Source organism: Trachemys scripta, chromosome 2 (genome assembly GCF_013100865.1).
Source record: "Trachemys scripta elegans isolate TJP31775 chromosome 2, CAS_Tse_1.0, whole genome shotgun sequence".
Classification (NCBI taxonomy): Eukaryota; Metazoa; Chordata; order Testudines; family Emydidae; genus Trachemys; species Trachemys scripta.
The window spans coordinates 17,756,832-17,826,739 of record NC_048299.1 but is presented as its reverse complement, the minus strand read 5'-3'; the positions used below and the strand labels follow the sequence as shown (position 1 = coordinate 17,826,739).

The following is a 69,908-nucleotide window of genomic DNA, read 5'->3' as shown; positions in this document are numbered from 1 at the left end:
CCCCCCTTGAGCACCATGCCGAGCTGCTCAAATCCCCCCCCTGCCCCCCGAGCGCTGGGCCAGGCCACTGAAACCCCCACCCCATGTTGATTTGTTCCTGTGCTGTTGTCATCATGAACAGGTCTGACTACCAGAAGGAGGCTGCCAGACAACTCTCCAATACCAAATTCTACAGGCCACTTTCCTCAGATCCCACTGAGGAATACACTAAGAAACTGCACCATCTACTCAGGACACTCCCTACACTAACACAGGAACAAATCAACATACCCTTAGAGCCCCGACCGGGGTTATTCTATCTACTACCCAAGATCCACAAACCTGGAAATCCTGGACGCCCCATCATCTCGGGCATTGGCACTCTCACTGAAGGACTGTCTGGATATGTGGACTCCCTACTCAGACCCTACGCCACCAGCACTCCCAGCTATCTCCGTGACACCACAGATTTCCTGAGAAAACTACAATGCATTGGTGACCTCCCAAAAAACACCATCCTAGCCATCATGGATGTAGAGGCTCTCTACACAAACAAACATCCCACACACAGATGGAATACAAGCTGTCAGGAACAGTATCCCTGATGATGACACAGCACAACTTATTGCTGAGCTCTGTGACTTTATCCTCACGCACAATTATTTCAAATTTGGTGACTATATATAGCTCCAGACCAGTGGCACTGCTATGGGCACCCGCATGGCCCCACAACATGCCAACATTTTTATGGCGGACCTGGAACAACGCTTCCTCAGCTCTCGTCCACTCACACCCCTTCTCTACCTACGCTACATTGATGACATCTTCATCATCTGGACCCATGGGAAGGAGACCCTGGAAGAATTCCACCATGATTTCAACAGCTTCCACCCCACCATCAACCTCAGCCTGGACCAATCTACACGGGAGGTCCACTTCCTAGACACCACAGTACAAATAAGCGATGGCCACGTTAACACCACCCTATACCGAAAACCCACTGACCGCTATGCCTACCTTCATGTCTCCAGCTTCCACCCCGGACACACCACATGATCCATCGTCTACAGCCAAGCACTGAGGTACAACCGCATCTGCTCCAACCCCTCAGACAGAGACCAACACCTACAAGATCTTCACCAAGCATTCTCAAAACTACGATACCCACACAAGGAAATAAAGAAACAAATCAACAGAGCGAGACGTGTACCCAGAAGCCTCCTGCTACAAGACAGGCCCAAAAAAGAAACCAACAGAACTCCACTGGCCATCACCTACAGTCCTCAGCTTAAACCTCTCCAACGCATCATCAGTGATCTACAACCCATCCTGGACAATGATCCCTCACTTTCACAGACCTTGGGAGGCAGGCCAGTTCTCGCCCACAGACAACCTGCCAACCTTAAGCATATTCTCACCAGCAACCACGCACCGCACCATAACAACTCTAACTCAGGAACCAACCCATGCAACAAACCCCGATGCCAACTCTGCCCACATATCTACACCAGCAACACCATCACAGGACCTAACCAGATCAACTACAACATCACCGGCTCATTCACCTGCAGTCCACCAATGTTATATATGCCATCTTGTGCCAGCAATGCCCCTCTGCTATGTACATTGGCCAAACTGGACAGTCATACGCAAGAGGATAAATGGACACAAGTCAGATATCAGGTATGGCAATATACAAAAACCTGTAGGAGAACACTTCAACCTCCCTGGCCACACAATAGCAGATGTAAAGGTAGCCATCTTGCAGCAAAAAAACTTCAGGACCAGACTCCAAAGAGAAACTGCTGAGCTCCAGTTCATTTGCAAATTTGACACCATCAGATCACGATTAAACAAAGACTGTGAATGGCTATCCAACTACAGAAGCAGTTTCTCTTCCCTTGGTGTTCACACCTCAACTGCTAGCAGAGCACCTCACCCTCCCTGATTGAACTAACCTCATTATCTCCATACTGATTTATACCTGCCTCTGGAGATTTCCATTACTTGCATCTGAAGAAGTGAGGTTCTTACCCACGAAAGCTTATGCTCCCAATACTTCTGTTAGTCTTAAAGGTGCCACAGGACCCTCTGTTGCTTTTTAAAAAAAGGGGAGCCAAGACGTCCATCTTACTGCTGAACTCTGTTAATATTGTTACCTAGGGTTACCATATTCAAACATTTAAAAAAAGAGGACACTCCACGGGGTCCCAGTCCCGCCCCCACCCCAATTCTGCCCCTTCCCTGCCCCCAGCCCCAGCCCCGCCCCAACCCCATCCCTTCCCCACCCCATTCCAACCCCTTCACCAAAGTCCTTGCCCCAACTCTGCCCCCTCCTCTGAGCAACCCGCATTCCCCCTCCTCCTTCCTGCTCTGATCTTGATTGGGGGTTGCTAAGTGCTTCCCTGCTCCCCACTCGCCCTGCAGCCCCTGCACCCCTCCACCCCTGCAGCCTCTGTACCCCCTGCTCCCCACTGGCCCTGCAGCCCCTGCACCCCCTCCACCTCTGCAGCCTGTGCACCCCCCGCCTGCCCTGCCCCTGCACCCCCTTCCCCTGCAGCCTCTGCACCCCCATCTGCCCTGCTCCTCCACTCACCCGGCAGCCTCTGCCTGGCGGGGGCTTCAGATGCTCAGCGGCGATCGAGGCAGCGCTGGTCCCTGCAGCCCCAGCACACACCGCACTCCCTGCCCCGCGCCGCAGCCTCCTTCCTGCCGTGCGGGGTGATGGGGCCACAGGAAGGGTCCCCCAGTGGCCAGGGAGTCCTCACCTGCGAGGGAAGCCCGAGCCGCTGGCTGAGCCCGGCCTCCCCATGGTCCTGCGGGCTCGGCTGGGGTGCCTCGGCTGGGGTGCCTTCTGCGGCTGCGCCCCTCCCCCCCTTCCCCCATCCGAGCTCGCTACAGTGTAGCCGGGTGGCTGGGCTGGGCTGCGCTGCGGACCCGACGGGTTGTGCTGGGGCCGGGCGGACCCTGGCTTATGCTGCCTCCCTATTTCCCCGGACATGTCCAGCTTTTTGGCAGTTCCCCCCGGACGGGGATTTGAGTACCAAAAAGCCGGACATGTCCGGGGAAATCTGGACATATGGTAACCCTATTGTTACCTTGTCCTCCTCCATCTCCATTTGTCTGTTTTGTACACCTGCCACTTCCTATCTGACAGCTACACTGTAAATGCTCTGGGGCAGGAGCTGTTTTCTTTGCTACATGTCTGAATGGTGCCTAACACAGAGGGGTCTTGATCCTTGACTGGTGTTCGTAACCATTATGACAATACTAATGCAGTAGAACCTCAGAGGTACGAATGCCTCGGGAATGGACGTTGGTCATAACTCTGAAATGTTCGTAACTCTGAACAAAACGTTATGGTTCTTTCAAAAGTTTACAACTGAACATTGACATAATACAGCTTTGGAAATTTACGTATGCAAAACAAAACACTGCTTTTAACCATCCTAATTTAAATGAAATGAGCACAGAAACAGCTTTACTTTGTCAGATCTTTCCCTTTTTTTTTTAGTAGTTTATGCTTAACACAGTACTGTACAGTATTTGCTTTTTGTTTTTTTGTCTCTGCTGCTGCCTGATTGTGTCCTTCCGGTTCCAAATGAGGTGTGTGGTTGACTGGTCTGTCCGTAACTCTGGTGTTCGTAACTCTGAGGTTCGACTGTATTTAATAAAACGTGTCTCTTTGTGAGAGGAGAAGGGGGAGTGAAGGAATGACAAAATAGTGGAAAGAGGAGAGGATGAAGGGAGGGATTGAAGGGTTGTCAGCACGTTCACCTAAAGAGAGCACAAATGGAAGAACTAATGTCATTTTAAAACAGCATTAAAATATAATAGAGCATGTTTTAAAGATCCATCCATCCATGCTAAGTCATGGCATCATAGGGATCAGGATGGAAAAGGCCAATGAAGGACTGCCCCTGCAATGTTCTTGAGTACTTTGTCTAGCATAGTGTAAAATGTCCAAGTGATGAGACAGTCCAATAAACCTCTGATATTTCCCTCCCCGTCATCTCATCCTATTTTCCCTAGGGCCAGATTGATGTGTGTGTGTGGAGGAGTTCTCTGTACCTGGATTACCCCTTTCATTGTGAATGAGGAGCTCAGCCATTTCTGCAGCACTGTTCTTCATCACCTCTCCTCCGACCCAGCAGAGACCTCTCCATGCTGGCCAGTTGCGGTGGACAGAATGGAGATCGGATGGGCTGTGAGGAGTGGGAAGATGAGGGATGGGGCCAGAGAGAATGCACACCACTTACCTTATATAGAGAGCCAGTATGTTGGCTGCAAATATATTATGTTGTCTATCAGCACCAATACACAGGTCAAATGGTAAAGAATTCTGAGAGTCCATTCAGAACATACTCAGCTACTGTCTCTCTTCTTGGACCAATTTATCCCTCGTAGTTTATTAAAGTCCTGATCCTGCGAAGACCGACTCAGGTGTTTAGCCATATGCACAGTCAGCAACCCCATTGACTTCAGTGGAATTGATTACTCACGTGCGTAAAGTTAAGTATGTGTGTCTGTCTTGGCAGGATCGGATCCTAAGTGTAAAAGTCATGAGGGTGGGAGAGCAAAGCAGGGAGGAATACAAAATCACTTAGCTGTTTCCAGCCTGGGAATAGATTCACTCTTCATTCTCTCAGACAAGCAATTAAAGCAATTTCCCCAAGTAGTTCCCACCCAGTAAGGAGTCCCAAAATATGACAATTCTTTCCTCTCATATTATTTTCCAGATGTTAATTCTGTGCTTGCCTTTATTAAGGCTTTTATTACCAGGGTGACTCATTTAATAATTAGCTCAAGGCATAGGGTGTAGCATCTGTTACAGATTTTACCTGTGCCTCTAAGGCAAAGCTTCTTACCTTAATTTTCTCTCTCTCCCCTTTACCTTCTAGGATTTTAATAACATGTAAAAAGTTCTTTAAATTAATGGGAAACCCTGATTCCTCAACCAGGTCAACATATGGCTCATTTGGACCTGCCTTCAATTCTGCAGCTGGAATGTACCAAAACAGGTGAGCCAAATCCAGCTGTTACCTCCCTAAGTCCCACTGCAGATCTAACAGGAATTATGCATTCATCCTTTCCCTAAAAAAATATTTCTCGACGTCTTGCCCTAGGCTGCACTAATACATTAATGCAAATCCCAGATCTAGACTTTGAGTTCTAACAATGCAGGCATTTTGGTGACTCCCAGACATTGGCTTTAATATTGTTGGATCTTCTGCTATTATATGTGATGTTCTTCAAAACTGGAGCTCTGTTCTTTTAAATATTTACTTTTTATGCATGTTAAGAAAAGGAGAAGGGACATATACCTTCCACACTACAAATATACAGAGAAGTCATAATGTCCAGTGGATGGGGCATTGGGCTGGGACTCAGGAGGGCTGGCCTGTATACTGAACTCCAACACTGGCCTGCAGTGTCACCTTGGGCAAGTCACTTGTTCTCTCTGTGCCAGTTTCCTTTCCCACCTTTGTCTGTCCTGGCTATTTAGATTGTAAGTTCTTCAAAGCAGGGACTCTCTTACCATGCCTTTGTATAGCACCTAGCACAATGGGGTCCCCTCTCAGTTGGGGCCTCCAGGCGCTATTGAAATACAAATTATAATAATAATAAATCCAAATTAAATATATTGGTCCAAATTTTGTCCTCAGTTACACTCATGCAGCCTTGTTGGCTTCAATGTTGACTGCTAGTCTTTGACTACTGGGCCAGATCTTGAAGTCTGTACTCAGGCTTTATTCAGTCCACACTCTCATTGAAGTCACCGTGTCAAAACCTGATTGATAGTGACCACTACCAGTTACTACTGGACCTAGTCCTAAAGTCCTTGCTCAGATTTTTCTCAGTCCTTACTCAGGAAAAGCTCTTATTATATCAGTGTGGAGTTTTGCCTGAATAAGGATGGAGAAAAAACAGAGCAGGGTCTTCAAGACCTGGCTGCGTGACACCAATGAGCATTTTGTCTGAGAGCTTGTCTGTACAGCAACTCAGTGTTCGGCAAGCCAGGATGTGAATCGACAGCACGCTGCCCGGCCACGTGCTGTCTGGCTGTGTGGACTGTCACTATGCACTGAAAGTTCTGTAGTGCCCTTTGACACATTCCACTTTAAAACAGGAGTATGCCCAAGTGTACTATGGAACTTTTTAGTAGGGACCACACAGTGGACTAGTGTGCTGCAAATTCACACCCTGGCTTGTCACACACTGAGTCGTTGTGTAGACAATCCCTGAGTAAGACATTAATAAAGACTGAGAGGAGACTTTAGGATTTTGCCCTGTGTAAAGACTTCAGGATCTGAGCCTGCTACTAGACATGATTATCTTCTACTACTCACTGTAGTTGTAGCCTTTGCTGTTTGCTACTGCTTGGTCCAAATCCTGAAGTCCTTACTCAATCTTTACACAGCCCATCAGTGTGAGTTCTCCCTGAGTAAGCTTGAAGTAGGGATTGTAGGATTTGGCCCAAGGGAGTTTTGACTGAGTACAACGGAGTAAGGTCATCGGGATCTGAACCTCTGCTGCTAGTACTCTGCCTCTGTTAGGCCTTGTCTGCACTACACAGGCTTGGCTGATACAGCTACACTGGTACAGTTTTTCCGGCAGAACCCCCTAGTGTAGACGCAGCATATGCCAATAGAAAGAGGAGTTCTGCAAGCATAGTAATACCACCTCCCCGAATGACATAAACACTCTTCTGTCGGCATAGCTGGATCTAAACTGGGGGTTTAGCTGGCGTAGCTCTGTCACTAGGGCTATGTGGTTTTGTCACACTCCTGACTGACATCGCTCTGGTCACAAAACTTTATATTGTAATCCTAGCCCTAGTCTGTTACCACTACTCTTCTCTGCCTGCAAAGCTTAACATCTTAAGCAGGTGCGTAAGGTTTAGCATGCGAGTAGTCACACTAGGGTTACCATACGTCCAGATTTCCCCAGACATGTCCTGCTTTTTGATGCTCAAATCCCCGTCCGGGGGGCATTTCCAAAGAACCGGACATGTCCGGGGAAATAGGGAGGCATAAACCAGGGTCCGCCCAGCACGATCCGCCGGGTCCGCAGCGCAGCCCAGCTGCCCCAGCTACAATGCTCAGGCAGGGAACGGGGGGGCTCGGGCTTCCCTAGCGGGCTGGGACCCCCGGCCACTGGGGGACCCTTCCTGTGGCCCCGTTGCCCCGCGCAGCTTGAACCCGGCGCCGCAGGAGCTGTTTCCGGCGGGGACAGACAGGCCGGGGAACGTGCTCGGCGGCAGGAAGGAAGCTGTGGCCGGGGCTGCAGGGACCCGCGCTGCCGAGCGTCTGAAGCCCTCAGCAGGCAGATGCTGCCGGGTGAGTGGGGGAGCAGGGCAAGCGGGGGCATAGAGGCTGCAGGGGCATGGGGGTGCAGGGGCTGCAGGGCGAGTGGAGAGCAGGGGTCTCAGAGGCTGCAGGGGCAGGGCAGGCGGGGGGTGCAGAGGCTGTAGGGCGAGTGGGGAGCAGGGGTCACAGAGGTTGCAGGGGCCGGGGGGCGCAGGGGCAGGCCAGGCGGGGGGCGCAGAGGCTGCAGGGGCGGGGGGTGCAGGGACTGCAGGGTGAGTGGGGAGCAGAGGTCACAGAAGCTGCAGGGGCAGAGGGGCTGCAGGGCGAGTGGGGAGCAGGGAAGCACTTAGCAACCCCCAACCAAGATCAGAGCGGGAGGGAGGAGGGGGAATGCAGGGTGCTCAGAGGAGGGGGCAGAGTTGGGGCAGGGGCTTTGGGGAAGGGGAGGGGCTGGAGGTGGGGCAGGGACGGAGTTGGGGCAGGGCCAGGCCCCTGTGGAGTGTCCTTTTTTTTCCAGTGTTGAAATATGGTAGCCCTAAGTCACACTGACTTCTTTATTGACTTCAGTGGGACCACCGACATGTTTAACATTACGCACATGTTAAAGTGCTTTGCTGGATTGAGGCCTTTCTAAGTGGGATATCTGAATACTCCAGGGAAGCAATTGCTACTCAGCATGTTAGCTCTCTCTAGAGAATTAAAAAAATAAATCTGAAAATAATCTCCATGTGGTAGAGTGCTGCATGGGAATGCGTAACACTGCTAGCCCGGACAAGATCTCCTGTTGCACAAGACACTTTTGAAAGGTTTGGTCTTTGTTCTGTATGCTTATTGCTAGGTAAGACAGCAGAGTATATATTTGTGTTGGTTTTCTCTTTCATATATCAAATCAAATCCTGCTCTGCATGACATCTCAGGATTGGTTTCCCAGACATTGCCAGATTAGTGAATTACAAAATCAAGTACTGTCTACATTTCAGGAAAATGTTTTCAGCAGAGCTCTAACAACTCCAAGGGATTGGCTTACCAGGACAGAGCAAAGCATGGGATGGATATTGCTCAAAATCCTGCTCTATGTTCCTCTACGTTAGGCATCTGGGAAGAGACAAGAGTCAATTCAAAAGGGAAGGTGACCCTGGTTGCTTATAGGAGAAAATGTAAACGCCTCATGGACTAAAAACTATTTTAGAAAAATTCATAGTCACGAAAATGTAAGTATGCAAATTGATTTGCTAGCTATAGTCTATGCACAAGAGAGGATTCCATAACAATTTCCAGCAGTTTTTTTCCAGCAATATTTTTAGTCTTTCCCCCCACCCTCCTAATCATGCTTAAAGTTATGTGTATTTATAGGATGATGTTCTGCTATCAGTTACACTGGTGTCATTCCAGATTAATTCCATTGAGCTACTTTCCACTTTACCTGCAGCTGCTCTCTGAACTAGCCTGGCACACCTCTTCCTAAGCAGCCACCCAGGGGTCTGTCCCCCACCTGGGAGAATACTAAACATACATTGTGCTGCAAAGTGACCCACTTGCTTCTAGAATTCTGCAACCATATTATAGCCAAGACCTGGTGTATTACATGGTGAATTGTACCTAAGCCCAGCAAGCAAGGTTCTTGAATTCTTCAGCACTCTGGTGAGGTAGAGGGGACATTCTGTGGGAAATTTATTCATATTTTAAAAAGGAGGGTTTTAGTGAATTAAATGTAAAAATTAATAAGACAATTGGTAAAGCAGTCCTTGTGTTACGAATTTTGATGCTCAAGTCAGCCTTAGCCCCACATTTTCAGTGTCCGCTGTGCTTTAGCAGTGATTCTCAAACTTTTGTACTGGTGACCCCTTCCATATAGCAAGCCTCTGAGTGCGACCCCCCCTCCTTATAAAGGAAAAATACTTTTTTATATATTTAACACCATTATAAATGCTGGAGGCAAAGCGGGGTTTGGGGTGAAGGCTGACAGCTCGCGACCCCTCACCCTGTGCTTTAGAATGTTGTATTGAGGACTCACAGCTACATTGTAGAAGTTATCGGGGAGGAAGCTGGAGGTTTTGGCAGCTGGATAGAGGAGGTGGGGCTTCTGGGACCTGGGTTGGCATCAGAGGATATTTGGAATTATTGGCTAAATACAGAAGATGAGTGTTTCTACTAAAGTGAGCAGAAATGAAATAGTTAACAACATTGTTATTTAAATCATCATCTGTAGGTTTCAGAGTTAAAAGTTTACTGAGATGAGAAGCAAAGATCACTCCCCCCTCCCCCTAAACTATAGTTTCGGGTTGCCTGCAGTGTCTCAAGGACAGCACTGTGTTAGTTACACTTAGCTGACCTTTTAAAGCTGTTATTTACAGCCATAAGGACTAGAAAGATTTGGGTTGTTTGTTTGATGAAAGCTCAACTTCTGGAATGCAGTTCTGAAGCAAGGGGTGGATTCAGTGACAAATTCTACAGCCAGATTTCCCTGACTATTCCACAGGGGAATTGTAACAGAGTGAACACTGGTCCCTAAGGGGAGCTGTGATGGGGGTTTGTACCCAATATAGGTAATAACAGAGTTAACCGGAGACAGGGCTATCAATGCACCTGACCACACCAGTAAGGTGGGCCAGGCCCAGCTGGAGATGTAGCCCAGTTTGGGGGTGAGCATAAAGGGAGGAAGCCCAGATGAAAGGGAGGGGGCAGTGAGTGAAGGGAAGAACTCTGCAGTCCCTCACTGGTTGTTAGAGGGTGAAGGAAAGGTCTAGAGAGAGAGGCAGATGGACCATGAGCCCGGGGAGGGGCTATGGGAAAGGGCCAGAAGGAAGGCCAATGTAGGAAGAAGTCCAAGGGGACTGTGATGAGTCTGAGGGAGCAGATCTTTGCTACTTGTCTTAGGGTCCATGGACTAGAAAGCAGAGGAGAAGGAGGGCCTGGGGTCCCCTACCAGTCCATTGGAAACGGTGGTGTGGAAACACCCTGACACAAGGGGGAGAAGGACTATTGAGTTTGGATTTGGCCTCTAGGGAGAAAGCCCTGGGAGGTGTTGCTCTGTGCAAGAGGGAGAGGAGAACCCTGCAGAGCCTGGGTAGGGGTGAAGAGGCTGTGGTGGAGTGAGCTGGGTAGGGGGTGAAGAGGCTGTGGTGGAGTGAGCTGGGTAGGGGTGAAGAGGCTGTGGTGGAGTGAGCTGGGTAGGGGTGAAGAGGGATGTTTATTTGAGTTTAGTTATTGGACTCTTTGTTTAACTCAGAAGTGGGACTAAAAGTGACAGAGGGCTAAGTCATGAGAAGAGGCAGATCACTGCATGACCAGAGTGGTTGTTGATGCTAGAAGAGGAGAGCCTGCTATGCCACACTGAGCCATGAGAAGGTGTGCCAGCCAGGAGTCTCTTTTCTACAAGAGCCTATAGGCCAGGCATAGCCCTGGTCTCTGTGCAGTCCCTAACGAGGACTTTTTGGGGAACATAGTCGGGGGAGAGAGACCGATGTGAGGTGAAGTCCAGGAACTTAACATTAAGATCAGCTCTCAAATAATTGAATATAATAAAAGGTCTTGGAAGCATAGAAATGTTGGGCTGGAAGGGACCTTGAGACGTCCTCTAGTCCAGTCCGCTATGCTGAGGCAGGACCGAGTAAACCTGGACCATCGTTAACAGGTGTTTGTCTAATCTGTTCTTAAAAACCTCCAGTGACAGGAATTCCACAATCTCTGTAGGTAACCTGTTTCAGTGCTTAACTAGCCTTAGAGTTGGAAAGTTTTTTCCCCTAATATCTAAGTTTCCTAATAACTTCCTCATTTCTTCTTGGCTTAATTTGGGAGAGACAAGGGACTGGGGTGGGTTTGGAGTGTAGTATTCTCCCAAGATTACTGGCATAAGAGCCTGGGGGGGCTTTGAGAAATAGGCTGGTAGGAGGCCTAGAGACAGACTGGAGAAGAGCAAGGAACTCCATGGAGGGATAAAGCACATCAAGGAAAAGGCCTGAGGTAACCTAGCAATGGTATGGGCTTGAATCTCTGTGTACGCACCTGTGCTTCCCCAACAAAGAATTCCAGTGAGAATTGGAGGAACTCCACCTGCACCTTTCTGCATCAAAGGTCGGTTGAAGCTGTGGCCTGGGGAGAGCCATGGAAGGAACTGTATAGCCTCGGGAGGGCTAAGAGACTGTTTAACCCAGGAAGGGTGATGGGATCTTAGTTCTGCGTCAGTGGGGTAAAAGATTGTCAAGCTGGGGGTGGGTGAAAGAGTAATGAGCACAAGAAGGGTGAAGGGCTGTTCTGTTTTGAACTCTTTTTGTTGCTGTGGAAGGGGAGAACTTTATGGTTTGGCCAGAAAACCCCACCACCAAAAACCACCCAGAATTTCCCTTGTATAAGAGCAGACTGCAGAAGGGGGGAGGGGAGATATCAAGACAAGCTCTGCAAGGCAAACTGAGGCATGGTCACACCTGACAACAGAAAGGTAAGGGCTTGGTTATAAGGACGGAATGATCCAGTAGCAACTCGGTGAGGGGAATCTCAAGGAGTTTGCAGTCCTGTACATCTTTTCCACAGAGGTGAGCTAGGCCCACAAACTACTTGTGATTGAACAGGAAAAGTGCCACAGCAGACTAACAATTGACACTCTGTCTCACCTTAATTCCTCCAGGATACCTAGACACAGCTGTGACCTTGGGTACCAGAGGTCTAGTACTACACACTAGGAGCCTGATCTTCATCCTACTGAACTCAGTGACAAAACTTTCAGGACCTCTGAAGATGATGCAGGCTGTGCCCCTATCTTTGCAGAACTAAAGTATCTGGCCCACAGCCTTACATTGACTAATGTGATGTTGCTGGCTGAGGAATATAACTTTCAAGTGAGGCATATGTATGTAGGGGGGAGGGGGCGCCGCAGAGGAACTCCTAACCCTGGCAGGAAAATGCAGGATTTTGTGCAAATATTCTGAGGTCCAAATCTTGATTCTGCAAGCAAAGCATGAGTAAAAAGTCTTTGCCTATGGGAAATATGTGGGGTGTGGGGGGAAGGGCAGAATCTTCACCTGCACAGCCAGGCTGCAGCTACTATTGTAGCCTATGGGAAGGTGTCGCACATACAGCCTGCTGCATCCCTCACAAGTTTCGGGGCCCACTGGCACTCACCCATCCACTCTGGCTTTATACTGAACAGGAGGGTCCAGTGCCTCTAGGTTGGGGCCACCACATCTCTGGCAGCATTGAAGAGCATCCCTACTGCTGTGGACTCGAATGCAGCTACATTACACCTCTCTAATCCTTAAAGGGGAAGAAATCAACTATTAGTATCCCAGAAATATGCCATGTGGGAGAAGAATTTTCTCCAATAGATTTTCTCCTGCAATGTCAATGTGATGCATCAGTGTCTCTTCAGATGTTCAGATGAGATGAAATCACTATTGTCCAGTTCGTAAAGCAAGACTGTAGAAGAACCTAAACTTTTCAGAAACACTGTTGAGTGGCACAAATAGTGAAGCTATATGCCAGGGATCGGCAACCTTTGGCACGTGGCCTGCCAGGGAAATCTGCTGGTGGGCTGGGACGGTTTGTTTACCTGCAGCATCTGCAGGTTCAGCCAATCGCAGTGCCCATTGGCCGCGGTTCGCTGTACTAGGCCAATGGGGGCTGCGGGAATGGGTGGTCAGCACATCCTTCGGCCCGTGCTAATTCCCGCAGCCCCCACTGGCCTGGCATGGCAAACCGCGGCCCGTGGGACTTGCAATCGGCTGAACCTGCGATCCGCCGAACCTGCGAATGCTGCAGGTAAGCAAACCATCCTGGCCCACCAGTGGATTACCTTGGTGGGCCGCGTGCCAAAGGTGGCCGATCCCTGCTATATGCTTCAGCCACAGAAGGTCTCAATAGCTGTGTAGTGCCAACCATGTGTTCCAGCTGACTATACGAGCGAGCACTCCTTCTGTAGTTAATCTGTTGTATGTCCTGCTCTGGGGATCATGTTATAAAGGTCGATGACACATAGGGCTAGCTTCACAAAGAAGTTTAGTTTAGGCTCCTAACTGCCACATTAGGTGCCTAAGGCCATGTTTACAGTGCTACTTATGTTGGCAAAATGTATGTCACTCAGAGGTGTGAAAAACAAACACACCCACACCCACACACCCCTGGGCGACATAAATTACGCCGGCATAAGTGCTCATGTGCACAGCGCTATGTCAGCGGGAGAGCGCTCTCCTGTCAGCACAGAGCAGCTACACAAGAGATCTTACAGCGGCACAGCTGTACCACTGTAAACTCTTTAGTGTAGACATAGCCTTAGTCTGAAATTTAGATCCTCCAAGTCCTTGCCTAATGCTCTAGGTGCCTATATTTCCTAGGGACCTACGTTTCTGTGGGTGGGCATACACACAGCTGCCTAAGTTCCAACACCGCCAAGCACCTCAGTGCCGAACTTGCACCTAAGCTCTGGCGGGATCCTCAAACTAAGCAATCTCCTGCTTGTGGGACACAATCCTGTGTTTGGAGGCAGCCTAGCTGATCAGGCCATGTGCAGCTGTAGAAGAAGGCAGTATCTCCCCTGCCTACCCTCCAATAGCCCTGTGGTTAGAGCACTCCCATTGCATATGGGAAACCTTGGTTCCAGTCCCTGCTCCAATGGATATTTAAGTCTTTTACAAAAAATAGAACAGCTTCAACAGGAGAGATTGAGAGAATCCCCCCAGCCCCCAATCACGAAGTGTTTAGGGCACTCAGCTGGCAGGGGGGAGCCCCGCCTTTAAGTCCCTGCTTCACAACAGGCATAATGGAGATTTGAACCTGCGTCTTCTACAGTCCCAGGTGAGTGCTGTGACTTTTCGGTTAAGGGGGCAGTAATATCTCCTCTTCATTTTTTTGTGAGAAAGGGATGACCTGACTTTGGTGGCTCCCTCCAGGAGAGGGTGCAGAGCTGTGAACCCCAAGTGGAGATAGGCATGTTCCTCCAGTCCAAGCTTAGGGGCCTAACCCCTTTTGAGAGGTGGCGCTTAGGCCGCATCATCTCCTGGGCAGTTCCCATTGGTTAGTTTAGGCAGCTCCTTGCTCAGCATTCTGGCTTTTGTGAAGCCCCTTTTAGGTGCCCAGTGCACCTCATGCAGCGTATGTGTAAAAGCCTGGGGATTCACAGGGAGCCTGGGTGCCTAGCTCAGAGCTGTGGATTTCATTAGGCAGCAAGGCACCCAAAAGCTAAGCATGGCAAAGCTGAGCCTAAGTCCCCTTTGTTGGTCTAGCCCACGTAGCCGACATTTTCCAACGTCACTTTTAGTGCCGAACCTAAGATGCCTTTTAAGCAGCCTGATTTTTCAGAGGGTGTATGCTTGGTGTGCTTGTGTAACGTATAATAATCACATAGACACACCAATCAGGAAAGGCTTAATCTTAAAAAACTAGCCTCAGTTTAGCTACATGCAGTCAGGGCTGATACATTCTCCAGCATTGGTGAACGAGCAAGTGAGTTCGTCCCTCACTATCACCTCTAACTTAGCCAACTAGCCCTATGCTGTAGCTATCATGTTATTATAAAAGCCTCTTTTAATTCTGGCTCTTCTCCTCTGAAGTACTTACGTGTTTGTTTGGTTAGACAGAAATAGAGTGCTTTTGTCTATTCATAAAATAATGCCAACTGAATTTGTAATGGAAACACGAAGCCCAGCAAGATTTGAATTTACTGGGGATGATTCCCCGTTAACGCATCTGCATCAGATTGGGGTCACTACACTGACCCCAATGGAGTAACACCAGTGTACAACTGGATCCCAGAGTGGAGAATTAGCTCCACATTTTTGAGCACAAAACTTGCTCACTTGCTATCCATTATCTTTAGGTTTTGTTTTCTCTTGAATGTTCAGAGGCTGTATTAGCCAGCAGAGGGAGCCCATACTGTCCCAGGAAGATTTATGAAACAAAGAAATAACATAATCACTAAGACTGCACAGTTCAAAGTGCTTTCCTGGGGTCATATCAAGTTCTACATGTGGTGAGAGACATGCAGGAAATAATTATAAATTCCCAAATGATAGATTCTCTACCTTTTGTTGTTAAGTAGTGAGCGATAGAGGCACTATTTTGCCAGGGCTATCTCCCGGTGGGAGATCTGCAAGCTTTTGCAGGCCCTCTCTGCCCCCAGAGGGGGCTTCCAGCGGTCACAGGGGAGCATGGAATTGGGGCCACTGAGTTCTTTACTTTTAAAAGCAAGACATAACTACTCACTGTTGTTAATAGACGCTCTGTCATGGGAGCCAGAGTGTAAAGATAGACCCCAGATGTAGCTGAGTCAGTTGGTAGTGAAAGCAAAATACACAATTTAGCTAGCGTGTAAAAATATACATGCCGCTTAGTGGTTTTGCTAGATATGGAGGCTTAACTCCCTCATCCTGCCACCACCCACGTGGAGCCCTAGATAGGAGACTTCCATCTTCCCTCACCTTTCCCACCCTAGTTGCCATAGTTGAGAGGAGCTGGAGCCACATGGACTGAAAAGGCAGGAGAAGCAATCTGGCTCTTTCCCCACCCCCAGGGAGCCCTGGAAATAGGATCTTTCTGTCACCTTCCCCTCTGCAATGGAAGGAGTGTCTGGAGGCACGTGGATTGAAATGGCAGGTCCATAGGTATGTTCAGCTACCTCAGCACCATCTGATTATTCGGTCTGTTGCTTAGATCTGTCTTTGTGGAGCATGCAACGTGGACAGAGGGCAGATTGGGTTAGCTATAACTAGCTGGGTAACCTTGACAGGGGTTAGGAGGGTGAATGATTGTTAGTCAGAGGTAACCTAATAGTCAGGCAAAGGCTAAACCCAAGGAAAAAAAAATATATGAACTTTGACCTATGTGACATTTTGGATACCATTGTCTAGGGTGGACTGATATTTCAGATTGTCCTTGGGGACTTTTGTCCTTCAGACATAACACATGCTTTAGACAATGTCCCTGGAAGTTAAAAAGTTGATCGAGATCTGCAAGCCTTTGCTCAGCCCACTAGTCCCATTAAACTCAGTGGGACTCTGGGGGATGAGTAAGATCAGATCCAATCCTATAACGTCAAGCAATGAAGTAACTAGGGTGTCCATTGTGTGGTTGGAAACTGGTTTGAGACATCTTGGCTAAATATGGATTATGATCCGCAGCCTCAAAGGTATTTAGGAACCTAATTCCCATTGATTTAAATACCTTTGAGGATCTGGATCTGTGTGTCTCAGAACTGCAGATCTATCAAGCTCTCCTACAATACTTACAGTGACTTTGTTTATAGTGTAGATGGGGCAGGAAGGAACTCATTTGCAGTGTGCTACCTTTCTTGCATACAGAATTCCATTTGTATCTCTTTTGGATCCCAGTATAAATATAGGTTAGCCAGGGTTGCTTTATGTACCAGGGTACAAAATTACCATGTATTAAGGATGGGTGAAAGGTGTGATCAAATCCAGGAGACATTTGAACCGTTCAAACCAAATACTACATGAGAATGCACCAAGCAATCCACTGAAGACTGAACAGTGAGGATGGAAAGAGGGGGCATCACAAAGACATGGGGGAGAGTAGCAGGGGAGAAAGAGTAGTCTAATGTATGTAAACTACATCCCCCCAACTCACCTGCAACACAAATGCAGCCATCAAAGATAAGAAGGTAGGAGAGTCTTGGGAGGGGTAGGGAGCTCAAAGAGAGACAGCTACCCAAATACTCAAGTCCTGAGTTTTTCTGATTAACATCTGTATCTCCTTAATAGGCCAAACTTCCTGCCAGCCAGGAAACCTGGCAGCTACAAGCACTAAAACTCTGTGTCTTTACACACACTCCAACACAGCATCATTATAATATCTATCCCTCTAGTCCACTCACAGGTACCCTATTTACAAAGAAAGATGGGTAAAAAGATAAGAAAATTATTTTTCTTCCTTCTTTTCAAAATTAAACCCAAACATGGAAATTGGGTTTGGTTCTAATGAAATTTTGCATGGAGGTAAGGTAGGAGAGGAATTGAGGAATGAGGTTTGTCAGTACACCTTTTCTAATTTTCTAATTAATCAGGGAAAATAAAGAAACTCCCATTGCTATTGTTAATATTTGTATTGTGGTCGTGTCTAAAGGCCCCATTCAGGGATCAGCACCCCATTATGTGAGGTGCTACACAAACATATAGCAAGAACATAGTCCTTGTCACAAGGAGCTTACAATCTAACTATGTTTCATTTGGCACACACATTCCCATGTGTGTAACTAAGACCTTGCCAGCAGGTGGATAACGTATCTGCCTAACTGCAGAGGTATTCAAAGGCAGTGGGAGTGAAGAGTATTTTTATGAGAAAACTTACATCTCTGATTCTCTGTCAATATCAAACACATTGCCAGTGCCTAGAGCCTTATTCTGCAATACTCACCTACTGAGAACAGCCCCAATGTCCCACTGACTTCAATGGAGACTACCTGTGGTAGTAAGCATTTCTCTCAGAAGCATTTGCAGGAGGTGCCCTTAATTATCTTTGTCATCCATGAGGGTGCAATACTCTCTTTTTGTTCAAGTAGTATAATATATAGTAGTGAGCCTCATTTTCATGTACTGCTGATTTAATATTTTCATATGCAGTGAGGCACAACTGAGGATTTCAATTTCATTATTCATCTCGGTATGTTCTAAATGCATTCAGGGAATGGTAAAGGAGCCACCTGTGGCTAATTTAACACCTGCAGATTCCCAGGATTATAACCAAAGACTATGTAGCATAGACAGTGGATAGTTCCTGCTGACTCATTCATAGGATGAGTCATTCCACTTCTCATTAGGGTTGAACTTTTCCATTAAAGTTTTATACACACTTCCCTGTCTAACACCATCAATTTTATTGTGGATTAACTTGCACTGGTTCTTTAAGACAAAAACTGACCCCAGCCTTTTCTGTTCCTTGTCAGAAAACCCCAGGAGAGAGCTAGCAGGCTCTATGACCTTCCCACACATTGCTTGGCTATGTGAGGGAGGAGGGTGAAGAGAAGGGAGGCAAATGACAGGCAAGTCTGTGGATATGGAGATCACACTACAGTGTAACTATAAGCAGCACCAGCTGATCCCCTTTAAAAATTATTGCAGAGCTCTTCTATATAAGGGATATTGCTGAGCCTAGTGAGGGTTGAGTAACAAAGCCTTCCTATTATCATCTGTTATTCCCCTTTGAGAACTCAGCAGCAGCAGCTTCTCACCCATGTTGTGGTGTGGAGATGGCTTTCGACTTAGGAAGGCCTGGAAAGAAACTGAACTCTGTGAGTTGGGTTATGTAGAAACGTAGTTAGGCCGCTTGAGTCTGTCAGGAAGCTGGCCTTGGGGAAATTGGGGTTAAAGGTGTCTGAAATAAAGGAACTTATTTGTGATGTAGCTGTCTCAATTTAAGGGTAATTGCACCTGCATTCTCCTCCTCTGTGGTTCACTCCAGGAGAGCTCCATTAGGTCTCCAGCTATCACCTGTCTCAGGGCAGGGACTTTTATCCCACTATCTTCTGACCGGGATTTAAAGCGGCTCAGCTCCCTACCTTCCACTGCAATATCCTCAACAAGCTAGTCTGCCCAAAGACCAGTGTCTGCACTTCGTTTTTGCTCTGTGAACAGTGTATTGCCAGCACTTACAAGTTACCACAGCTCTTTCTGAGCAAGCACATTTATTCTTAAATTCAAAGCATAACAGAGAAAACAATAGACAAACACACACAAAATATTCCAGGAGTCACCCATTAGCCTTATGGGGCCCAAATAGGCCAAAGGCTTTCCACCCCTTCCACAAGGGCAGGGGCCCCCCCTTCAGCAGAAAGCCCTGCTTGCTGAATCAGAAAGAAGGCCCTGAGTAAGTCTAACTGCAGCCTTTTTATGCCAAAAGTCCTTTCATCTGTCAGTCTCTGGAAAATCCAGTTTGAACCGGTATAAGCAAGGGTCTCTGGGGGGTGGGGGATACCTCTGTAGAGGTGTTTAAAACCTAAGTGATTCACCTTAATCATCCCCTGCTAGTTTGGTTCCTTGAGGAGCTGTGATAACCCTCCCCCATGGAATTGAACAGTCATACACACAATCCCTGGCCCTCAGTGATACATAAACTTAATACAGTATGTCTCCCCAGGAATACTGTATGCAGTTACAATATCTGTCACAGCTATGTTTGTAAGATTTTTAAAGGTAGAATTCTTTTATATTGTCATATCATTGCATAAAATGGTGTTAGGCTCAAGCCTACTTCATTTATCTCTACCCCACAGAACAGTAACATACCCTAAAAGTCTCATTTTTTCCACCCTGAGCTCCTCAGTGCTGGCAGTAGGAACAATGTGCATCACTCCTGGCCCAGTCCCCATTCAAAAGGCAGCAGAGGCTTGTTTCCATATAATTGCCCAGAGATTTTATACCCAGAGCATCTGCCCAGCCCACAGATTATGGGGAAAATTATCAGACTCTAGGTTATAATAATCTAACTTGTATTCAAAAATACAACTGAGTTAACTGCAGACTAGTTAATCTGCCCTTGATGTATGCCAAATATGGCATACACCTTCGCAAGAGTTTCCATTATATGGCAAATTTGAGAGCATTCCTTATTGCACGGTAACCAAGTAGCCCCCCTACCACTGTAGGGGAGGAAAATTTAAATTGTACACTTGTTTTTTTCCTATAAAGTCTGAAGATTTTAGCTGAAGAATTAGAACATTTTGGAAGGAAATGAGACACACCATCCTCACATTGATTTATTCTCTCACTGGTATTCAAATCATACAGCAGCAACATATGCTGATCTGCCAAGGAGAGTTAAAAGATGTACCAAACTGTGTAAGACAGGAAAGGGTTTTTATCCCCCAACCCCCTAAAAAAATTCTTACCATCATCAATCACAATGAGTTGTAAGCCATGGTTTGTTTTATTTTTAAAGGACAGCTGCCTCAAAATTTCACTTAATTTGAGTTTTAAAAGGATGTGTGTTATATGTAGTATTTTCTGCCAATCAGAATGAATAACGGAATGGCGATCAAGTTTGGCCTCATTCAATACATTTTTCTTAAAGAAAATCCACAAAGAATAAGTCACTTGGTCTTAAACCTTTAATAATAAAAAGGCAAAACAAAACACACTGCTGAAAACTTATCAGTAAGAATGAGAATTTAAGTGTTCAAATCCTGAATAGTGCAAATTTCTCTCCCACAACTTATCACTTTGGTTAATATACTTAGAAGTATTGGCAAAACTGAACTTTTGACTTACATTTTTGGCTGCATTATTTCTAACACATACAGATTTAGTTGGTCTTTTAAAAATACACCTTAAATACTGCTGTATGATCAAATATATTTACAGCTCATTGTGCCCTTTAATCACATCTGGTTATTTAGGCATTGACACTGGTAACAACATTTATTTCAACTTAATAGGTTTCTCCAAATAGCAGAGTCAGCCATTTTATTGAATGAATTAGCTCAATTCTGATCTCAGGCCTTGCAACCTTGATCTTGCAAGCACTTATGCACATAAGTTTCTCAGAAGTCCTATTGAGCTTAATTTGACTATACATATCTGTAGTTATTCCCATCGTAAATGTTTGCAATAGAAGGCCCTTATACCAGTGATATTCCATTCAAGCAAATGGAGTTACTGATTTATACTAAAGCAAGATCAGAATTGGGCTCAGTTTAAGATTGCCTTCAGCTTGAAGACTAGCACAAAGGCTATTTTACTTTTGTTTACTCCCTTCCCTTCAAATTCAGGATTTTCAAGTCTGCACCAAAGTGTTAATATTTCCCTCAAAAAGGAAATAAAATTACAAATACTGTTATTTAGTCTCAATGTCTCTTTTGCTGATGGCTAAGCCTCTAAACAGATGTCACGGGCTAAATCTGAAGCTACATAAGATTGGAAATGAACAAAAATTGCATAATACAAAAGGCAAATTCATAAAAGTGTACAAGTACATCATAACCACAAAACTGGAGTATTTCTAAAAGTTTGGGTTCAATGAAGGGACAACAATAAGCTAACTTTGCTAGTCAAATTATTGCTGAATTTTTCCTCCATGCAGCACTGAAATGAATTCAGAACCCTTCTCTTTAATATCTCATAAGAAACAATGAATATTGAAGAGAATATAAGGCTCAGATTTTACTGTACATTGCACTTTAATTTTAAGACCTAATACTTGCTATTTAAGTCTACTGTGGTCTAAGCTATTAAATGTATACATTGTGCTCACTAGAACTAAATATTTAGAAACACCAAATGTTCAATGTAGTGACATAAGCACTATTTTTTTTTACAAGGCAATCACAGATTGCAAGTTTTATAGGGTTGTGAAAAAATAAAGTGGTGATCTCTCCAAAAATTGAACTGAGAAGTAACCTAATAACTATGCTACATTTATTAAATAGTAAGTGACAATCCTAGTCTGCTCCTGCTTCCATTGAATTCAGTCAAAACTCTTACTGACTAAAGTGGAAGCAAGATTAGGCTCATAATCTGCTCTTTATAGGGCCTGATTCAACTCCCAAGGAAATAAATACAAGTATTTTCATTAACTATAATGGAAGATAGGGGTCAAATTCTGGGCACCTGCAATTCCCACTAGTAGCAGTGGGACTGCAGGTACTCAGCATATCTGAGGTCCAGATTTAGTAAAATATTAAGGTATATACCCAACTTTAAGCAAGCATACTGACACACTTAAAGTACCTTATTGAATGGGGGTCAGATTTTGGCCAAGATACAGATAGGAGTATTAAACAGACAGATGAACTGTAATGAAACGATTAAAATTGGGGCTTTAGCTGTTTCATGCAGTTTGCTTTAAACAAGATTGTCTATAGTATTCTCCTATTGTTCTGAAGTGATTTATAGATTCTATACTAAGTTACTTCAAAAATGCAATGCAGCATTACAAATAAGGGCATGATTCCTTCATACAACTCAAAGCATTGCACTAATGCTTTTAATTTAATTTAGATCGCTTATTTTTAAACAACCCTTTTAAAAAAAAGATTTGGATAAATACTATTCCTATTAAACCATACTTCACCTTTTTTAAGCACCATCAATCTACTTCCTTTGGGCACTGATACAAGAGCTTGTAATTAAATTTTAGTTTCAAGGCTTTGAAATATGGCAGCTGCTTCAATAACTGAAATTGGAATCTAGTAATTGGAAAACTGCCACCTCGCCAGAACTGCTGTACGTAACTTGATGTTAAATTCTTCCAGAGAACAGCCAGGCGCAAATGCTTATGCAGTAAATCAAGGTAAGATTTCAAGATAAGCAGTTAATTTCACTTGGCTATTCTAAAATGGATTAATATTTTTCACAAGTCATTTGTGCAGTGAGCCCATAGAGATTTAGAAAAAATAATCCGCAGTCAAAAACAAGAACACATCTTCTTAATTTTGTTTTCATACTGGCACCATGTCTTTTGCTCCAAGGATCTAATCAGTATGTGGTTTCTCAGGAATACCCTGTGGTTAAAAAAAAAAAAAAAAAAAAAAAGTGATTAATATAGTACACAATACTGCATTTTATTGTTGTGTGACTTACATTATCTAGTGAGGTACACACTACTGTACACTAAAGGTTTCCAGTATTTTTAGCAATTATTGAAATAACTTGAACAAATCTGGATCTTTCTATTTGTCACAGGCCTGGGAGTTAGAAAACTTGGGTTCTAATCTTAGCTCTGCTACTGATATGCTGTGTGACCTTGGACAAGGCACTTCACCGCTGTCTTAATTTCTCCCATCTGAAAATGGGAAGAATATTTTCCCCTTTGTACAGCAAGTTTTTTTATCCATAGACCTAAACTATAAGTATTACATAGTAATGCTTACAGAAATGAGGTTTAATAAGTAGCATTTAGAATAAGCTCCCAAAACAATTGTTAAGAATAGATTGTTAATACTTCAGAACTTTGACCAGAGAATAGTCCATCTTACTGAACTCTCATCAATTTTAATACAGCATTATACCTAGTTATATAGACCCCAATTTGGGAGAAGTACATCCATCTTTAATTCAGGAAAACTCTTTTGCTTTAACTTTAAGCATGTATCTGCACTTAATACCCACTGACTTCAACAGTGTTTTCCTGAATTGAGGCCACGTATTCCAATCTACAGAAGTACTGACAATGGAACTATCCATATAATGAATTGGGTAGAACTGATTTGCTATTAAAGGCTAACAGAATGCATCAAATCTGCTTTAGCTCCCAGTTAAGTGTGCTCATTTTTATGAATCTCATTATTCTGACAATAACTGTCTGTCAATTGCTCATTGTCAAAACGGATCTATTGATTTCTGTTTTAACATTGTAGTGTTCTGACACTCGCTCCCATTGTTTTCTTTAAGTCTGCCTACTGTTTTCCAACTTTGGCTTAAAACATAACTTTGTGTCAAGGAAGAACACAGCTCATGGCATAGTCAGGTGGTACCTTGCAGTAAATAGCAGGGAAACATTATTTAGCATTCTCTAAGAAATTTAGCCTTAGAATCTATGCTCTGGGGTAGCATCCAAATGTTAACTATATTGAAATGGGTTATGAAACAGTTGTACATGACCAAGCTTTCTAGGGGAATATTTGTACTAGGAAACAATGTAGTTTTCAGTGCAAGTCTTTGTATAAAGATGGAGAAATCCTTGGATGTTTTGACATGGCTTGCACTTCACAACTGGTTTGTCTTCAAAAGATTAGATAGCCAGTTTTAAACATAAACGCCCAATCTGCTGCTGCAGTTAAGCTGAAAATTGATTCCATACACTACAGGGCCCTACTGTTGTACTGCTTGCCCACCCAGAACAGTGCAGTCCACGGGAGTTTTGGAACGGCAAGGAACAGAGCTTATGACACAAATCTCCAAAAGATATGACCAAAGGGTTATGAGTGTGATCCCCTACTATTTTAGTAAGAGTCCTCGAGGCAATTGTTCTCACAGAATGTGAAGTATTCCCAGACAGTAATCCAGGAAGATTAAAACCTAGGCAGTTTGAAATAGAGAGACAAAGATGCACATAGAATGTCACTGTTGCAAATGGTCATATCCCTGTGAAAGGAACCAAGGGTGGGTTTGCAATTGTTTATAACCTAGGCAGTCTTCCTCTTTAGGGCCAAATTAAATGTATATATTAACAGTGTCAAGAGCAGAAGGATTATGCTTCAGTTAGAGTACTTTAAGGGGCTTCTATTAGCAGAGACTAAGAGTGATCTCAAAGCACTACTGGTTTCATCTATAATAGTCAGAAGTGTTGTACAGCACATTATAAAATTACACACAAAACTATTAATGTTAATATTGTAAAGTTAAGCACTCAAATCAGGAAGTGCCAAAACTAAGGTTCCCCCTGTGTGTATTCATTAGAATAGTCTTTACATGATCACATTTTTTCCATCATATCTCTGCTTCATTCAGTGCAAAAGACGGACAGTGCTCACTTAGCAGGTAGTGATTCAATATTTCTTTTTATTTTCATCACTCAATGTGTGACCCCAGGCCTTAATTACTGCACATGATCCAAGCCCTTTAAGGAATACAGAATTCTTCATTTCCACACAGGCTTTTTTTTAGTGTTCAGCTGAGTGCATCACAAACATTAATAAATTTATCTTTACAGCATCCCCATGAGGTGAGGATGGTATCCCCAGTGTATAGATGGGAAACTGAGGCACAGAGATTAAGGACCAAATTGACAAAAATATCAACTAATTTAGGTGTCTGACATGACAATTTCCCAGAGTATTTAGCATTTTATAACACCTGATATGTTCAAAACAGAGTTCCAGGTGTCTTGAATTTCAGTCGTGAGCACTCAGCACTTCTGCAAGACAGGTCCCTGGGCACCCAGGAGGGGGGAAAAAAGTGTAGCTACCTCTGAGAAGTTTGGTTTAAGTGACTTGTTTAGTATTACAAACTCTGTGGCAGATGCTGAAATAGAATCAGGAGTACATCCTCCTCATGCAGTTCCATATTTCACACACCTTCCAATTTCCTGCAACAAGTGAGATAAGGGCCCTACAAAGTTATTTTTATGGGGAAGTATAAGAAGGTCTCCTACACAAAGTTACACTAGCACCAAGAAACTTCTATTGGGGGATAAAATCCCTGCTGTGCCAGGTGCTGTACAAATAAAGATACAATCCCTACCCTAGGGGAGCTCACAACCTTGGTTAGTGATAAGATACAACAAAAGTAGATTCATGAATGGGTGGAGGTGGACAGAGGATGACTAATGCACATAGCTAGGCTGTTAAAACATGTGCATGAACCCACACTTTTGGGGGGGAAAGGGACTAAATTCAGCCCTGACTAAAGTAGGTGAAATTCCCATTGCAGTTGCTTATGCCAGGCATGAATTTGTTCTAGAACGTTGTTTGTTTTAAGTGAGGGATGTTAAGTGGAATGGGTTCCACCAGCTAGACTCTAGCCCTGCCCAACTACCTGCCACATTAAGATGCAAGGGTAGGTTCCTTGTAAGGCTGGTAACAGCTCAGTACAAATGCTTCTCAAGGTAAGACTCAGGTAGGTATTCACAGGCATAACCAGTTTTAGGTTTTTACACAATTGTAGGGTTTTAACAACTACTGTTAAGTCAGAAGTAGCTGATGCATAACCACTAGTGCTCAAAATAGAGAGCAAGTACCATTTTTTTCCCAATAAGCAAACAGGGATAGGTGTCTATGGCCAAAGCCCTATTAAGAGGGAACTACATTATGAAACTTCAGTCATCTGGTCACGTTACTGTTGCAAGGTAATCACAGAATAGGGGTACAGCTTGTGTGCCAAACAAAAAGAAAGCCAGACTTGCATACCTATCCAACAGAGGACTTTCAAAGGGAGAAGTCCACTTAATTACAGAAAGAAAGTGAAGTTTCACAATAGAAACAACACTATGTTGCATAATGAACATGTCCTAGTCAACTTTTAGTGTGATAAGCCACAGCAGTCAAGTTATGGCTATGCTCTGCAGTAGGTTATTACTTTTTAATAAGGGCTTATTGAGAAAAATCGGTGTTTGAGTGAAATCATGCACATTGTTAATAGGCAGTAATCATGCTGAGTTCTTCTGACTCTGATGGTTCCATTACCTCAACCCAATATAAAGGAGGTCAGACAGGATCTCTAGAGTTAAAGTAGGGTGTGAAGTTAGTAGTTCAGCAGGAGAACCTTAGGAGAAGCCAAGCCAGAGAGGATGTTTATGATGAACTTTGATCTTAGTGTTAATTTGTGCTAATATAACCAAACCCCAGGAAGGGGACTTGTTGGGCCTCTACCTGGTCACAAGCGGTCAGACTGGGACTGATACCTACCACAGCTTTATTTTAAAAGTGAATAATTCACCAAGAACAGTTCTACAGTAATGTTTATTTTCACAACAGATAGAGAAACTTATCATGGACCGCCATAGGGCCTAGAGTTCACACCCAGGCTTCAGTAGTAGGTTTTTAAAAAAAAAAAAAAAAAAAAAAAAAAAATCAAATGTTGTAGATTATGATTAAGACAGACCATTTTTTGTTGTGTAGCATTCTAGGTTTTTTTCCCCCCAGTTTTATTGAGACATTCTAGAGGTACCAAGCAAATATAGTACATAAAAATACACTTATTTCTTAGTTCCTTTGCTGTCTAATACAAAAATAGAGCCTTTGCCCTCCAACTTTGGTTAGGTGACTAGCTCCAGGCATGGCAGGACTGGTGGCAGCTTCTCTTTGGAAGCCGTATTATTGGCTAGTTAAGAGAAATCAGGTATGATTGTAGCCTCAGTTTAACGTGCACTACACATGTTCAAAATACATGTGTAATCTCCTAGAGTCCAGTAATCAGAAAGCTAGAGCTACCTCACAGTATGTTCTTCACCTAATAAAATATACACAGTGAGGTTGGGGGGGGGGGGGGGGGGGGAAGGGAAGACACTCTTCTACACGTAGAGAGTAATCAGGAAGTGTAGAAAGGTACAATTCTGACCTCTAGATTGGTGAAGGCTTACATGCATTGGGCTTGATTGTCTACCATTGTAGTGCATCTTGTCTAGTCATTTATATGCAAGCAAAGTGGGTATCAAATGCTACCTTTCTGATTTGGCAGAATTTTACACACTCTGCTTAGCCTTGATAAGTGACTAGACAAAGGTGCAATGCAGCAGAGAATCAAGCCCTCATTTTCGATTCTCCTTTGGTACAGAACATGAACAGAGATTTTTTTAAACTCCCTTACACCTGTGACTACTCCAGTTATTTCAAAATAAGACCAAGCTTTTACAGAAGATGTTTAAGAAAGCTATTTGCATGCAGTACAGCAATTTGGTTAGCGGAGAAGAGGCCTTAGTGTCAATGTGTGTAGCAGTAGATAGTCACATGGGTTATCCACCTCCTCAGCAGGTCAAATTGCAGCTTGTATCCAAAGCCACATTTATGAAGGTCATTATATTTCTTCAGACAAGTGAGAGACAGCAAACAAAGCAACTTTTCTTTTTTGTTAGATGCTTTTTGGCATTGCTTAAAACAAGTATTTGTAGGATTTCAAGAGTTTTCAACTGGCTCACTGCCTGGATATAGCCTAGAAAACACGGTTACAAAGTGATACCACTTAGTACAATATTGTAGTTTGAACTAAATCTGAACAGTCTCCCATCCTTGTTTACTACAAGTCTGTTAAGTGTCCAGTGATCCACACAGGATCAGCAGAAGATTGAGATCATCCAAGAAGCATAAGGGAAGAGCTAGTGGAACAAGTTACTTGATTTCATTTTCAGTTTATCCACTTGCATTCTCTTCTGACAACTTTTAGTGATAATGAATTACTCAAAATTGTAATAAGAGCTGGCTGGAAATCCCTTCCCATAAAAAGGATCACATTTTAATAAAAAAAAATATGAAAATGCAGTATTTTCAAAGGAAGGAATTTCCAGAAAAATTCTACTTTAGGAAAACTACAATGGAGTTTTCAGCTGGCTGCCTGCATAGAAGGCTATTGTTCAATTTCACTTTCACCCTGCATGAAGAGAGTGAAATTGACAAACTTCCCAGGTGGACAGTTGTCATTTTAATTTTTCCCAACGGAAAAATTGTTTGTTTTGGTTGTTTGAAGGACCGTGTGCTGTGGCTGGCAGTTGGAAGGTTTGAAAGCTAGAAGTCTCTGGTAAGTGGCTGAGCCTTTATCAGTGGGCGGGGCATTCATACAGGCCAGGGCTTTATAAAGCAGCACACAAGCGACCAGGGAGCTTTGCGACCAGGGGCTGCTAACAGGGAGTTTCGCAAGGGAGTTTGGAAGGGGAGCAGGAAGGGGGCGAGGGTCCCTTGCCAGTTCCATCTGTTTTCTCTTGATTCCCCTTAATACCTATAAAGCAACTACATTCATAACTTTTCGCTTAAACAACCCTTTCAGCTGACAGGGGGCTGCAGACGGGAGTTTGACAGAGGGAGGCTTACGATGGTTAGGAAGACCCGCAACACCTGTGCCAGCACTGCTACTGTCTCCTCCACCTGTGCCTGTAGCCAGACAGAGTGCCTAAGCATGGATGCCTCTACCCAGATCCTGGTGTGGTTTTGCAAAGACTGTAACTTGCAATTTCCACTTACTGATATCCAGGCTGGGGGGACCATCCAATGTGAGAGGTGCCTGCTGGTGGAATCTCTCAGGCAGCAGGTGGGAGAGCTACAGGAGGAGGTGGCTAGGTTGAGGAGCATCCGTATCCATGAGCAATTCCTCGACAGTGTCCATGTGGAGACAGCTGAGGTAGCTGTCCCAGTACACAGGACTGCTGATACACCACTGGTGGAGGAGGAGATGGCTCAGGGTGGACACTGGCAGTTGGTTACTTCTGGCAGCAGGCAGTGCTCCACCCTTGCGCCGAACCCTCCTGCCGTGGTTATAGGTAACAGTTATGCTCTTCTTGACACAGGAAAGAAGGAATCACTCCCTACAGTAAAGGAGGAGAAGCCTCGTACCCCTAAGGCTGGAAAGTCTGCTGCCACCACTGCAAATAGGAAACGTAGGGTAGTGGCGGTCGGAGACTCTCTGCTGAGGGGGACGGAGGCGCACATCTGTTGCCCTGACATCTCATCTCGGGAGGTATGCTGCCTGCCGGGGGCCCGTATCCGAGACGTTAAGGAGGCATTGTCGAGGATTATCCAGCCCTCTGACTACTACCCCATGCTACTCATCCATGTGGCACAAATGATACTGCGCGGTGTGACACTGAGCGGATCAAGAGTGACTACAGGGCTCTGGGAGTACGGGTGAAGGAGTTTGGAGCGCAGGTGGTATTCTCTTCAATTCTTCCTGTCAAAGGTAGGGGCCCGGGCAGAGACAGATGCATCATGGAGGTGAATGCCTGGCTGCGAAGATGGTGTCGCCAGGAGGGCTTTGGCTTCCTAGACCACGGGATGCTATTCGAGGAAGGACTGCTAGGCAGAGATGGCGTTCACCTTTCGAGGAGAGGAAAGACCCTATTCGGACACAGACTGGCTAACCTAGTGAGGAGGGCTTTAAACTAGGTTCGACGGGGACAGGTGAGCAAAGCCCACAGGTAAGTGGGGAACATGGAGACCGGGGAGATGGGTCGGAAACAAGAGGGAGTGTGGGCTATATTGGCAGAGAGAAAGGAGAGTCAGGACAAAACTGGGAGGAAAGATCAAACCAGTATCTTAGATGCGTATATACAAATGCGAGAAGTATGGGGAATAAGCAGGAAGAACTGGAAGTGCTAATAAATAAATACAACTGACATTGTTGGCATCACTGAAACTTGGTGGGATAATACACATGATTGAAATGTTGGTGTGGATGGGTACAGCTTGCTCAGGAAGGATAGACAGGGGAAAAAGGGAGGAGGTGTTGCCTTATATATTAAAAATGTACACACTTGGACTGAGGTAGAGATGGACATAGGAGACGGAAGTGTTGAGAGTCTCTGGGTTAGGCTTAAAGGGGCAAAAAACAAGGGAGATGTCATGCTAGGAGTCTACTACAGGCCACCTAACCAGGTGGAAGAGGTGGATGAGGCTTTTTTCAAGCAACTAACAATCATCCAAAGCCCAAGATTTGGTGGTGATGGGGGACTTCAACTATCCGGATATATGTTGGGAAAATAACACAGCGGGGCACAGACTATCCAACAAATTCTTGGACTGCATTGGAGACAACTTTTTATTTCAGAAGGTTGAAAAAGCTACTAGGGGGGAAGCTGTTCTAGACTTGATTTTAACAAATAGGGAGGAACTCGTTGAGAATGTGAAAGTAGAAGGCAGCCTGGGTGAAAGTGATCATGAAATCATAGAGTTTGCAATTCTAAGGAAGGGTAGAAGGGAGAACAGCAAAATAGAGACAATGGATTTCAGGAAGGCAGATTTTGGGAAGCTCAGAGAGCTGATAGGTAAGGTCCCATGGGAATCAAGACTGGGGAAAAACAACTGAGGAGAGTTGGCAGTTTTTCAAAGGGACACTATTAAGGGCCCAAAAGCAAGCTATTCCGCTGGTTAGGAAAGATAGAAAATGTGGCAAAAGACCACCTTGGCTTAACCACGAGATCTTGCACGATCTAAAAAATAAAAAGGAGTCATATAAAAAATGGAAACTAGGACAGATTACAAAGGATGAATATAGGCAAACAACACAGGAATGCAGGGGCAAGATTAGAAAGGCAAAGGCACAAAATGAGCTCAAACTAGCTACGGGAATCAAAGGAAACAAGAAGACTTTTTATCAATACATTAGAAGCAAGAGGAAGACCAAAGACAGGGTAGGCCCACTGCTTAGTGAAGAGGGAGAAACAGTAACAGGAAACTTGGAAATGGCAGAGATGCTTAATGACTTCTTTGTTTCGGTCTTCACCGAGAAGTCTGAAGGAATGCCTAACATAGTGAATGCTAATGGGAAGGGGGTAGGTTTAGCGGATAAAATAAAAAAAGAACAAGTTAAAAATCACTTAGAAAAGTTAGATGCCTGCAAGTCACCTGGGCCTGATGAAATGCATCCTAGAATACTCAAGGAGCTAATAGAGGAGGTATCTGAGCCTCTAGCTATTATCTTTGGAAAGTCATGGGAGACGGGAGAGATTCCAGAAGACTGGAAAAGGGCAAATATAGTGCCCATCTATAAAAAGGGAAATAAAAACAACCCAGGTAACTACAGACCAGTTAGTTTAACTTCTGTGCCAGGGAAGATAATGGAGCAAGTAATTAAGGAAATCATCTGCAAACACTTGGAAGGTGGTAAGGTGATAGGGAACAGCCAGCATGGATTTGTGAAGAACAAATCATGTCAAACCAATCTGATAGCTTTCTTTGATAGGATAACGAGCCTTGTGGATAAGGGTGAAGCGGTGGATGTGGTATACCTAGACTTTAGTAAGGCATTTGATACGGTCTCGCATGATATTCTTATCGATAAACTAGGCAAATACAAATTAGATGGGGCTACTATAAGGTGGGTGCATAACTGGCTGGATAACCGTACTCAGAGAGTTGTTATTAATGGTTCCCAATCCTGCTGGAAAGGCGTAACGAGTGGGGTTCCGCAGGGGTCTGTTTTGGGACCGGCTCTGTTCAATATCTTCATCAACGACTTAGATATTGGCATAGAAAGTACGCTTATTAAGTTTGCGGATGATACCAAACTGGGAGGGATTGCAACTACTTTGGAGGACAGGGTCATAATTCAAAATGATCTGGACAAATTGGAGAAATGGGCTGAGGTAAACAGGATGAAGTTTAACAAAGACAAATGCAAAGTGCTCCACTTAGGAAGGAAAAATCAATTTCACACATACAGAATGGGAAAAGACTGTCTAGGAAGGAGTACGGCAGAAAGGGATCTAGGGGTTATAGTGGACCACAAGCTAAATATGAGTCAACAGTGTGATGCTGTTGCAAAAAAAGCAAACATGATTCTGGAATGCATTAACAGGTGTGTTGTGAGCAAGACACGAGAAGTCATTCTTCCGCTCTACTCTGCTCTGGTTAGGCCTCAGCTGGAGTATTGCGCCGCATTTTAAAAAAGATGTCGAGAAATTGGAAAGGGTCCAAAGAAGAGCAACAAGAATGATTAAAGGTCTTGAGAACATGACCTATGAAGGAAGGCTGAAAGAACTGGGTTTGTTTAGTTTGGAAAAGAGAAGACTGAGATGGGACATGATAGCAGTTTTCAGGTATCTAAAAGGGTGTCATAAGGAGGAGGGAGAGAACTTATTCACCTTAGCCTCTAAGGATAGAACCAGAAACAATGGGTTTAAACTGCAGCAAAGGAGGTCTAGGTTGGACATTAGGAAAAAGTTCCTAACTGTCAGGGTGGTTAAACACTGGAACAAATTGCCTAGGGAGGTTGTGGAATCTCCGTCTCTGGAGATATTTAAGAGTAGGTTAGATAAATGTCTATCAGGGATGGTCTAGACAGTATTTGGTCCTGCCATGCGGGCAGGGGACTGGACTCGATGACCTCTCGAGGTCCCTTCCAGTCCTATAATCTATGAATCTATGAAAATAGATTTTTTTTTTTTGGAAAAAAGTTTTCATGCAGAAAATTTCCATTTTGCAAAAAAACAGTATTTTCCAGAGTCATTCCAGTGGAAAGTTACCACCTCTAGTAATGACAGATAAGGGATCCTTATTTGTTACAGTAACTCCTCACCAACACATCTGTCAAGTTTTGTCCTTTCTTTCTAGAACTTTTATTCTGGAACTCTTCCTGACAACCCCACCTGATTCTGTAATTAGTCAGCATTGCCAATTAAGTAGTATAGTGTGAAGGGAGACTCTCCTAAACATATATGCAGTTTGATCTGACCCCACCCCAGGTCTGGCAAAGGCAACTCACTTCCTTTATCACTGTTAAATAAAGATGCTGCACAATGCAATATGAAATAAACACTAGCAATATCTGTATAGCCTTTATTATTGAGGTACCAGTTGCAACTCCCTAGTTAAAGATCCATTTTGCACTTAAAGCAGGGAGATAGTGGAGAGTTTCTGTTTGGGCTTTAGAGTGATAAGAAACCTAAAGAACCAATATCACATGCACCCCTTTCGAAACACTCATTTCTTCTTAGCCATCTGAGTTGTGTTCAGCATCATCTTATCCTAACTAAAAAATATGCAGAAACAGATTACATTGGTACAGGTTTTTAAAATGGTATTAATGGTCTTGCACATTAAAAAGTGCATTCATGCAAACTTCGATACTCACTGAAAAGTTTGAGCATGAATATAGCCATGGGACACAGAACCAGGTGTCATAAGCAAGTAGCCTCAAAGTTTGCCCCAAAATTCCAAAGGGAAGTGACCTCAACTATGCTTCCCCCACCCACCCCCCTTTTCTGAAAGACTCCCTCATTAGTTCAGTAACAGACCCTATGGCCCTTTGTACACTAAAGAAATTAATGTTTGACATTGGAGAGAAGAGGTCAAACGACCTCCCTAACCTGACTTTTCTGCAAACCAGTGTTGAAAACTAATGTCCCAAAGGCACTGATGGGGTCGGTCAAGTTCAACACCGCAGTAGCAAAGCATACAACAAGGTATGTTGAACTATGACCCTATTCACACCAGTAGGACAATAGTTTTCCAACACTGATTTGAGAAGAGCTAGGGTAGAAGGGATGAGATAACAGGCTTGTTGTGTTCCACAAGCTACATACACTAGACCTTCACCTACTTTTAGGGCACACATGCCATTCAACAGCATCCCCTATTCCTTTAGGAAAATCTTGAACATTAAGCCTGACATGTCAAGTACTTGAAAGCCCCTGTGCTCTTCTTTTGGGAAAGGTTATACACCTCAATCACATCAGTATTGCAGGGTAGCAGAGATAGTCAATTGGAGGAGGCTTTCCAGGATCAGAGAATTGTGGCTAAGGAGACAGAAGCCAATCAATGCAGTATTAATTATGACTATCCATCAATGTCAGAACACATTTGACAAGCAGATTTTAAGCTGATGTGCAAGCCATAGACAAGAGAAAATCTCTTAACTGTTAAATATTGCTATAAAAAAAGCAAGTTTCTACTATATCTATTTAAGAACCAAGTATATGAGGCTATTATCCAGCAAACAATCCTGGATGTGTGAAATTACAGTTATGCAGGAGTAGGCCCTGAACTACATGTTTGTGAGGAGAAAGACACCATGTGTTTTCATACTAGGATGAAGGAAGATAAAGCTATACAGGGCAACATTCTTCTGAAAAACTGAATTTTAAAAAAGCAGGTTTTCCTCCCCAGTGTCTTTCTACCTTCCAACCTCCCCACAACTTCTAGTCCCCAATTGTTAAGACAGTCAGTGGAAGGGGCATCAGAAGCTCTCCTATGGTCCTGCACTTCACTATACTAAGATTCTGATTAGGCCTACAACACCCAGTATGATTCATATTGCCAGTGGAAGAGCGCCAATGAGGAGAAAGAGCCTCGTGCTAATGAATACTATAGAATTCCATCCCAGTGACAACATGCCAGATTTCTATGCTCAAGTTTCAGTCCTTGGGAGAAGGTTTTATAAGGCTTACTAGTCAGTTCATGAATCATGACCTCACAGGCACAGTCTCCATTGTCGAACATCTGTAAAGGATGCTTCCCTATTAAATACATAAATACTAATTATACAACAGTTACCATAGCCAGTTGTCTTCCTATGTTTCCTACTGTCACGCCTCCTGAGAAAAATATACATGGTAGCCAAGAACGGATGTAAAGAAAATCTGGCGATGTATACCTAAAGTAAACAAAAATTAGTGAATTAGAAAAAAGACACTGTATTTCCATTATGTATAAGAATTATAGTCCAATAGTCTCCTATATAAGACTAATAGTAATGCAAGGAATTCCCCCCACCCACATAAAAAAAAGTAGTAATAAGAGGAAATAATCCTCATCTTCCTTAAAAAAGCCCTATGTTGGGTTAAGGCCAGCTTCCAGCCTAAAAAGGTTAGCAATTCCCTCCTTCTGGAGCCAGTCAATGGCACTTCAGGGTCCTGGGGTGGGGTGGGGGGGAAGAAAAAGAACTTGTCACTTCACCAAGGGTCTGATCTTATTTTTACCACAATTTTCTCCATGAGCTCACAATCAAGACTGATGCTTTGTGACAGTGCAGTATGCTGCCATATGTCCTAACTTGGTTGGCCCTGCCTTTGTTTTAGGAGTAGTGCATTACACTGGTTTATATTCTTTAGGTTTCAAAGTACAATAACTTCAAATTAAGCAAAGTATTGGAATTTCCATATTTTACAAAAAAGTGAATTCTCTAGCAGTCAGGTGAGTTCAAGTGTTAAGTTTTAAATACGTATACTTACTGATAAACACCATTATATACAAGAAACTGAGTGATTAGAGTGGCTAGAAAGGCTATTGTAATTCCAAGACCAAGACCACTTCTTGAACGATCAAATGTCCACCAAAGGCCCAATGACAAGGCTGCTAGAGTCAAGGAGAGCTGAATGTTATTTGCAAAATCCAGTTTCTAATCAGAAAGTTAAGGACAATTCCTTAAAGATTTTAGCCACAGAAAAAGGTTTCAGACAAAACTTTAATACCTCACGTAGACAGTTTAAGAACGATCACTAATTCTGGATGCCCAGAGAGAAGCTTTGGAGCAGGTTTTCAGAGAGTCTATTGACTTTTAGTTGGAGTTGTGATCAGTTGTGACCATGAAGATCAGGCCAAGGCTGCTCATAACCAAGTACCCAAAGATTAAGGAATCCCAATTTAGTGGCCACATTTTAAAGTTTTGGCCTATAAAACCAAGACTTCCCTCCCTTTCTGTTGATTTAAGTTTTCTGCTGGAATAGTAACTATTCTAAGAATTTCAGTACAATAAGCATCCTTCCGTGATAGTGACTACCAGTAACTTCGGAGACTGCTGTTTACATGGGTGAGAAACCTATCTTTATTGACCATTTTAGTAGCAAAAAGGTCATATTTTTAATTTTAACTGTTGCCTCAGTTCAGTTGGTATGAACTCTAAAAACAATTCTGACATGAGCATATGATCCATGTTACAAATACATAGTGTAGTAATTATCTATTCTTCAACTGTTGTGTAAGCTATGACCACCTCTCTCCTATTAACATTAAGTCTTACCTGTTTAAGAGACTCTTAAGACAAACCTGCTACTGTGGGTCATTATAATCAACATTTAAAGAAACACAAAAAGGTAAACTAGTTCAAGGATACAGCACTTGCATGGTTAATACCAACAAAAACTGCTATACATCGCATTACACTGGCCCATTCTCTCTTGAATTTGTGTGGTTCTCCAAGATGGCTGTCAATACAGGGATACAGCAGGCCAACAACAGCTGTAAGAATGAAATGAGACAGCTTGTACATAGAATTTATACAATTAATATTGAAATATTAGTCTGGCAAATAAGTACATGGCAAAGCCTCCTAAGCAGTCCAAGACTCATCACTTTTTATGTAGGGCCATACCAAACTCTTGGCTGTGAAAAATGTGTCATCGACCGTGAAAGCTGATCTCCCCTATGAAATCAATAGGGTAAAAGTACACAGCACTTCCCATTTCGGGTCAGGCCCCCCAGTTTGAGGTCACAAGGCTATTGTATGGGGAGGGGTGTCACAGTATTGCTACCCTTACCTCTGCGCTGCCTTCAAAGCTGGGCAACAGAGTGGCAGTTGCTGGCCAGGCACCCACTGAAGGCTGCACTGCTGCAGCAGCAGTAAGGGTGGGATGGGATGGTGTATTGCCACCCTTCCTTCTGGGCTGCCTTCAGAGCTGGCCACCTGCTCTCTGGCTGCCCAGCTCTGAAGGCAGCACAGAAGTAAGGCTGACATGGTAGTAAAGACAAGTCCATAGAGTCAGGGGACTTCCTTTTCCCAAGAGTAACAGTTCATACTCACTTTGCATCTATTTGGCTGGATACCTGTTACAGAACATCAAAGTCAACACATGACATTACCGAAAATTTAAAGCAAAGTGAAGGGTGGAATATTTCTTTACTTTCAAGAATCCAGTATAGCCAAGACACCCTCCAGTGACAACTGAATAGGCATGACTGAGTTACAGGCATCTTACATTTGGGCCTGATCCAAAGTCCACTGAAGTCAATAGACTTTGAATCAGGATCATAAATACCTGCCTGAACTTAAACCATGGGCAGAGGAACTCCCCCCTCATATAGCTATTAAAAAGACTTCAGGATTGTCACTCTGAAGCCTTGAATGTCTGAGTCAGTGTGAAGTGATGGAAACAGCTGCAAAGGGGGGTGGAGGGGGAAAGAGAGAGAGTGTGTGTGTGTATGTGTGTAATTTCACCAGGACCAGTCATCACTGGGATTCATGTTCCATTACTATCCACGTTTTAGGTTCTCAGCCATTTTGACTTTACCCAATTACACCCATGCAACAGCAGGGGCTTTCAGCTACTATATCTATCCAGTAGTACTAGACCACTGTGACAGAGGTAACAGCCAATTGCCACCCTTCTTGTACACCTAATTTGCATACAATAATTTCATTTGTTATGAGTCAGTGATATGAGGGAACCTGCACAAGATGGATTACTTGGTCCAACTGCCACAAATCTTCAAAAGTTGATTCGCCACCTATACAACTCAAATTCCAATGCAACCCACCCCCCCAAACAAGTCAATATAATCACCCACACAAGATTCCAAGATTGTCAAATACTAGTTGGATTATAATGGCCCATTTCTGCTCCCATTCAAATCAAGGAAATTGTAGGAGCATACAACTTATTTAGTTTTAAGAGAGTTGGACAAATTTATGAGTGCACTTGTATGACCAGGTTGCTTGTGATGGGAGGGGAGCAATGCTCCACAGCACTGGGGCTCACTTCTAGTTTGTCTTCTCTTCCTAAAGCTCATGCTTCAGCATTCCAGCCTGCAACCCCAAATGTATTCTGGAAGGGTTTTGTTTATTTTTAAAATCTCCTCTCTGAAGCATCAGGGATGGCCACAGCTGGAGATGGGACATTGGATGGTATAGGCCAGGGCTCCGAGGTGGCACAGGGCAGTTTCTCCTCTCAGGTGCCTGGATGGTTAGTTCTTGCTCACATGCTCAGGGTCTAACTGATTGCCGGGGGGGGGGGGGGGGGGGGGGGGGGGGGGCGTCAGGAAGGACTTTCCCCCCAGGTCACATAGGCAAAATGCCTCCTCCAGGTCACTTCCATTCTTTGGAGTGTCTGGATGCAGGTCACTTCCCAGGATTATCTGGCGCTCTCTCTCTCTCATTTAATCATGCCTGCCATCATGGGGGGCCTCGACCACTGGTGCACCTGGATCCCACCCATTCTCTGTCCATAGCACATAATAGTCTAGTTTCCTGGGGGTTGTAATACTTTGTTGGGTTTGGCATGTGGGTGGCCTGTGATCTACAAGAGGTCAAACTAGATTATCTAGTGGTCCCTTCTGGCCTTTAACTCTGACTCTAACCCTAACCCTTACTATAGACTTCAACAGTAGCAGGATAAAGCCTTAAATGAGCCAAATTCTGTTGTCAGTTGCACCAATTAAAGTTATATTCCATTGTGTAACTACAGGAAGAATTTCACTCAAGATTAGGTAGCATTTGTTTTTAAAAGCAACTTCTTAGAAGGGGTAAAAGTCACTTCTATTTCCAGAGCTTACTGGGACTACAAAAGGGCTGTTTGATCTCTTCACACATGTTCTTGCCATGCACTTAAGCTTCAAAGTTGTAGCTGGCTAGAAGAGATGCTTAGAAGCTTGGGATTTCAGACTTGTCTAGAATGTCATGCCAACTACACCATTATCATGGCAACAATTAATTTTCAATTTGAAAAACAGATTTGTCTACATTCAAAAGACACTGTACCAAACAGGAGATACTTTTGTGCTACTCACTCTGGGGCAGAATACTCTCCTTTGGAAATAATTTACTGTGGGGGCCCAAACAAACAATGTTAATGGCTACAGCTTTAAATAAGTCAGACTTGAACAAACATCTACATAAAGTAACTCATATCAACTAAATGTCAGATAAAATTAGCTAGATTATTAAATTTGTGCTTTTGTTTGAAAACACAATACAAACTCTAATATTTTCAAACATCTTTGATTAGGTGTTTGTTACTGTACAGCAGTAGAGGAACTTGCCTAAAGTCAGTATGTGGTAAAACTGGATTCACATAATCCTCTGATCAGAGAGCACAAAACTCAATTGAAAGCTTTCAAATCTAGTCCTGCTGAAGAAAACTTCTGGTCTATCAGTGATGATGCACTCAGCTATACACACTTACTCATCAAGACAAATGCTCTGTTTAAAAAAAAAATACACACCCTTGCATTTTCAGAGGGTTCTTACAAGAATAAAAGATTGTTGAGAACATTACTTTCCAACTCTGACCAGGTATAAAGTTGTATGTAATCTGCTATAATTGTTATCCTTATATTAGATGGATTTAAAGGGGTATTGGATTGAAAGGTATGTTTTTAAGAAGGAAATTTTGTCATCAATGTTGCAAATAACGCTTTGCTTGGACTATTAAAAACACAATTCTAAAGAGCAGAGTTCCTTTTCACTAGTTATGGTGTTTTCAGCTTCCACAAGCCAGAGTCTACAGATTTTCACTCTTACTTTAATGCACTAGCACAGTGCTAGAAAGTTTGGATTGCAGATGCTACATAGGAAGGTTTAAGATTTATTTTTCTTCCCTATTTGTGTTTTTAAAAAGTCATGGGAACATTTCTCTTGGTTTTATTTGTTTTTAATTTAACCTGCCATCTCCCTCCTCATCCTTTCTCCAATGCCATCTGTATACACTAGATGTACAGTAAAAGCAGGACTTAAATTATTAGTACCAATACTGAGTTCAGCTGCCCATTTTTGTTCAAACAGCGAAAAGGCCTCTTATTTTCATTGTGTGTTTTGTTACAGATTGTGCTGTAACTTGCAAGAACTCAGTTTCTGGTGGTTACTGAGATTGTGGCTGCTGGCAGTTGCACTGCTCTTGGCAGAGAACAGGGCAGGCAGCCAGAAGGCTTCCCTCATTCCCCACTGACATGTGACTTCCTTGTTTTCGATTCTCTGTCTGTGGCATGTTCACTCAGGCAGCCAATAGTAACTGAACCTCGCGACTCACCAGTTTCGGAGGGAACCAATCATACAGCAAGCAGCGATGATGAGAGCCATACCTGCTGCTGCACTAGGTCCAAGCACTAGTCACAGTCCTGCCAGACAACAGGACACCCAGGATGTACCCCAATACTCTGCAACAAGTGGAGAGCACTTCTCTTGGCTCCCAGGAGAAAAACCCTATATTCCACAGCCTGCAGAAATCACCTCAGCCCTAAAGAGCTGTGTGTAGAGAGAGATATCCAATTATTCCCTCAGAATATATCACTGCTGAAATATTGCCCAGCTGAATAGAGTATTCATACCTCAAGTACATGTCAAGGCAGTCTGGAAGAGAAGCACGTCACCTTTGTAAAGAGTGTGCTTAAGCTCAGGAAGCACTTTGTGCCAGATATGAAATTAGTTTTCTCCTGGATGTGGGGAAAAGCTGGACCAAGTCTATTCTTCCCCAAACCCAGATGTCATGCCAGCTACATACACATTAAGTGTGGCCACTGCCAAACCCCCAAACATGCAGGCCAGATACTCCCCACCCCCAGTGCTTTCCTTCTCACATTGCAGCAGACCAAGTCACCTCCAAGCCAACTATAGGGACTCACCTGCAGCTGTCCCACAGCAAGGGGGCACCCACCAGGCAGAGGAGAAGATAGTGGCAATGACTTCCTCAGGGAACAGGGTCACATTCCTCTGGATCTGCAGTAAGTTCAACACCAGTGCCATGAAAGCACCCACAGCAAAAAGCACCAGGCTGCGTTGCACCAAGTGTTGGTTCAAATTCAGGCTGCTGGTGCTGCTGCTACTGCTTCTGAGACTGGAAGTGCTAGGGGTCCGTGTTCCATGACCCACCAAAGTCAGGGGGGAGCTTGAGACAGAAGAGCTCAGCATCTCGCCCACCTTGGCAGCCAGTCCAACAGCAGTTTTCCCCAGTTGGTTTTTATGTCTTCCCCTAGCAGCGCAGGAACAACTCCAGGTGCAATTCTCTAATCTGGGCATTGGCTTCACCATCAAGGTCCTAACACACACAGAGAGAGAGAGAGAGAGAGAGAGAGAGAGAAGAGTGCCTATTAGTGCCCAAAAGCATGGGCAATCACTTAGGCTTAAATACTTAGGCACACAGAAGCACTATTACTTCACACGCCTATAGTGCCTACCATTTGAGGAGTTCAAATTAATTTACATCCCCAACACCCACAGCCTCATTGTACACCTGGAGAATAAGACACTGAAGTCAAGTGACTTGCCAAAGTTCACAGAGGAAGATTGTGGCAGGGCCAAGAGCAGGCCAGAGGGTACAGCCAGATCTCTGCATCGGAAGCCATCACTCAGACACCGGGAAGGGGATGCTGGGGAAGACCCTCAGGGCACCGCAACAATCAGTCAGGTCAAGGCCGCTACACCCGGCTGGGCAGGGGAACAGGCAGCGTTGGGGCCGCCTTGCCTAGACCCCGGCACCCGACTCGCAGCCCGAGGAGTCCCTGGATGACAAGCTACCTCTAAGCCCCTCCCCAGCCCAGTGGGGTGACAGGGGCCAAGCGCTCAGGCCGGAGGGGACTGACCCGCCTCCAGGTGTCCCCGGGAGCGGGGTCCGCAGGCAGGCGGGCGCGACCGGCTGCCCCAAGCCCCCCCAGGTGCAGGCAGCGCAGCCCTGCAGGGGACCCGGTCCCTCCCCAGCCCGCGGCTAGCAGCGCCTGCCCGCGAAGGGCGGGAGTCGCACGACAGTGCCCGACACTAGGGGGCTGCGGCGCTACCCCGCCAGGCCCCTCTCCCGCACCCGGACAAGGGGCGGCGGGGACAGGACCGGGACCCCTCCCCCATTTCCCAGCTCCAAGGCACCAGTGCTGGGGGAGGGGCGCTGAGCACCACGGCTGCCGGGTCACCTACCTGCCGCGGCTGGGCTCCCACCTGCGGGGGCGCTGCTCGGCTCCCTCGCGGTCCCGTCCCGTCCGGCCGCCGCAGCGGGCTGGGGAAAGGTTTATAAGCAGCGAGCCTCGATGTCACGTTACCCGCTCCCGACCTACCCCGGAGGCAGAGGGAGAGCCGGCCCCCGCCCCTCCCCTCGGAACGGTGGGGGGAGGGAGCCGCCGCGCGGCGCCGGGACCAACATTCAGTCTGGTGAGGCTCGGCAGCCAATGGGAGCCGGGCGACCGATATGACGTGCGGGACACACCACCCGCCTTCCTTCTCGGTTGACAGCCGCGAAGCGTCAGGGCTGCTGGCTGGCTGGCGCGCGAGCCGGGGGAGCTGGCGCGCGCCTGAGCTGGGCGAGGGGAGGGGGTCACGGGTCCCTTCCGAACGGAACGAACGTTCCGGTCCAATCCCAACGGAAAACGCAGCCGGTTTAAACTGGCTGAGGCCAGGTGGGGGGGCGGGGCAGGGAATGTGCCTCAAAGACCAGAATGGACCAGGATGGTCAAGTGTAGGGTGAGCTGAGCCTAGCAGGGGACAAGGGGGCTGCCAGGTCCTGCTGCCCTTTGAGCACAAACCCCCTCCGGATTGCACCATCATCGCAACAGGGAACAACCCTCAGCAGCTTCTAATATTGCCCCAACTCCAGCCCCCATGCGCCTGGGCAACTGGCCAGGCAGGGGCATGATGCATTCTGCCCTCATGCACAGCAGATATGCCCCAGCTCCCCCAGGCGCTATGGTCTGTGTTACGCAGGAGGTTGGAGTCGATAGATACTCACAATGGACTCTTCTGGTCTTAAAATCCCAGTGCATGAACATTGCAGGATCCTAGGTCCAGCTGGAGCGTGACCATTTTTGGCCTTGAGCTTCCACACTGGATTATCTAAAAAAAGAATGAAGTGTAGCTACTCTCGCTTCAGTGAAGAAATCTGGATCCCGATGTGTCCAGTCCAATAGCACTTAAAAACACGTACCTGACTCCTGCCCATTTTTAACCCTAATCCCCCAAATTCTACTGACAAATCTGTGTGCAGTGCATAGATATTTTCAAAAAGGTCTAAGGGATGTAGACATCTTCCATTAAAATGGGTTTTACATTAAGGAATATATGTCAAAATTCACTAGGCAGTTTTGATAATTTCAGTCAAACACTGAGCTGCTAAAGCCACATCTATAATGTGATCGTCCACATCTGCTAGGCCAGTTCCATGGCAAAATTTCAATGTAAAGCTGTGCAATTTGCTTGTATCTGAACACATCAAGATCTGGGTTACCTGGATACCGAGTCATCTGATGTAAAAGAATGGCTACAACCTATTTATCTAGAAGGCAAAATTATGGGAATCTAAGTTTAAAAAATGGGCAGATGCAGGTCCATATTGGATTTTTCAAGTGCAGACTGTCTGTTTGAGGGGACCAGACTTTTTTAGTGGATTAGGAACAGTTAAATTTGGTCTCTGTTTATGTGCTGTCTATTTTTATGGTAAAATTTGGGGCACGTGAGGGCCAAAAATGATGGCATCCAGCAGGATCCAGTTACTGGATACATTTCTCTGTGTTGCTATAAGCAGAGATGTTTCAGGGTCTGGATTTTTGCAGTGACATTACAGCAGCTTCACGTTTCTTTTTTCCTGATAGAATTTTGAGGTATGGGATAAAAAAAACTCAGCAGGGTCCACATTCTGGACACCAATTTTTGAGGCGTTGCACACCTGTTTGTAATAGGGTCTGGAGTTTTTGGTTCACTAGAAGCTGGAGCATTTTTTCTCTAGGCAAAACAGCAGAATTTGGATTAAAAACTGACAGGCTGCAGGTACCAAATACACGTTTCCAGTGCAATTGAGCCAGGATGAATCATGGTCCAGATTTGTTCACTGAAATAGGATCAGCTATATTTGTTTTGTATTTAGCTTGTAGAGTTTGACAGCTTGAGCCAAAAATTGCCAAGCTCTGGCTGGGTACAGGTGGTGGATGAAGGTTTTTGCATATGGCCATTCTTATGTTCTTACTGGTTCAGACCAATGATCTGCCAGCAGATAGAGGAACGTGATCGTTCCCTTTTATTCGACATTGGTGAGGCCTCATCTGGAGTACCGTGTCCAGTTTTGGGCCCCACACTATAAGAAGGATGTGGAAAAATTGGAAAGAGTCCAGCGGAGGGCAACAAAAATGATTAGGGGTCTGGAGCACATGACTTATGAGGAGAGGCTGAGGGAACTGGGATTGTTTAGTCTCCAGAAGAGAAGAATGAGGGGGGATTTGATAGATGCTTTCAACTACCTGAAGGGGGGTTCCAAAGAGGATGGAGCTTGGCTGTTCTCAGTGGTGGCAGATGACAGAACAAGGAGCAATGGTCTCAAGTTGCAGTGGGGGAGATCTAGGTTGGATATTAGGAAACACTATTTCACTAGGAGGGTGGTGAAGCACTGGAATGCGTTACCTAGGGAGGTGGTGGAATCTCCTTCCTTGGAGGTTTTTAAGGCCTGGCTTGACAAAGCCTTGGCTGGGATGATTTAGTTGGGAATTGGTCCTGCTTTGAGCAGGGGGTTGGACTAGATGACCTCCTGAGGTCCCTTCCAACCCTGATATTCTATGATTCTATGGCCGGTGCCAGATGCTTCAGAGGGAGTAAACAGAACAGGGCACATCATGGAGTGATCCATCCCCAGTCATCCAGTCCCAGCTTCTAGTAGTCAGATATTTAGGGACACCCAGAGCATGGGATTGCATCCCGGACCATTTTGACTAATAGCCATTATTGGACCTATCCTCCATGAATTTATCTAATTCTTGTTTTTTTAACCCAGTTATACTTTTGCCTTTCACCACATCCCCTCCCAATGAGTTCCCCAAGTTGACTGCCTTGTGTGCAGAAATACTTCCTTTTGTTGGTTTTAAACCTGCTGCCTATTAATTTCATTGGATGACCCCGGTTTGTGTATTATGTAAAGGGCCAAATAATACTTTCCTATTCACTTTCTCCAAACCATTCATGATTTTATAGACCTCTATCATATCTTCCCTCAGTCGTCTCTTTTCTAAACTGAACACTCCCAGTCTTTTTAATGTCTCTTCATATGAAAGCTCTTCCATACGCCAATCATTTTGTTGCCCTTCTCTGTATATTTTTCCAGTTCTAATACACCTTTTTTTGAGATGGGGTGACTAGAACTGTACACATTATTCAAGGTGTGCGTGTACAATGGATTTATATAGTGGCATGATATTTTCTATCTTTTTATCTATCCCCTTCCAAATGGTTCCTAGCATTCTGTTAGCCACTTCATATTGAGCAGATGTTTTCAGAGAACTATTCACAATGATTCCAAGATCTCTTTCTTGAGTGATAACAGCTAATTTAGACCCCATAATTTTGTGTGTATAGTTAGGATTATGCAGGGCCATCCCTAGCCGTTTGGGTGCCCTCCACAGACTCTCTGTGGGGGGGCTGTGTGGGGCCCCAGGCCTCCCCCCGCCAGGGTCTGGGAGGCAGGAGCTGTAGGGGGCCACTTTTGGGTGGCCTGGGAGATTAGCGGGGGGCTGGGAGCAGCCCGCTCCGCTTCCCTCGCCCTGGCCCCAGCCGTGTCACTTGGGGGAGGGGATTTGGGGGAAGGGATCCCACCACCCACACACTCACTGCCAGCAGCGGGAGGCGGAGCAGCCTGACCCAGCCCGCTCTACTCCGCCAGCTCCACACCTCCCTAGGGACGGTCCTGCCCCTTGCAGGGGGGCCGGACAAGGGATAGGGCTGGTCGCCGGGGTGGGTGCTGCCGCATATGCAGCATGCAGCTGCCTAGAGCATCTTGAAATCTGGGGCAATTTGGTGCCCCAAATTTCCTGGTGCCCTACGCAGCTGCGTATGCCTAAGGACGGCCCTGGGGCTATGTTTTCCAATGTGTATTAGTTTGCATTTATCAACAGTGAATTTTATCTGCCATTTTGTTGGCCAGTCACCCAGTTTTGTGAGATCCCTTTGTAACTCTTTGGACTTAATTATTCTGAGTAGTTTAGTATCAGAGGGGTAGCCGTGTTAGTCTGGATCTGTAAAAAGCAACAGAGAGCCTTGTGGCACCTTTAAGACTAACAGATGTATTGGAGCATAAGCTTTCGTGGGTGAATGCCCACTTCATCGGATGCATGTAATGGAAATTTCCCATTGAGTAGTTTAGTATCATCTGCAAATTGTGCCACCTCACTGTGTATCCCCTTCCAGATCATTTATCAGTATGTTGAACAGCACTGTTCCCAGTACAGATCCTTGGAGGACTCTGCTATTTACTCTCTGCTCTCTCTACGGTGAAAACTGACAGTTTATTTCAAAGGGTTGTTTCTTGTCTTTTAACCAGTTACTGATCCAGAAGATCTTCCCTCTTATTCCATGACTGCTTATTTTGCTTAAGAGTCTTTAGTGAGGGACCTTTTCAAAGGCTTTCTTAAAGTTTGAGTATACTATATCCACTGGATCAACCTTGTCCAATGTTTGTTGAGCCCCTCAAAGAATTCTAATAGATTAGTGAGGCATGATTTCCCTTTACAACAGCCATGTTGATTCTTCCCCAACATATTGTGATCATAGATGTGACTGATAATTCTGTTCTTCACTATAGTTTAAATCAATTTGCCTGGTACTAAAGTTAGCCTTACCAGCCTGTAGCTGCCTGGATTGTTTTTGGAGCCTTCTTTTAAAAATTGGCATTACATTGGCTATCTGCCAGTCATCTGGTACAGAGGCTGATTTAAGCTATAGGTTACATACCACAGTAGTAGTTCTTCAATTTTGTGTTTGAATTCCTTTAGAACTCTTGGATGAATACCATCTGGTCCTGATGACTTACTATTATTTAGTTTATCAATTTTTTCCAAAACCACCTCTATTGATACCTCAATCTGGGTGAGTTCCTCAGATTTGTCACCTAAAAAGAATGGCTTACATCCTTTGTAAGAATGGCTTACATCCCTCACATCCTTTGTAGCGAATGCGAAGAATTCATTTAGCTTCTCTGCAACAGCCCTGTCTTCCTTGAGTGCTCTATTAGCACCTTGATCATTCAGTGGACCCACTTTGGCAGGCTTCTTGCATCTAATATGCTTACAAAATTTTGCTGTTAGTTTTTGTGTGTTTTGCTAGTTGATCTTTGAATTCTTTTTTGGCCTGCCTAATTATGCTTTTACACTTGATTTGCTAGAGTTTATGATTCTTTCTATATGTTGATTAGCTGGGGAAATTAGCCAAGTTCTGTTCTGCAGCCTTTATTGCTGAACTTCCTGTGCACAATGAATTATTTAAAGAACTGTAGATGTTGGGTTTCTACTGATGTTTTATCCAAACAATGTAATCATTTGCTAAAATAGGCCTCAGATTTCACTTCCATATAGTATAATGGTTTGGATTATTATTTGTAGCAGTAGTTTTTTGGGGGGGTTGTATCCATGTAGGCATTTATGGTATAGGAGGCCTGCAGAACTGTCCCTTGTAATGCTTTTATAGCCAATCGGAAGTGCCCTGATATGTTTATTGCTAGGCCCAGGTATATGTAATTTAGAGTGTGTTCAACCTTCATGCCTTCATTATACAATTTTACTTTGTTTTGGTTGGTTTGGGACTTTCTTGAAACATCACGAAAGTGTCACTGCAACACAGTGTAGTAGAAAACAGCAGTGTATCATAATGGGAAAGGGAATAATGCAATGTAGTGAAAAATGGCAGCACAACAGATTGTGGCAGCGTGGTGGGAAAATTACATGTGTGCCCAAATCATTTTTGAAATAGTAGCATTGTTCCTGCCACTACAGGGTAAAAATTAGGATGATTCCACAAAATGTGGGGCTAGTGGTGCTATGCAGCAATGGTAAGAAATTCTAAAGAGAGTCCCTTCTAGCACGGAATGAGGAATTTTATGAGAATAAATGGGAAACTTTCACAGGAACTGGACCATTAATATTGAACTCACCTGCCAGAAGAAACAAGAACGACCACTAACCTTGTTGCATTCAGAGCTGAATGCAAAAATCTGTCTCTGCCCAAGCATTTCCATAGTAGTACCCTCTAGCTCGGGGGTGGGCAAACTTTTTGGGCCGAGGGCCACATCTGGGTGGGGAAATTGTATGCAGGGCTGGGGCAGGGGGTTGGGATGCAGGAGGGAGTGTGGGTTGGGGGAGGGGGTGCAGTGTGCAGGAAGGGGCTCAGGGCAAGGGATTGGGGCAGAGGAGGGGTGCGGGATGTATGAGGGGGCTCAGGGAAGGCGGTTGGAGTGCAGGAGGGGTGCGAAGTGCAGGAGGGGGCTCAGGGCAGGGGTTGGAGTGCAGGAGGGGTGCGAGGTGCAGGCAGGGAGTTGGGGGGTGGGGTGCAGGAGGGGTTCGAGTTCTGGCCCGGCGCCGCTTACCTAAAGTGGCTCCAGGGTGGCAGTGGCATGCACTGGGGCCAGGACAGGCTCCTTGCATGCCTCCCCTGGCCCCAGCCCCGTACCACTCCAGGAAGCGCTGCGGCCCCGGGGGGCGGGGCCTCGGCGTGCGCTGCCCTTGCCGTGCCTCCAGGTACCTCCACCCAAGCACCCATTGGCCAGGATTCCCCATTCCCAGCCAATGGGAGCTGCAGGGGGCGGTGCCTGGAGGCAAGGGCAACACATGTGGAGCCCTCTGCCTCCCCGCCCGACGGCTGCTTCTGAGAGTGGCACGGGGCCCGTGGCGCCACGGGGGGCAATCCTGCGGCCGGATCCAAAGCCCTGAGGGGCCGGATCCGGCCCACGGCTCTTAGTTTGCCCACCCCTGCTCTAGCTTAAAGATTCATTTAAAAAAACCCCTAAGCCTGCCAAGAAGGAAGAGCAAATGAGCGATAGCATTACCAACTTTGAACTCAGAGAAGATGCTCAAATATTACAATTATGAGGCCATATGACAACGTGAAAAGCCAGGATAAGGAAAACACTATTATTCCTGAAGAAGTTTTATCTTTCTGCTTCACCCCCTCTTTATCAGTCATGCCCTAAGAACTGTAGGTGGGTTTGTCCTAGCCTGTCTTTTTCTCTATTTATTTTTAGACCAGCAGCCTTCAGGACTTGTTTTAACCTTATGTCAAGTTCTTCCTCTAACTTTCCATAAACTAAAATGTCATCCAGAGAAACTTCCACTCTGTCCCTTGTAGAATCTAGCTTATTTTTCCTTTGGATGATCTATAGCATGCACGCCACTCCCGGGGGTGCCAGAGCTGGTCCCCTATGGATAGTGCTGAGGGAAAAAACTTCTGGCATCGGTACATGTGGCGAACACATACACCTAAGTTGAATGGACATGAGCAAGCACTCGAAGAAATTCTAGCTACCCCATGTTTACCTTTAGTTTTGTTTCAGGAACAGCAACCATTTGGTGAAAGCCAGGGCCGGATTAACCTTTTGTGGGCTTGGCACCAAACATATTTGTGGGCCCCATGGGGAACGATTGTAAAAGACAGGAGATTGACACAGAAGTTTTCTTTGACACAGCACACAGCTGCACAGATTTTATTTACAATATTTACAAGGGAAAGGCTAAGACTGGGTGCAATCAATGTCCCGTGCCGGGCAACTCTTCACCTCCGTCGGGAAGTGACGGGCCCAAGCTCCAGTTGAGTGGTGTAGTCCTGCTCGCTCCCCACTGGCCACCCCAGATAGTGGCAGAGGCCTCCGCCAGCTCCGGGTACCGGGCACACTGGAGGCAACGATACTAACATTGCTGCGATGGTAGACTGACCCCGGGAAAGTCCTGAAAGGGGTTCCCTTCGTCAGCACTCCTCAATCAGTCATGTTGGTTTTGGATGCCTCCGACTTTGGCTGGGGCGCACCTTGTCACTCTCCAGACACAGGGTATGTGGTCCCCAGGGAAAGTGAGGCTACACATACACATCAAAGAGCTCAGGGCAGTGCGCAGGGCATATGCGGTCTTCCTGCCTCACCTGTTGGGCAGAGTGGTCAGAGTCTTGATGGACAACACAGCTTTGATGTTCTACATCAACAGTCAAGGGGGAGCAGGATCCTCGGCCCTCTGCCAAGAGGCACTCCATCTCTGGGACTTCTGCATCAACCACGGAATCCACCTAGAAGCATTTTACCTTCCGGGTGCCAAGAACACTCTAGCAAATCACCTAAGCAGGGACTTCTCCTCTCACCTGAATGGGTGCTCCACCTGGAGGTAGCTGACACAATCTTCCAGAGGTGGGGAACTCCCCAAGTGAATTTGTTCACCACCAGGCAGAAAAGGACGTGCCATGGGTTTTGCTCCAGATAGGGTCTGGGCAAGGACTCCCTCTCTGACGCCTTCCTCCTGCCATGGGCAAGAAACCTGATGTACGCGTTCCCCCTGATTCTGCTCATCAGCAAGGTCCTTGCGAAAATCAATAGAGACAAGGCTCAGGTTATCATGATCGCCCCGGCGTGGCCTCGCCAGCACTGGTTCAGGATGCTGTCGAGCCTGGCAGAGGTCCCTCCGTGGCCCCTGCTGAACCGTCCGGACCTGTTGTCACAGTATCATGGTCAACTCTTGCACCTCAACCTCGTGTTCCTCCACCTCACGGCATGGACATTGGGTGGCTGAACCCTGAGGAACACGCCTGTTTGGAAGGGGTCCAGAAGGTCCTCCTCAAGAGTAGAAAGACCTCAACTAGACAGGCATACCTGGCAAAGTGGACAAGGTTCTCCCGCTGGGTGGTCGAATGAGGCATCTCCCCTTCGCATTCTTTGGTACAGTCAATCTTAGACTACCTGCTTCATTTGAGGAACCAGGGCCTGGCACACTCTTCTATTAGGGTGCATCTGTTGGCTATTTCCACCTTTCATCTGCCAATCCAGGGGCAGATGGTGTTCTCCCATGACGTGACGGTCGTGTTCCTCAGAGGTCTTGAGAAATTTTTTCCACAAGTTCGGTCCCTGGTCCCTCAGTAAGATCTAAACTTGGTTCTGTGCAGGCTCACGGGCCCGCCCTTTGAGCCACTGGCCTCGTGCTCCCTGTCTCACCTATCATGGAAGGTAGCTTTCCTGGTGGTGGTGGTGACGTTGGCGAAGCGAGTCTCCGAGCTGCGAGCCCTGACCTCAGAACTGACGTACACGGTCTTTTATAAGGACAAGATTCAGCTCTGGCCTCACCCGGCCTTCTTTCCTAAGGTGGTGTCTACTTTCCACATGAGCCAGGACATCTTCCTTCCAGTCTTCTTTCCCAAGACCCATGAGACTGGTGAGGACAGGCGCCTTCACGCTTTGGACATAAGAAGGGCCCTGGCCCTGACAAAGCCTTTCTGTAAGTCGACTCAGCTTTTCATCTCTACAACTGATAGAATGAAGGGCCTCCAGGTGTCCATGTAGAGGATTACTAATTGGATCACCTTTTGCATTCGCACTGCTATGAGTTGGCGGGAGCCCCTTCACTGCCGATTGTCAGACCCCACTCAACCAGAGCGCAGGCATCTTCGGCAGCATTCATGGCACACTTCCTAATCCAGGACATCTGTCGAGCTGCGATATGGTCCTCGGTGCACATGTTCACGGCCCACTTTGCCATCACTGAGCAGGCCGGGGATGACACTGGGTTCAGCAGAGCTGTGTTGCAATCTACACATCGGTAAATTCCTACCCACCTCCAAGGGGTACTGCTTGGGAGTCATCTAAGTTGAATGGAAGTGAGCAAGCACTCAAAGAAGAAAAGTCAGTTACCTTTTTCCGTAACTGGTGTTCTTCAAGATGTGTTGCTCATGTCCATTCCACAACCCACCTGCCTTCCCCACTGTCGGAGTTTTAAAGCAAGAAAGAACTGAGGGTGGGGGGAGCTGGCGGCACCCTGTATACCACGGCATATACGTGCCCTCCGGATACTGCTAAGGGGGGAAACTTCTGGCATCAGTGCATGTGGCAAGCACACATACCTAAGTTGAAGGGACATGAGCAACACATCTCAATGAACACCAGTTACGGAAAAAGGTAACTGTCTTTTTTGTAACGCATGCACACAACAAAATCTTATTGCACTCACAATAACAGTCTTACTGTGGCCAAATTTATGACAGGCAGTGGTGGCGGCAGTTGCTCTGGGCAACCTGAATCAGTGCTAGGTGCGAAGCATTGCAAGGCTGCAACCACGTGAAGTTAGTTCGATCTTTACTCAAGAAATGTCACAAAAGCATGCATGTTCTTTTAATGATGACCTACAAAAACAATTCAAGTTTCACTTGCAGATGGAGGTGGCTGCCACTAGGGTACCAGCAATGGTAGCCCTAGGGAAAAAAGAATACACACAGATGTACAGAAAATACATTATAAAAGAAAAAATACAAAATAAAACACAGTGGGTAAAAACAGGTAACAAAAGCCAAAACTGGCCAAAACACCAGCCATGTGCTGCTCCCATTAAAAGAGAACCTTCACACTACCTTATCCTTCACATTTCTCATATGAACTACCAGGGTTTGAATTAAATTTTTGTATGAAATTGGGGTGGATTTAAAACTGTTTAAAACATTAAAAAAAAAAGAACAACTTTAATACATTTTATTTACAGCATCATTATTCATATTAGTCTTGCTTCAGGGCAAGCACATGGCACCGGATTCTCTGTGCACATGCTCCCGTCGCCCTGCACCAGCCACAGGCAGAGCCGCAGTGGACAGGGGTGCAGCCCCTGAGGACACAAACAACCCGCATCCAACCCAGAACTGGGCACCAAAATGGCCAAGAGAGGGTCGAGAGCACCCTGCGACAGCCCACATGCTGCAGGGGGTGCGCGCAGAGCTGGCTGGTGGCTCTGGGGGAGGGCACACAGAACTGGCCAGGACACACACACAGGGTGACATACCCACACCCTTACCTCCCACACACACATGGGGAGGGGTGACACACACACACACACCCCTACCCCTCTCTCACACACAGGGGTGACCGACCAACTAACCCTCCATTCCCGGCGCTCCATCCTCCATGCCCAGCTGGGCCCTGAGCATGGGCCTGCCTCTCCCGGTACCTGGTGCTGTGTCTTCCCGGCCTCTCCACCCAGCCTGAGGCCACTGCCTGCTTGCACTGACCAGCTGCCACCTGCCCTCACTCACCGGCCGCCGCAGCTCACAGCCAACACTGGCCAGAAACAGGACAGGGGCTGGGGCCCTGCTGGCTGAGAGCCAGCACCCAGCAGGGACTGTGCTGATGGACTGGCACGGGGAGCAGCCCTGCCCTGCATGCTCCAGCTTCCCCCTCTCCACTAGCCTTGCAGACTCACCCCCATCGTCGGCCACTACCCGCCCTCCCCCCTGACTGCTGGTGGGTGGGCGGCTGGCGAGCAGGGATCCAGCCAGCAGGACCCACCAGTACTGATGAGGAGGCAGAAAATACAGTACAATTTACCCATTTTTAAGAAAAAGTTGGGACACCTGCAAGAGGGCTTAAATATGGGACTATCCCATTAAAACGGGACATATGGTCACCCTAGATATAAGAAGACCATGGAGTACAAGTAGTGCTAACTCAAGCTAGCGCACAATTCATATATAATATTCTTTACCAGAATATACATCTTATTTCTGACAGGCTCTGCACATACAAAGAACAAAAACTGAAGCAGTTTAACTAATAGTAGATTTCCACAGTAAAGCTTAGCATGAGTACCAAGCATTCTGGAAATACAGTTCATAGTTATACAATTTAGCATAAGTACAAAGCATTCTGGTTCGTATCTGATACTAGTTAACAATCTTGCAAATGGAGTTATAAAAGTTGTCAGCTTAGTGCTTCAGGGTAGAGTGGAATGTGCCGGAATCCTCTGGCTGTACCTGGTAAGGAAAATATTGTTGCACAGTTCATCTGGCGATTATGTTTTCTATGATGAGAAGAATATAGCTTTCCCTCCTTACTGCTTCACTGAGCCTCTTTATGTTTGCACAGGTATATATGGGTTTATTTCTCTTTCTGTCAATGCAGACCTGAAGAAGATCTCTGTGTACGCTTGAAAGCTTGTCTCTTTCAGCAACAGAAGTTGGTCCAATAAAAGATATTACCTCATCCACCTTGTCTCTCTAATATCCTGGAACCGACATGGCTACAACACTGCAAACAATTCAGTAATGTACTTCTGTTATAGCATTCTCATTCTCTCCAGGTTTTCCTTCACTTTAGGAAGCAGAGCACAGAGTAGTGCCATCTACCAATAGGTTTCTCACTAGTCCTCTTTAAGCAGACCATTTTCACAGAACACAGTCCAATTTTCCCTCAGCATTTTATGAGGCCCTGTTCCACTTCCTGGACACTACAGTGCAAATAAGTGATGGTCACATAACCACCACCCTATACCGGAAACCTACTGAACGCTACACTTAGCTACATGCCTCCAGCTTCCATCCAGGACACATCACACGATCCAGTGTCTACAGCCAAGCCCTAAGCCTGGCTCATTACAGGAATTTGCTCCAATCCCTCAGACAGAGACAAACACCTACAAGATCTTTATCAAGCATTCTTAAAACTACAATACCCACCTGGGGAAGTGAGGAAACCAATTGACAGAGCGAGATGGGTACCCAGAAATAACCTACTACAGGCCCAACAAGGAAAATAACAAGAACACCACTGGCCATCACGTACAGCCCCAGCGAAAACCTTTCCAGCGCATTACCAACAATCTACAGCCTATCCTGTAAAATGATCCCTTACTCTCACAGACCTTGGAAGGCAGGCCAGTCCTCACTTACAGACAACCCCCCCAACTTGAAGCAAATATCAGCAACTACACACCACACCACACCACAGAAACACCAACCCAGGAACCAATCCCTGTAGCAAACCTCGTTGCCTACTCTGTCCCCATATCTACTCTGGTGACCCCATCAGAGGACCCAACCACATCAGCCACATCATCAAGGGCTCATTCACCTGCACGTCTACTAATGTTATATATGCCATCATGTGCCAGCAATGCCCCTCTGCCATGTACATTGGCCAAACTGGATGGTCCCTACGTAAAAGAATAAATGGACACAAATCGGACATCAGGACATCAGGAATGGTAACATACAAAAGCCAGTAGGTGAACACTTCACTCTCCCTGGACATTCTATAACAAATTTAAAAGTCACTATTCTTGAACAAAAAAACTTCAGAAACAGACTTCAAAGAGAAACAGCAGAACTAAATTCATTTGCAAATTTTACACCATTAATTTGGGCTTGAATAGGGACTGGGAGTGGCTGGCTCATTACAGAAGCAGCTTTGCCTCTCCTGGAATTGACACCTCCTCATCAATCAGGGTGGATGTAGTCCACTCCCAATAATAGATGAGGAGGTGTCAATTCCAGTAGAGGAAAAGCTGCTTCTGTAGTGAGCCAGCCACTCCCAATCCCTATTATTGGGAGTGGACTACATCCACCCTGATTGAATTGGCCTTGTCAACACTGGTTCTCCACCTGTGAGGTACTCCCTTCTCTTCATGTGTCATTATATAATGCCTGCCTCTGTAACTTTCACTCCATGCATCTGAAGAAGTGCGTTTTTTTACCCAAGAAAGCTTATGCCCAAATAAATCTGTTAGTCTTTAAGGTGCCACCAGACTCCTTGTTGTTTTTGTTTAAAGGCTGTGGTTTGGTCTAGGAAGTCACTTGCAGTGGCCTGAGATACATACTCCTCACCTTTGTAGTTACCTTGTACAAGTTTTGAATGGACCCAGACGATTTATGTATGTCCTTGGGCTGCTGAGCACTTCCCTGGCCTGTAAGTTCGGGCCGGAGCTCATTTCCTTAAAAGTGTCCCAGTTATCTCTATTACTGAATCACTTCTAAGGGCATGGCTACTCTTGTGAGTTAGAGCACTTTAAAACAGCCCGGTGCAGTCTAACTCATGACGTATCCACACTGGCAAGGCATGTAGAGCGCTCTGACTCTACTGCCCTGCCCTCAGGTGACCAACCATCAGACCCGTTCTTTAAATTTTCTGGGAATTTTGAAAATCCCCTTCCTGTTTGCTCAGCCAGGCGTGGAGTGCTCTCAGCGAATCTTTCCAGGTGACCATGCCTCCACATGCCGGGGATCCCCAGTATGGAGCAATAGCTGGACCTCATCAGTGTTTGGGGGAGGAAGCTGTCCAGTCCCAGCTGCGCTCCAGCTGTAGGAATTACGATACCTACAGGCAGATATCAAGGGCCATGATGGAAAGGGGCCATGACTGGGACGCACTGCAGTGCAGGGTTAAAGTGAAGGAGCTGCGGAATGACTACCACAAAGCGCGTGAGGCAAACAGCTGCTCCAGTACTGCCCCCACGATCTGCCATTTTTACAAAGAGCTGGATGCGATACTTGGGGGCGACCCCACCTCCACTCCGAGTACCACCATGGACACTTCAGAGCCCAGTCCAACAAGGCAGGAGGAGGAGGAAGACACCCCGGCATCCCTAGATGCATGCAGCCAGGAGCTGTTCTCAAGCCAGGAGGCAGGTAGCCAGTCACGGCGGCCGGTGCTTGGGGAAGGACAAACACCAGAGGAGGTTCCTGCTAAGCGGCTTTTATTCTGGGAAGGAAGTTATTCAGTGCGGGCTCTTGGGGTGAGGAGGGTTAAGGCTGCATGCATGCCTAGATGCGGAATAGGGCGTTGATGTGCTCTCTCACATCGCGGTAATCGGCCTCAGTGATCTCTTCAAAGGTCTCAGCCAGAACTTGGGCCATGCGCTTGTGCAGGTTTCGTGTGAGAGCCACTGTGGTCCTTGTACCAGTCATGCTAACATGTCCGCGCCACTGTGCCATGAGGGGGAGGGGGGGACCATTGCTGCAAACAGGCAAGCTGCATATGGGCCAGGGCAGAAGCTGCATTGTAGTAGAAGACCCTCCCTTGCTTCCCAGGTCATTCTCAGCAGCAAGACATCTTCCAGGATGAACCCAGAGTCACGGTTCTTCTGAGCTGGATGTGATTAATGGCCCTGCAAACTTGCATCAACACGATTCCAATGGTCGACTTCTCCACTCCAAACTGGTTAGCGACTGATCGGTAGCTGTCTGTAGTTGCCAGCTTCCAGATTGCAATAGCCACCCCCTTCTCCACCGTCAGGGCAGCTCTCAATCTTGTGTCCTTGCGCCGCAGGGTGGGGGCGAGCTCATCACACAGTCCCATGAAAGTGGCTTTTCTCATCCAAAAGTTCTGCAGCCACTGCTCATCATCCCAGACTTGCATGACGATGTGATCCCACCACTCAGTGCTTGTTTCCCGAGCCCAAAAGCGCCGTTCCACAGTAGTGAGCATGTCTGTGAATGCCACAAGCAATCTTGTGTCATATACGTGACTCGAGTCGATATCATCGGTGTCCTCACTGTCACTTTGGATCTTAAGGATTAACTCGACTGCCAAACATGATGTGCTGGCAAGACTCGTCAGCATATTCCTCAGCAGTTCAGGCTCCATTCCCGCAGACCGAAAGGGAAGACAGAGCGCGCAGTACAAAAAACATTGAAAGATGGCACCAATTGTGGATGGAAGCAGAGGGATTGCTGGGATGCGAACCGATGCAACATGGGGCATTGGGACAGGACCCAGAATGCCCTGCACTCCCCACCCCCTTCTCACAAGCCATAGTGCCAGAATGGGAAGAGGTGCTCTGTGGGATAGCTGCCCACAATGCACCACTCCCAATGCTGCTGCAAGTGCTGCAAATGTGGACAGGCCAGTGTGCTTGCAGCTGTCAGTATGGACACACTGCAGCGCTTTCCCTAGTGCGCTCTACGAAGGCTGGTTTAACTCAAAGCGCTCTACATTTGCAAGTGTAGCTATGCCCTAAATGTAACAACAGTATTGCCAATGTGACGATTAATAGTCCAAGCCTGTTCAGGAATGCCATCTTTGGACGGAGAAAATAGGAAATAGATCACAGGAAATAGATATTATTCATCCTTGCTTGGGCTACCTCCTTCCTCTGTTTTGAAAGACATGTTTCCAATTTCTTTTCTTTTCCACTCTGTTAATTTAGAAAAAAACTAGGACAATACAAAATTAATAGGGCACAATTTAAATGGATTAGAAACTGGTTAACTGGAAGGTCTCAAAATGTGATTGCAAACCAGGAATAGTCATTGAGAAGGTGCGTTTCCAGTGGGGTCCCACAAGGATCAGTTCTTGGCCCTATTCTTGTTTAACATTTTTATCAGTGACCTGGAGGAAAATATAAAATTATCACTGATAAAAGTTTGCAGATGACACAAAGGTTGGGGGAGTGGTAAATAATGAAGAGGACAGGTCATTGATACAGACCAATCTGGATTGTTTGCTAAACCGAGTACAAGCAAACAACGTGTGTTTTAATACAGCTAAATGTAAATGTATTCATCTAGGAACAAAGAATGTAGGACATACTTATAAGATGGGGTCTCTATTCTGGGAAGCAGCGACTCTGAAAAAGATTTAGGGGTCATGCTGGACATGAGCACCCAGTGCCAAAAGAGTTAATGTGATCCTGGGATGTATAAACAGGGGAATCTTGCATAGGAGTAGAGAGGTTATTTTCTATATTTGGCAGTGGTGCAATTACTGTTGGACTATTGTGTCCAGTTCTGATCCCCACAAATCAAGGAGGATGTTGATAAATTGAGAGTCATGACAATGATTAACAATTAGAAAACAGTGACAGACTCAAAGAGCTCAATCTCTTTAGTTTAAAGAAATGATTAAATAGTGACTTGATTACAGTCTTTAAGTATCTATATGGGGAACAAATATTTACTATTAGGCTCTTCAGTCTAGCACAATCCAATGGCTGGAAGTTGAAGCTGAACAAAGTCAGACTGGAAATAAGGTGTTTTTAACAGTGAGAGTAATTAACCATTAAAACAATTTACCAGGGATCGCGGTGGATTCTTTATCACTGACAATTTTTAAGTCAAGAAGGGATGTGTTATACAGGAGGTCAGACTAGATAATCAAAATGGTCCCTTCTGGCCTTGAAATTAATCTCTCTTTCTTTCCTGTAACTTTCCTGCAAATGTTTTCAGTAGCTGGGCAGATTTCATGTATACTGTATTCTCCTCATTTATGCCCCAGAAACTCATTCTGTTAAGAAGCTTTATTTTATTGTGCTTCTTTTTTCCTCTATGGGCACGTCCTCTTTACTACTTCTTGCTTCATCCTTTCATTACTTCCTTATTAGATTACTTGCATTTTTACTAGCTCATAATATCATGCTAGTTGCACTGCCTGTTCCAGAATTACCTCAGATATTTAGGGTCAAATTCTCAGCTGGTTTAAATTGATGCAGCTTCATGTAAACAAATGGAGCTACATGGATTTATACCAGCTGAGCATCTGGCCTTAAATATAATTTTTCTGAAAGTTCCTTGTTTAAAACCCAAGTTTAAATGACCTCACAATGCTCTTTATTTTCATATGGGACCCTTATAAAGGCTGGGCCTCTGCACTCTTTGGTAAAAGCATATATGTTCATGTGTTACCTTTTGTTTTGGAATGAAATGCTTATCAGATTTTTAAGACTAATGTCACTGTTGTTTTTCTCTTATTCCTCAACAAGCACAACTAATTAATAAAAGTGCTCAGCATCACTACCTGTTACATAAATTAATTAGCTGACCTGTAAATCAATACTCTCTATATTAAATTTTGTTGCATTTTGGAATCTGGTGAAGTGCTCATTCCACGCAGTCCCTTCCTTGGGGCTGGTCAAATTGAAAATCTTATGAGGAGTTGAATACTGGCTGGGTCAAAATGAGTCAACCTCTGACACCATGTCAGGTGACAATGTTGAAGAATCACAAAAAGAGTCAGTTTCTTCCAGCACTGAACAAGACCAGTTTTATCCCAAATGCTTCTGTCTCTCTCTGCTTCAATGTAGAGTTTTTGGCTAGAATGTTCTCCAACCCTAGGATTCTTGCCAGCTTTCTGCTATAGATATAAAGAAGTAGTACTCACAACCTTACAGGCAATACCCCAATCACGGGCACAGGCTGAATTGTGGGTAAACTTTATTCTGTTGTTTTGCCACATACATTGCATTTAGTCTCGTCTGTCCAGCAGTTCCAAAACTTTTTGGACAGCTGTAGCAGTTTACCAGACTAATGTCAGACTAAGTCCTCTGCTGTACCAGCCCCCTTCAGTTCAGCTGTGCACACTTTAACCCCATTGGCTCGTTGGATATGGCTGTGTGGTAAATGACTATGCTTACTTGGAGATCAAAATATCCCAGTTTTCAATTGTGTATGTGGTATCCTGCAGCTCAGTTTGGGCTGCTCCAAATCCCGATCTTATGAGGAAGTAGCCCATTGCTCCATTGCAGGGCAGAACATGAAAAGCGGGGTGGGAGGTGGGCCAGTTATATAGTACCATCTATGTCATTTAAAATGTATAGAATCTAAAAAAGAGTCTCTGAGCAAAAGAGATCACAATCTATATATGACAAACAGAACTGAGATAAAGACAGAGGTAGTGGAGAGAAAGAATGGTTGAAAGTTAAAACAAAGGTGAGTCATATTATACAGTGAGCAAAATTTGAGAATTGTGCTCTTTTTCTATCATCTGAAGGAGGAAAGGATGAAGGCTGAAGGGAAGTCCAGTACTCAGAAAACCCTAGCTTGCCAATACCATCTTGTAGATTCACCAGTGACTGGGGGCCATTTCTTTTTGCAGTTAATAATATCATGGCAGGCATATGATAAATGTTAATTGAAGTTCTTTTGTTTAGTCACAGGTGTCTCTATAGCTCCTTTTGTATTTTGTCCAGAACATAATAAAAAGAACAATTATACGTATGCCCCAGTTTTCAAGTGTGTATAAATTCATATAACTACCATATAATTAGCTGATCGGCATCCCATATACAGCTGCAGATACTGCATCACTATCAATGCTCACCTGTCATGACACAAACAAAGAAAGCTGTCCCCATTTTGCTAATCAGCGTTCAGGATGCTCATGTAGTGATCAGAACACTTCTAACCGTATAAACTCTGCATTATATCCGACAGAGTTCATGATAAAAATGACTATCTGCTGATTGTGATTGTGATGGGGCATCTTCCATACACTGGCCCATAAGGGATTAATAGAGCCCTAGGGAGTCTGTGCAGGAGGCAGCCAATTAGGGGCTGTGAGGAGCAGCCAATCAGGGATGGACTGGCCCATATAAGAAGGGCTGCAGAGCAGAGCAATTTCAGTCATTCCCTGGAGCTTGAGAAGGACTGGCTGCCTTGCAGGCTGATGGTAGTAAGCAACCCAGACAGAACAGTGCTGTAGGCAGAGACCCAGGGAGCTAAAGGCAGCTCCTGGTGGGCTGCAGGGATCTGCAGGCTGAGGCCCTGAGGCAAGGGCAAAGAGGGTGCTGTGGGAAAGTGGCCCAGGGAAAGGTACTGAGAGGTTGGAGGGGATGCAGTATATGGTTGTCATCTACAGGGTCCCTGGGCTGGGAACTGGAGTACTGGGTGGACTCAGATTCTGCCCCTCCCCTGCCTTGCCACTGAGGAATTGGCCAGACAATTGGCTGCAGAAGCTACTGAGGGAAGTGGCTGGACAGCAGACTTTGATACTGTCCCCTGGAAGGGGGGAGCACAGAGAGCAGAACAGCTGGAGGGCTATGTCACAAAGAGGACACTGTGGTCCTGGGAGTGATGTGGGTCACTGGAGCAGAAGTGAGGGTGGTGAGATGCCACCAGAAGAGGGTGCACTGGCTAGCAGAGCTGATCCCTGGGACATCCAGCAAGGGGTGCCGCAATGGGTACCCCATCAAGTGATGTATTGTTGAAAAATTACTTATTTGCTGACCGTTTTTGGTGAATCCAGTGTTGGTGATGAGGAATACACAGCTCTGTCTATATGAAATGGACAAATAATTGGAGCTCTCTCCTTAGGGTAATTTAAATTTTTGTTGATGTGGTCTCCAAATCCTTAAATTGAAATAATCAAGGAAAGGATGTGGTCTCCTTCTTCATCTAATATAAGATTAGATGTAAAAGAAGAGTGTACTTTAAAGAGCAGATTGTGTTTCAAGTAAGTTCTTGGTTATTATCCCTTTGTAATTGAACAATCCATCAGTCAGAGCAAAAGGGCAAATACAAAGGGAGATTTGTTACTATCTGTAATAGTTCAATGTACAGGTGAAATAAATAATAGATGTACAGCATTAAAGTAAGAGAAGAAAAACCATCCAGTTATTCCTTGAAAGAAACATTTCCTGCATGAAGAAGAAAAGGGTTGGAAAAACAAATTGCTACCATTGCTTATAATTTGGTATTCGATAAGGATCAATCTGTGCATCAGCACACAAGTCCTTCTCCAGTGTGTACATAAAGACGATCCCAACACACCAATAGTAAGTTCTCAAGATTTTTTTTTCCAGTTACCATATATCTTAGGCCTCCATCACTTACTCATGGACTCACAGCAAGATTTCTGCAGTTGGACACTCTGCACTTCCTTCCCTAGATGCTTACAAGGCAATTCATGTTCTTTCCACACAATCCTTCTAGTCTGTTCTATTTTATATAGGTTTTTGCACCACACTCATTGCCATATGTTAGTCTTTGCTCGTGGGGACCATTGCCTTGTGATCAAGGGCTTAAGTATTTCAACCTACAATGGGGTTTTTGGTGGGGGACACTGGGCTCTGGCTCAGGGCCCCAGGAGGGCAACAAAAGGGTCTGACACAGAGGAGCATGTTAAAGCTGCTCTTCCCTGGGCCACTTCCTACCTCCCTTCTATTGTCCACAGTTTGCAGTGTACACAGGAAAGCATGAAGGGGGTCAGTTCACTGCATGGTGCCTCTTTGTGGCCAAGTAGCTCTCTCCTTCTCAGGGCGGCAGCTGCCTCCTCTCCTGCCATGGCCCTCTGGCCAGGTTAGTTCTGAGTCCCCATCCTTCAGGTATGTTCCATAAACAAAACACAGGGAATCAACACTAATAAAATGCGTTAGTATGTGAGAGGGGGAACTGCCTTCCTCTCAGGGCCTATCAAAAGCAGGTCCTCCCTTCACTCAGAGACCTTCAGGTAGTTGTAAATGGGAGAGACTCTGCCTTTCCTCAGTCCTTTCTTCATGAGCTTCTAAGTGAAGGTCCTTTCTCTTCCCTGGCCTGCCCACACGTGAGCTGGGCTACTCCTTTTTAATTCCTCCTCATGCCTGTGCATCTCTTGCAGGTGTGGCAGGGCGGGGCTGGCTGAACCTAGAACAGCACCTTAACCCCTTGTTGCCCAGTGTGGGTTTGTATAGCCCCTCACACCATAGTATCTGAGTGCCTTCTGGTAGTGCATTAAGTAAGGTGACTACATATCTGCCATGTGTTGTGTGTTCTCTCATCCTCTCCTCAGAGGGGAAAGTGTGTGCAATACAGTGTCTTGTTTTGGTAGTGTTTTTTTTTCTTAGCAATAGGTTTATTTTTGTGTTTACATTAGAGAAGGCAGGTCAATAAAATGCACCTTGCGCTTGGAGCAGGAAGTGTTGGGTTTTGTGATGGTCCTTAGTTCCTGGGGGAGTTCATGCCTCAGTCTCAGACTGCCTCCAGAGAAGGTTTTGTCTCCTGCACAGAGAGTTCCATTGTGTTGGAGCAAAGTTGTTTTATGTATCCTGGGCCCAGGGCATGGAGAACTTTGAAGATAACGACTGAGACCTTGAACTCTATTCACAATTCTATGGGAACCCAGCATAGAGAACAGAACAGTTGTGACATGTTCCTAGTAGCCTGTGTTGCTGAGGAGCATTTTGTACTAGTTGGAATTTCCTAAGTGCTGAAGGTGTTTACTTCTCCCACGGCTGATTCCAGTGCTGTCTGCTGATGCCAAAACACCACTCATGCCTATCAGATAAACTTGTGAAATATGTCTCTGGAATTCACATACTGGCTTCCAGGGTTAGGTGTGATACCACTGCACGTTGCTGAAAGTCCAAACTCCTGCACACTAACATTTAGGAGATCTGACACTAGAGTCTCTTCTCTGCCAGGATACCCTCAACATAGAAGAGGAGGGGATTGTGGTGGGACAGGCGAGTATTGGTGAGTTAATTACAGCTCCCTGTTTTTCCAAATGGCCACAGCCATTGTTCTGATGTAAGCTGGCAGCTGGAATTTGACAGCTGGCAATGGTCCCCAAGGGACCATAAGTCAACTGAGAATTGGCGTCATGAAATGGAGATCTTCTGTGCTCTGACCTGTTCCTGTCCCTTCCCATTAAAACACCTAGAACAGTGGAGACTCTTTGCTGTTACAGCAGCCAAGAATAGTCAGAGTGACACTTTGGCTGTACCCCAATGCTCGTACATCCTCTGTGCTGTGGGGATTATTGTAGAATACTGTGCAGAGAGATCCTGCACAGTATTCTACAATTCCAACAACTCTACACCAGTGGCAGGCAGAGAGATCATGTAACCGCATATACACTAGTGGCTGATATAGTGATACGGAATTGTGGCTTACAGTTTCCACTATGGCTAGTTCCATAAGAATTGTCGCTTTTCAGTCAAAAGCCATCTTAAATCAGCTTTGGCATTTTAATGAATAAAGCAGTTCTTTCAAATATAACTCACTGTACAGATCCGGTGAGAAATGTTTGAGTCAAACTTTCAAACGCTGGGCTAAACGTTAAGTAAAGATGCAGCAAAGGGGAAGCCAACAACTTTTTGACCCAAGCAATAGTTGAGAAGCAGCTGAACCCAGGGGTTCAATTTGTATACTGGGGGTGCTGAGAGCCATTGAACCAAACTGTTGACCCTGTATATAATGGAATCCACTTCAAGCCAGGGGGTGCAGCAGCACCCCTAATTCCAGTACCTATGGCTGAACCCAGATAATATTGAAGTTAGTTACTTAGGGCCCAGTCCTGCAGCTCATACTCCAGTGAGTGGACCTACTTCATTAGAAATATTGGGATTAAGTTTCTGAATTGTATACTCCTATACCAGTTTTAGGACAGTGTAACTTAATTTCTGAACTAAAACCAGTGTAATGTAGTGGGGAAACAGGTCTTTAAATCTAGGCACCTAAAGTGCCCTGGAAATCTATATAGCTGTATAAACAATTTATCCTAATTTAGTATTCCTATATTATGAGCTTTACCTCATTAATTATCTGAGACAGCAGATTTCACTTACAGTATTAGAAATCAGGTTTACTTTAAGAGTGTTATAAAGATACTGCTCATATAAAGCTCTGTTATCCAACACACAGTTAAAAATCCAAGCGCAGCCAAAGTGGCAACATCACAGCATTACATTAAGAACCAAAAATGCAAGGTTCAAAAATATGCACTTGATGTCAGAGGGCAGTGATCTGTCTACACCCTATTGCCATACAAAATAGATTACAATTCCAAAACATGTCTGGGTTTCACTGTTGGTCAGATTTGGTAGTTGTGACTCAGGAACCTCTTTGTGCCAACTGGTAGAGGGCACAAGGTGGCACAGTTTTACAGGGATCCTCTGGGTCAAGCATATGCAAAGTAGTTCACCAAAGGGTGGCATGTGAGGTCTCTGCTGAGAGCCAGTAGCCAACTGGCTGTCATAGTCATTGGAAAATGTGTACGGATCTTCTTGAAGTTATGTATCTATACTGGAAATTATGTTCTTAAAGCTTCAAAGTTAAATACAGATCACCAGGAAGTGATATACCTTAGACCGTTCAGGCAGTGCATAGTAGACACTTCTCTCTGTCTGATCATTGTGTATGTGTCTCACACAATGTTTGCATATTTGCATATGGAGTTGCCAGCTAATCAGACTATGAAATCATCAAGAGATTGTGAAATCTACAGGAAGGAACACACAGCAGGAAGGTGTCTGATCTTTATTCATAAACTAAAGGACTGTTTTGATATATTTGGGATTGCAAAGAGGCACTATATCCTTTAACCAGGGAACAAGCTGGCAGGGCATCTTGTCTCATGAAAAAAGCATCACTGCCAGGTTTTGTTGAAAAATGCTAGGAGGACCTTGGGAGTGAGCTTTGCTCTATAATTTATAAGACATGAAGGTATCTAGTTAAATAAGTCTAGGGTCTAGAATAAGTGTTATTATTTTATTTTATAAGTAACCACTTGTTTCCAGTATTTCTACTTGCTGCTATTTGCATCTCTTCTCTTCGTTAAATAAGAGGTTGTTTTCACTATAAGTGTATCTAAGTGCTGTGTGTTAAGCGAAGCAGTGATCTGAGGCAAAGTTGCTTCTTTGGGAATCTGAATACTGTGCCTAGTGGATCAGGGGCTGGAGGCACTCACAGGGCTTAGGGGTTGGAGTGTGCAGATTGCTAACCTGCAGAGGGAGGGAAGGGCCTGCGTAGGACTAGAAGGGAGTGCTTGTGTTTCCTGTGGAGTCAGGGCTGACCCATGATAGGCACAGAGTCGGCTTTCTCACTCTAGGGGCAGAATTGCAGAGTGTCTGCTGACCCAAGGTACTTTCAGGAAGTGTTATAGTAGTGTTGCTTCACAAGTACAGGTGTTTGTGATGGGATTAGTGTAACTGACACTTGTTGTGATTGTTCCTCATATAACAGAGTGTTTACCAAAACAAGGACACCAGAAACTGGTTGAATAAGAATATCAGCCAATTATAGCGAATGATACTCCAGTTGTAGCAATAGAACGTCCACAATATAAAGCATTAGGCCTCAGCCAGTGGGATACTTTTAATCAATAAGAAACAAATACAAACACCTTTATACTAAAGTGGCATTGTGTCATGCCTTGGCAGAAATCAAGCTTATCACCAAAGCATTTAAGTCTATGCCTAACTCTGAGTATGCACTTAGGTCCTATTAACTTCACTGAGGGAATTCTCAGCTGGGAAGATCTGGCCAGTTTCTGGGCCCTCTGCCACTGGAACAGTATAAAGAGGTGTGATCACAAGAGAACCTGACCCTGATTGTTTATATATAAAAATATGCCCATAGTACTGAATGCTAGTTTGTGCTCTTTAGTGTTGGAAGCTTGCCACTTTTTGTATGAGCAAGTCTTTGTTCTTTCACTGGCCTGTGTCTCTGGAACATTGAGCAGTTGTTTTGTTTGTCATACAAGGGTGGAGAATTTAACTCTCACGTGGTGTTAGTTGCACACTGATTTAATTGGACAAATGTTTACAGTACTGTACTTAGATTATGGACAATATAATGGGCCTGATTCTCATTGACTGTAAGGCCTTGTATACCTCGCAGGCAGCATAAAAGGGCCTGGCAGTGGCTGTAAATAAAATCAATGCCCATCTTAAGGCCCCTATACACTGTCAGAGTAGTGCTGGTGCAGCATTAATTTAGAAAGAATAAATGGGGCAAAGGTGTCACCATAAACCAGTCACTGTCCAACATTTAAACTAGGTTTGGGGTTTGGTATACAGAGACCTCAACCTGCTTAGATGGCAAACACCATTAAAAATCCTTTAGACCTTTTATTAAAGATACAGAACAGAAGGCAAAGCCGTTAAAGCATTTGAAATGTAAACTGTTCAATAAGGCTTTCATTTAACATTTTTGTTCCCTTTCTATCTGGAGAGAGTTTTAGAAGAAAACTCCCCTTGTTTGACAGTCTCTTAGATGGTAATAACTGTCCTCTTGGTGAAGGGGGGAAAAATTACTTGAGAGAGGCTGGAGCTGTTGTTGTTAAAGTCTGATCCCATTTTACACCCAGTGGTGTTTGGGATTCAGCTGGAGCCAGTAGAGGTGACTACTAGCAATGTTATCTGGGTCCCTCCCTCTGGCCAGATCTGGTCAGGACATCTTTCAGGATCAGCAAGAAGAATTCCTGGGGTCCCAGGAAACAGTGTAGTTGACAGCCATGGTGGGTGATGCTGGCTCCAGTAGCCTCCATCTATTCTTCCTTATTCTCCCCCTTTTCCCTGAAGCCTTTCTTTAAGGACCCAAAAAGGGAGTGATGGTTGGCATAGCCTATGCCATTATTTTGTCTACCTATTAGGCCTAATATCTGACATGCCAATTTTGGTTCATTAATTTCCAGTTCCACATGTTCTGTTTTTTACCAGCCACCATCTTAACTCAGTCCTTGAGTCATATCAGTGGGGCTTTTTCTTTAGACTAACTCAGTCTTTCGGTCTTCTTTGCATACCTTTCCCATCAACATTTGTTGTTATAGGTTATCTTACAAACTTTCACATATTTTCAGTTGAGCTCCCAATTAGTGCACATTTGTAGGCCCAATTATCACAACAGGGGCAAAAGTGTCTTAGTGTAAGTGAATATCCGGTCCAATATACACTTCATGTTGTGTCCCAAAATTCTCAAACATGAGTGAGCAGCTTTCCATTAGCCAATCAGTGGGCAAGCAGCACCTAATTAAATGGCTCAGTCCTTTCAAACCCAGGTAGAGGTTGCCAAACATCCAGGATTGTCCTGCCGTCTCCAGGAATTAAAGATTAATCTTTAATTAAAGATTATTATGTGATGAAACCTCCAGGAATATGGCCAGCCAAAATTAACAACCTTAATCCCAACTCAGGTTGGGAGTGACAAAGATTTGAGTGTTAAACTGTTTTTGTTTTTGTTAGAGAGCAGTAAGAAGGTAGACTTCATTTAATCTCCCTTGAGTTTTCCACCAAACCAGTTCTGAACTGTTTGCTAAGCATTTGTGAAAATGAAAGTAAGCAGGTCTATATCCTGGTTAGTAACGGCTTGAATGTGAAATACTGCGGTTTTAATGGACTCAAGTTTATTTTTAATCATTATGGGCCAGATTGCAAACCCCGTACTCACATTGATTTCGATGGGACTCCTCCTGGAGTGAGGTTACTCAGTGGGAGTAAAGGTGACAGAATCTACCCCCATATATCTCCTTTCTGTAACTAAAGTAATAAAACCTTACCAGGTAAGCTGTCCAGAAGCAGCACCAGATATTAATAATATTTATTTGTATTGTGGTAGCACCTAATCGTGGCCCCTATGGTGCTAGGTGCTGTACAAACTGCACAAAAAGATTATAAGATGTGCCCTAAAGGTCTTACAATTTAAGTATAAGCCAAGAGACAACAGATGGATACAGGGAGACTGACAGTGGAGTACAAGGAAACAATGAGACAACATTGGTCAGCATAATAGGCAGTGGTTTCAACACATCCGCTACCTAACCATGGTCTCCAGTTGGATCTTTTATCAGTTTTACATGCATTTGTGTTTTCAGCCATATACCTTGTGTGCAGGGTGATATTGAAGAAACTGAAACTGTCTATAAAAAAATAACAAGTCCATTTCTTTTTGTCAAGTCATCTACATTATAGATCAGTGCTCCCCAAACTGTGGGGCATGCCTCCCCTGGGGGGGCACAGAGGAGCATTTGGGGAGTGTGTGTGTGTGCGTGCAACAAGACCTGGACCAACCCTCCTTACAGGTGGGAGGGAGCACCACCCAGCCCTGTTCTGCCCCCAGCTCTGGCAAGTCTGGCCCCAGCTCCTGTTTTGCAGCTCTGCTCCTGGCCCTGCCCCCAGTCAGAGCCCTGGCCTCGGCTCTTGGCCCAGCTGCAGCTCCACTCCTGGCCATGGTCTGGCTGCAGTTCTGCTCCTAGCCATGGCCCCAGCCTTGGGCCCCAACCACACCTCCACTCGGGCCTGCCCCCAGCTGCGACTCCTGGCCCAGCTGTGACTCCAGCCCCAGCCTCGACCCATCCCCCCCAGCCCTGACCATGGCCCCACTTCCAACTGTGGCACGGGTGGGGGGCCAGGTGCACAGGGGTAAGGGAGAATGCAAGGTAAAATATTTGGGGACCACTGTGTGGTTTTTTTTT

General features: G+C 45.3%; 1 protein-coding gene across 1 annotated transcript; it reads right to left on the bottom strand.

Moving 5' to 3' along the window:
* Nucleotides 1–20,319: 20,319 nt before the first annotated feature.
* On the bottom strand, nucleotides 20,320–42,352 carry INSIG1 (insulin induced gene 1). Its single transcript, XM_034759990.1, has 6 exons — nucleotides 42,200–42,352; nucleotides 40,918–41,330; nucleotides 36,419–36,543; nucleotides 35,538–35,704; nucleotides 34,861–34,960; nucleotides 20,320–22,728 (listed from the first exon to the last, which is right to left on the bottom strand). Exons 2-6 carry the CDS (start codon nucleotides 41,321–41,323, stop codon nucleotides 22,699–22,701), a joined length of 828 nt encoding a protein of 275 aa, XP_034615881.1. The 5' UTR covers nucleotides 41,324–41,330; nucleotides 42,200–42,352; the 3' UTR covers nucleotides 20,320–22,698.
* Nucleotides 42,353–69,908: the final 27,556 nt, after the last annotated feature.

Bases quoted from the DNA above. Each gene is read 5' to 3' on its own strand.
- INSIG1 (XM_034759990.1), bottom strand. From the start codon at position 41,323: ATGGTGAAGCCAATGCCCAGATTAGAGAATTGCACCTGGAGTTGTTCC. The intron at 36,544-40,917 runs GTGAGTCCCTAT...TCATTCTTACAG, and splicing joins TTGCTGTGGGACAGCTGCAG to CTGTTGTTGGCCTGCTGTAT. The intron at 35,705-36,418 runs GTATCCTTGAAC...CTTTCTGATTAG, and splicing joins GTATTAACCATGCAAGTGCT to AAACTGGATTTTGCAAATAA.